General features: G+C 43.6%; 2 protein-coding genes across 3 annotated transcripts in view; one reads left to right on the top strand and one right to left on the bottom strand.

The window, feature by feature from the left end:
- Positions 1 to 13,233, top strand: part of LOC115138732 (spectrin beta chain, erythrocytic-like) — a 101,399-nt gene extending 88,166 nt beyond the window's left edge. For both annotated transcript variants that reach the window (XM_065025808.1, XM_065025807.1), the window contains exons 38-41: positions 8,801 to 9,069; positions 9,353 to 9,526; positions 10,998 to 11,040; positions 11,850 to 13,233. In XM_065025808.1, the coding sequence (XP_064881880.1) occupies positions 8,801 to 9,069; positions 9,353 to 9,526; positions 10,998 to 11,040; positions 11,850 to 12,056 (693 nt within the window). In that variant the 3' untranslated portion in view covers positions 12,057 to 13,233. The remainder of the gene's footprint in view (positions 1 to 8,800; positions 9,070 to 9,352; positions 9,527 to 10,997; positions 11,041 to 11,849) is intronic.
- Positions 13,234 to 18,351: 5,118 nt separating this feature from the next.
- Positions 18,352 to 37,329, bottom strand: LOC115138734 (synaptosomal-associated protein 23-like). Its single transcript, XM_029675887.2, has 8 exons — positions 37,188 to 37,329; positions 32,313 to 32,427; positions 29,489 to 29,530; positions 27,962 to 28,010; positions 27,664 to 27,781; positions 21,594 to 21,761; positions 20,645 to 20,789; positions 18,352 to 20,293 (listed from the first exon to the last, which is right to left on the bottom strand). Exons 2-8 carry the CDS (start codon positions 32,367 to 32,369, stop codon positions 20,231 to 20,233), a joined length of 642 nt encoding a protein of 213 aa, XP_029531747.1. The 5' UTR covers positions 32,370 to 32,427; positions 37,188 to 37,329; the 3' UTR covers positions 18,352 to 20,230.
- Positions 37,330 to 57,500: the final 20,171 nt, after the last annotated feature.

Here is a 57,500-nt window from a genome sequence, read left to right as displayed (position 1 = left end):
CCACTTATTAATGATCAATAGATGAATGTTTATGTATCATCTTGCAACCTTATTTTCAATAGTTGCACAGTTGAACAAGTTATTTTCTCATGTTTGGGTGTGATGAATTGGTACTCTGTCCCGGGAACGGAAGAGGTTGGTTTTCATGATGTGTCTTGATCCACCTTTGGAACCCTAACGCCCTAGCCAAATGTACTGTACATCCAGGGCATTATTCAATCAGCATTCCTAACATGAAACCCTAACGCCCTAGCCAAATGTACTGTACATCCAGGGCATTATTCAATCAGCATTCCTAACATGAAACCCTAACGCCCTAGCCAAATGTACTGTACATCCAGGGCATTATTCAATCAGCATTCCTAAAATGAAACCCTAACGCCCTAGCCAAATGTACTGTACATCCAGGGCATTATTCAATCAGCATTCCTAACATGAAACCCTAACGCCCTAGCCAAATGTACTGTACATCCAGGGCATTATTCAATCAGCATTCCTAACATGAAACCCTAATGCCCTAGCCAAATGTACTGTACATCCAGGGCATTATTCAATCAGCATTCCTAACATGAAACCCTAACGCCCTAGCCAAATGTACTGTACATCCAGGGCATTATTCAATCAGCATTCCTAACATGAAACCCTAACGTCCTAGCCAAATGTACTGTACATCCAGGGCATTATTCAATCAGCATTCCTAACATGTTACCCCTTACCAGATTACATCAACACAATCACTTCTCTGTGATTGTGATAGCCCAAGTATAATCAACGCACTGGTGTGAAATGGTGAGCGTAATACCATTACACAACGTTTAATGTTTTGGTCTTCATACCCACCATTCATTGACTGAACATGTTTAACAAAGTGTTGAATCTTCTCTCGTGTATGTAGTCAAATCAAATCAAATGTTATTTTTCACACGCACTGAATGCATTTCACCTTACTGTGAAATGCTTACTTACAAGCCCCTAACCAACCATGCAGAGTAAGACAATATTTGCTAAATAAACTAAAGTTAAAAAGAAAGGAACACAATAAAATAACAATAATGAGGCTATACACAGGGTTGAAAGGGTCAATGTGCAGGGATACGGGTTAGTTGAGGTAATTGAGGTAATATGTACATGTAGGGAGGGGTAAAGTGACTGTGCATAGATAATTAACAGTGAGTAGCAGCAGCACAAAAAGGGGGTTCATGTAAATTGTCTGGTTAACTGTTCAGCAGTCTTATGGCTTGGGTTTAGAAGCTGTTCAGCAGTCTGATGGCTTGGGGGTAGAAGCTGTTCAGCAGTCTGGCTTGGGGGTAGAAGCTGTTCAGCAGTCTGGCTTGGGGGTAGAAGCTGTTCAGCAGTCTGATGGCTTGGGGGTAGAAGCTGTTCAGCAGTCTTATGGCTTGGGGGTAGAAGCTGTTCAGCAGTCTTATAGTTTGGGGTAGAAGCTGTTCAGCAGTCTGATGGCTTAGGGGTAGAAGCTGTTCAGCAGTCTGGCTTGGGGGTAGAAGCTGTTCAGCAGTCTGGCTTGGGGGTAGAAGCTGTTCAGCAGTCTGATGGCTTGGGGGTAGAAGCTGTTCAGCAGTCTTATAGCTTGGGGGTAGAAGCTGTTCAGCAGTCTGATGGCTTGGGGGTAGAAGCTGTTCAGCAGTCTGATGGCTTGGGGTAGAAGCTGTTCAGCAGTCTTATGGCTTGGGGGTAGAAGCTGTTCAGCAGTCTTATGGCTTGGGGGTAGAAGCTGTTCAGCAGTCTTATGGCTTGGGGGTAGAAGCTGTTCAGCAGTCTGATGGCTTGGGGGTAGAAGCTGTTCAGCAGTATTATGGCTTGGGGGTAGAAGCTGTTCAGCAGTCTAATGGCTTGGGGGTAGAAGCTGTTCAGCAGTCTAATAGCTTGGGGGTAGAAGCTGTTCAGCAGTCTGATGGTTTGGGGGTAGAAGCTGTTCAGCAGTCTTATGGCTTGGGGGTAGAAGCTGTTCAGCAGTCTTATGGCTTGGGGGTAGAAGCTGTTCAGCAGTATTATGGCTTGGGGGTAGAAGTTGTTAAGGAGCCTTTTAGACCTAGACTTGTCGTGCGGTAGCAGGGAGAACAGTCTATGACTTGGGTGGCTGGAGTCTTAATTAAAAAAAAAAAAATGTTTACCCCTTTTTCTCCCCAATTTCGTGGTATCCAATTGGTGGTTACAGTATTGTCTCATCGCTGCAACTCCCGTACGGTTGAGGGAGAGGCGAAGGTCGAGAGACATGCGTCCTCCAAAACACAACCCAAACAAAGCCGCACTGCTTCTTGACATAATGCCCACTTAACCCAGAAGCCAGCCACACCAATGTCTCAGAGTAAACACCGTACACCTGGCGACCGTGTCAGCGTTCACAGCTCCTGGCCCACCACAGGAGTCGCTAGTGCGCGATGGGACAAGGACATCCCTGCCGGCCAAACCCTCCCCTTGTGCGCCGCACCATGGGTCTCCTGGTTGCGGCCGGCTGCGACAGAGCCTGGACTCAAACCCAGAATCTCTAGTGGCACTGCGATGCATTAGACTACTACGCCACTTGAGAGGCCCTGGGTGGCTAGAGTCTTTGACAATTTTTAGGGCCTTCCTCTGACACCGCCTGGTATAGAGGTCCTGGATGGCAGGAAGATTGGCCCCAGTGACGTACTGTGTCGAATGCACTACCCTCTGTAGCACATTGAAGTTGCCATACCAGGTGGTGATGCAACCAGTCAGCATGCTCTCAATGGTGCAGATGTATAACTTTTTGAGGATTTAACTTCTTGGTGACAGGGGGGCAGTATTGAGTAGCTTGGATGAATAAGGTGCCCAGAGTAAACTGCCTGCTACTCTGTCCCAGATGCTAATATATGTATATTATTAGTAATATTGGATAGAAAACACTCCAAAGTTTCTAAAACTGTTTGAATGATGTCTGTGAGTATAACAGAACTCATATGGCAGGCGAAAACCTGAGACAAATCCAACCAGGAAGTGGGAAATCTGAGGTGTGTAGTTTCATTTAAGTGATTGCCTATCCAATATGCTGTTTCTATGGGGCCAGATTGCACTTCCCAAGGCTTCCAGCAGATGTCAACAGTCTTTAGAACGTTGTTTGAGGCTTTTATTGTGGAAGGGTGTCGAATAAGAGCTGTTTCAACAAGTGGACTAGGCTGTGGCCATTCAGTTGTTTACTGCGCGGTCACGCGGGTGCGTCCTCTGTAATGAATACGCTTTTGTCCGGTTGGAATATTATTGAAGATTTATTATAAAAAGACCCTTAAGGTTGATTGTAAACATCGTTTGACATGTTTCTACAAACTGTAATGGAACTCTTTGGACTTTTCGTCTGGATTTTGCGCTCGCGCATTGTGCCTTTGGAACGAAACGCGCAAACAAAACGGAGGTATTTGGACATAAATATGGACGTAATCGAACAAAACAAACAATTCTTGTGGGAGTCCTGGGAGTGCATTCCAATGAAGATCAGAAAAGGTAAGGGAGGATTTATAATGCTATTTATGACTTTTGTTGACTCCACAACTTGGCGGGTAACTGTATGGCTTGCTTTTGTGGCTGAACACTGTTCTCAGATTATTGAATATTGTGCTTTTGCCAAAAAGCTTTTTTGAAATCTGACACAGCGGTTGCATTAAGAACAAGTTTATCTTTAATTCTATGTAAAACATGTGTCTTTCATCAAAGTTTATGATAAGTATTTCTGTTATTTGATGTGGCTCTTTGCAATTTCTCTGGATGTTTTGGAGGCATTTCTGAACATGGCGCCAATGTAAACTGAGATTTTTGGATATAAATATGAACTTCATCGAACAAAACATACATGTATTGTGTAACATTGGGTCCTGGGAGGATGAAGATCGGATGAAGATCGTCAAAGGTTAGTGATTAATTTTATCTATATTTCTGCTTTTTGTGACACCTCTCTTTGGTTGGAAAATGGCTGAATGCTTTCTGTGACTAGTTGCTGACCTAAAATAATGATATGTTCTGCTTTCGCCGAAAAGCTTTTTTGAAATCGGACACTGTGGTTGGATTAACGAGAAGTGTATCTTTAAAATGGTTTAAAATACTTGTATGGTTGAGGAATTTTATTTATGAGATTTATGAATTTGGAGCCCTGCACTTTCACTGGCTGTTGGCGAGGTGGGACGCTAGCATCCCGAACGATCCCAGAGAGGTTAAGGACCCATTAATGCCTATAAGTATATCTAAGCTCTGACTGAACTCTCAAATCATCTATAAATGATTTACCCACATGTATAACTGCTAAAAGTATACTGTACCATATTTTTATAGTGACAGACAAAACATTTATAACTGAGTTATCAACATTTATAACTGCTAAAAGAATACCTTATTTTAAAGTGGCAATCCACTGGCTATTAACAAATGAGTTACCAACATTGCTAACTGCTGAAAAGATACATTTAAAGAAAGTGAAAGCCTACTGACCATTTATTAATGAGTTAGACTTGGTATTCACACCCCTTCCACATTTTGTTGTGTTACAGTCTAAGTTCACACCTGGATTTTACAATATTTGAAAATTATTATTATTTTTTAACCCTACACAGCTACACAAACTAGTTTTCCTCTGATTTTTCCTGTGCTAAGTGCTATTCATTTTCTTTTTGTCCTATGACAAGCATACCCATAACATCATGCAGCCACCACCATGCTTGAAAATATGAAGCGTGGTACTCCGTGATATGTTTGGGGTAAATCCAACAAAACACAACACGTTGTATTCAGGACATTTTTTGCAGTTTTACTTTAGTGCAAATTTATTGCAAATATGTGTATTTCTTTTCACTCTGTCATTTAGGTTAGTATTGTGGAGTAACTATAATGTTGTTGATCCATCCTGAGTTTTCTCCTATCACAGCCATTACACTCTAACTGTTTTAAGGTCACCATTTGCTTCATGGTGAAATCCCTGAGCGGTTTCCTTCCTCTCCGGCAACTGAGTTAGGAAGGATGTCTGTATCTTTGTAGTGACTGGGTGTTGGTGCACAATACAAAGTGTAATTAGTAACTTCACTATGCTCAAAGGGATATTCAATGTCTGCTTTTTAAAATGTCCTCCCATCTACCAATAGGTGCCCGTCTTTGCAAGGACACATCACTGCACTCTATACTCCTCTGTAAACTGGACATCTCTGTTTACCTGTCGCAAGACCCACTGGTTGATGCTTATTTATAAAAACCTCTTAGACCTCACTTCACCCTCACTCCACCCTATCTGAGATACATACTGCAGCACTCATCCTCCACATACAACACCCGTTCTGCCAGTCACATTCTGTTAAAGGTCCCCAAAGCACACACATCCTTGGCTCGCTAGTCTATTCAGTACGCTGCAGCTAGCATGGACACTCTTACTGACAGTTGTGGCTGCTTCACCTCATGTAATGTTGTCTCTAACTTCTTGTTTTTGTTTTGTCTGTGCCCAATAATGTTTTGTGCTGCTACCATGTTGTGCTGCTGCCATGTTGTGTTGCTTCCATGTTGTTGTCATGTGGTCTTGCTACCATGCTGTGTTGTCATGTGGTCTTGCTACCATGCTGTGTTGTCATGTGGTCTTGCTACCATGCTGTGTTGTCATGTGGTCTTGCTATCATGCTGTGTTGTTATGTAGTCTTGCTACCATGCTGTGTTGTCATGTGGTCTTGCTACCATGCTGTGTTGTCATGTGGTCTTGCTACCATGCTGTGTTGTTATGTGGTCTTGCTACCATGCTGTGTTGTTATGTGGTCTTGCTACCATGCTGTGTTGTCATGTGGTCTTGCTACCATGCTGTGTTATGTGGTCTTGCTACCATGCTGTGTTGTTATGTGGTCTTGCTACCATGCTGTGTTGTCATGTGGTCTTGCTACCATGCTGTGTTGTTATGTGGTCTTGCTACCATGCTGTGTTGTCATGTGGTCTTGCTACCATGCTGTGTTGTCATGTGGTCTTGCTAGCATGCTGTGTTGTTATGTGGTCTTGCTAGCATGCTGTGTTGTTATGTGGTCTTGCTACCATGCTGTGTTGTTATGTGGTCTTGCTACCATGCTGTGTTGTCATGTGGTCTTGCTACCATGCTGTGTTGTCATGTGGTCTTGCTACCATGCTGTGTTGTTATGTGGTCTTGCTACCATGCTGTGTTGTCATGTGGTCTTGCTGCCATGCTGTGTTGTCATGTGGTCTTGCTGCCATGCTGTGTTGTCATGTGGTCTTGCTGCCATGCTGTGTTGTCATGTGGTCTTGCTACCATGCTGTGTTGTTATGTGGTCTTGCTACCATGCTGTGTTGTTATGTGGTCTTGCTACCATGCTGTGTTGTCATGTGGTCTTGCTGCCATGCTGTGTTGTCATGTGTTGCTGCCATGCTGTGTTGTCATGTGGTCTTGCTGCCATGCTGTGTTGTCATGTGGTCTTGCTGCCATGCTGTGTTGTCATGTGTTGCTGCCATGCTGTGTTGTCATGTGGTCTTGCTGCCATGCTGTGTTGTCATGTGTTGCTGCCATGCTGTGTTGTCATGTGGTCTTGCTGCCATGCTGTGTTGTCATGTGTTGCTGCCATGCTGTGTTGTCATGTGGTCTTGCTGCCATGCTGTGTTGTCATGTGGTCTTGCTGCCATGCTGTGTTGTCATGTGTTGCTGCCATGCTGTGTTGTCATGTGGTCTTGCTGCCATGCTGTGTTGTCATGTGGTCTTGCTGCCATGCTGTGTTGTCATGTGGTCTTGCTGCCATGCTGTGTTGTCATGTGTTGCTGCCATGCTGTGTTGTCATGTGGTCTTGCTGCCATGCTGTGTTGTCATGTGGTCTTGCTGCCATGCTGTGTTGTCATGTGGTCTTGCTGCCATGCTGTGTTGTCATGTGGTCTTGCTGCCATGCTGTGTTGTCATGTGGTCTTGCTGCCATGCTGTGTTGTCATGTGGTCTTGCTGCCATGCTGTGTTGTCATGTGGTCTTGCTGCCATGCTATGATTTTGTCTTCGGTCTCTCTTTTTGTAGTGTTGTGGTGTCTCTCTTTATGTAGTGTTGTGGTGTCTCTCTTTATATAGTGTTGTGGTGTCTCTCTTTATATAGTGTTGTGGTGTCTCTCTTTATGTAGTGTTGTGGTGTCTCTCTTTATATAGTGTTGTGGTGTCTCTCTTTATGTAGTGTTGTGGTGTCTCTCTTTTTGTAGTGTTGTGGTGTCTCTCTTTATGTAGTGTTGTGTTGTCTCTCTTTTTGTAGTGTTGTGGTGTCTCTCTTTTTGTAGTGTTGTGGTGTCTCTCTTTTTGTAGTGTTGTGGTGTCTCTCTTTTTGTAGTGTTGTGGTGTCTCTCTTTTGTAGTGTTGTGGTGTCTCTCTTTTTGTAGTGTTGTGGTGTCTCTCTTTTTGTAGTGTTGTGGTGTCTCTCTTTTTGTAGTGTTGTGGTGTCTCTCTTTTTGTAGTGTTGTGGTGTCTCTCTTTATATAGTGTTGTGGTGTCTCTCTTTTTGTAGTGTTGTGGTGTCTCTCTTTTTGTAGTGTTGTGGTGTCTCTCTTTTTGTAGTGTTGTGGTGTCTCTCTTTTTGTAGTGTTGTGGTGTCTCTCTTTATGTAGTGTTGTGGTGTCTCTCTTTATGTAGTGTTGTGGTGTCTCTCTTTTTGTAGTGTTGTGGTGTCTCTCTTTATGTAGTGTTGTGGTGTCTCTCTTTATGTAGTGTTGTGGTGTCTCTCTTTATATAGTGTTGTGGTGTCTCTCTTTTTGTAGTGTTGTGGTGTCTCTCTTTTTGTAGTGTTGTGGTGTCTCTCTTTTTGTAGTGTTGTGGTGTCTCTCTTTTTGTAGTGTTGTGGTGTCTCTCTTTATGTAGTGTTGTGGTGTCTCTCTTTTTGTAGTGTTGTGGTGTCTCTCTTTATGTAGTGTTGTGGTGTCTCTCTTTTTGTAGTGTTGTGGTGTCTCTCTTTATGTAGTGTTGTGGTGTCTCTCTTTTTGTAGTGTTGTGGTGTCTCTCTTTTTGTAGTGTTGTGGTGTCTCTCTTGTCATGATGTGTGTTTTTGTCCTATATTTTTTATTTTTGAACGCAGACTTTTGGAAGGCCGTCATTGTAACTAAGAATTAGTTTTTTACTGACTTGCCTTAAATAATATTTTGTTTCAAACGACATCAAAACAAGACAAAGCAAAACACATAATTTGAGTTGACCATTAGTCTGAAAACCAATAATGTCTCTTCCTGGGTCAGGGCAACAATGCATCACAACCAAAAGTGTGAAAATATATTTTTTTGAAATGTATAATCATTTCAAATAAGTTTGCATCATGATAAATAAGGGTTCACTATAATACACATTTGTAAGGGCATTTATAAAGGGTTAATAGCTGGAGGTAAATAGTGGCTCACTATTTTGGCAAGCACTGACTGGCTATTGCACTATTTTGACCAATTCGTTATAACCCATTTATTAATGGTTTATAATTCATTTACAAATGATTAAACAACCATTTAATAATGTAATTATAAACCCTTTACAAAGAGATCTTTATTGTAAAGGTTTACGGAAAGGTGTCATTTCAAACATAGAGCCAACACTTTCTAGTGGCATTTCTGAATTTCTAACGCAGTAGGGATAGTAAGGAAGGGAGTGGTTTGTGACACACGAGCAGCCGCTCACCGATTGGTCAGCTCATACAGCAGTTACACCTCCAAAACATCTGGTATGCGGAATGTCGGCCAATGCTGATTAATGCTGATTCCCGCTCAATCTGATTGAATCCAGGCCCATTTCTCTTTCCTATATGTACGTTAAATTTTATTGTAAATATATCATACTCAATTCTCTTCCCCAGTCTGCCTCTGGAGCAGTGGAGGTGGAGCCCAGTTTGGGTCAGTTGGAGGGAACAGCGGGTGACTCTACGGTGCCCATGGTCTCTGAGATGCAGGATGCTAGCTCTCTGGAGCTGCTGGATGCCTCTGTGTCAGGACAGACCCCCAGGGATGGGGAGCCCCGGGCCGCCACCCTACCTGCTGACCACCTCAGCCCTAAGGCTGTGCTGCAGGAGGGCATGCTGGGACGGAAACACGATCTAGAGGCTGCTGGGAAGAAGGCTTCCAACAGGTAGAGACACTCACAGCCTTAAAGAGCATGGTTATTGTTGCTATGGTTAGGCTTAAAATGGTTGATTTGCGTAGAATTAAGGCTGCACATTTTGCCAGGTATTTTGTATAGTTTGGGGTAATGAAAGAAGGTACTCACTCCAATTACAGTAGGTAGGATGTAAAGGATAGCTCATGATACTACCTCCAAATAATTCAAATAGTTTTGGGTAAGCTTGGGTTGCGTATGTATCTGCTTAAGGTGTTTTCCATCAAAATATGTCTGTGCTCCTGTCCTCTCACAGGTCCTGGAACAACCTGTACTGTGTGCTGAAGCCTGGTCAGCTGTCTGTCTATAAGGACGCCAAGAGCTTCGGCCATGGCTCCACCTACCACGGAGAGGACCCTCTGTCGCTCGGCAACGCCAAATGGGAAGTCCTGAACAACTACAAGAAGAAGAAGCATGTATTCATACTGAGGTGAGGAACGTTAGTGTTTTAGTGTACGTAAACTCAACAAAAAAAGAAATGTCCCTTTTTCAGGACCCTGGCTTTCAAAGATCATTTGTAAAAATCACAGATCTTCACTGTAGAGGGTTTAAACACTGTTTCCCATGAACATGCACCTGTGGAACGGTCGTTAAGACACTAACAGCTTACAGACGGTAGACAATTAAGGTCACAGTTATGAAAACGTAGGACACTAAAGAGGCCTTTCTACTGACTCTGAAAAACACCAAAATAAAGATGCCCAGGGTCCCTGTTCATCTGCGTGAATGTGCCTTAGGCATGCTGCAAGGAGGCATGACTGCAGATGTGGCCAGGGCAATACATTGCAATGTCTGTACTGTGAGACGCCTAAGACAGTGCTACAGGGAGACATGATGGACAGCTGATCGTCCTCGCAGTGTATCCGAACATCACACCTGTGGGACAGGTACAGGATGGCAACAACAACTGCCCGAGTTATACAAGGAACGCACAATCCCTCCATCAGTGCTCAGACTGTCCACAATAGGCTGAGAGAGGCTGGACTGAGGGCTTGTAAGGCTGTTGCAAGGCAGGTCCTCACCAGACATCACCGGCAACAATGTCGCCTATGGGCACAAACCCACCGTCGCTGGACCAGACAGGACTGGCAAAAAGTGCTCTTCACTGAAGTGTTGCGGTTTTGTCTCACCAGGGGATATGGTCAGACTCGCGTTTATCGTCGAAGTAATGAGCGTTACACCGAGGCCTGTACTCTGGAGCGGGATGGATTTGGAGGTGGAGGGTCCGTCATGGTCTGGGGCGGTGTGTCACAGCATCATCGGACTGAGCTTGTCATTGCAGGCAATCTCAATGCTGTGCGTTACAGGGAAGACATCCTCCTCCCTCATGTGGTACCCTTCCTGCAGGCTCATCCTGACCTGACCCTCCGGCATGACAATGCCACCAGCCATACTGCTTGTTCTGTGCGTTATTTCCTGCAATACAGGACTGTCAGTGTTCTGCCATGGCCAGCGAAGAGCCCGGATCTCAATCCCATTGAGAACATCTGGGACCTAAGTCTGGGACCTACGAAATGTCTGGGAATGTGCAGGTGCCTTGGTGGAAGAGTGGGGTAACATCTAACAGCAAGAACTGGCAAATCTGGTGAAGTCCATGAGGAGGAGATGCACTGCAACACTTAATGCAGCTGGTGGCCACACCAGATACTGACTGATACTTTTGATTTTGACCTCCCCCTCTTTGTTCAGGGACACATTATTCCATTTCTGTTAATCACATGTCTGTGGAACTTGTTCCGTTTGTCTCTGTTGTTGAATCTTGTTATGTTCATACAAATATTTTACATGAAAATAAACGCAGTTGACAGTGAGAGGATGTTTCTTTTTTTTGCTGATTTTAGTTCACACTCTCTTACCACGCGTTTGGTTGAAACTGAATTGTTTTCCCTCTTGCTGTCTAGGCTGGGTGATGGTAGTGAGTACCTGTTCCAGTGTAAAGACCAGGTGGGTTCTTCACGCACTTCTTTTTTCATCATATGTATTTTATTTATCTGCTTTTGTCACACAAGAATGTCATGGGTTCTTATTACAGGGTTACAGCAGTAATGACCTTTGGAATATAATCATTAACACACATGAAATATCCAAACATGCGTTCAACAATCACACCACAGTACAACACTGTAATGCATTTAAAATATCCATACTGTATACAATATTACATTATCCTACAATATAATATCAAACACATTCTGTATCCTATCTGGTAATAATAGGCTGTGTTAAGACACGGCAGCTTGACCCAGATCCCCAATCACTGACCCAGATCCCCAATCACTGACCCAGATCCCCAATCACTGACCCAGATCCCCAACCACTGACCCAGATCCCCAACCACTGACCCAGATCCCAGATCCCCAACCACTGACCCAGATCCCAGATCCCCAACCACTGACCCAGATCCCAGATCCCCAACCACTGACCCAGATCCCCAACCACTGACCCAGATCCCCAAACCAATCACTGACACAGGATCTGGTCTGACCAATCGATAGACCACTGTGGCAAAATATCAGACTTCACACAGTTCTCCATAATATATCCGTTAATCAACAAGTCATCAAAATACAGATCTCATTGCTGTTGGACCATTTGAAATATAAGTGTCCGGCACTTTCTGCAATGGAATCATGGAAGTATGTGTAAATGCATTACATCTGTACATTTATTACCAATGTTAATATTGGGGGGACCTTAACCCCAACACCCAAATTCATTGAAATATATTCAACGTAAATGTATGGTTGTTTCAGGAGGAACTGGGGCGTTGGACCCAGGCCATAGAGAAAGCAGTGAAGCCCCTGGCACAGGAAGAGGCGGAACCCTCAGGGTCTGCAGGGGTCCGGGCCCGCAGCCTGCCCCCTCCTTCCTCTTCTACCACCCTCACCACACCAGAGCCAGCGAAAGACAAGAAAGACAAGGAGAAGAAGGGCTTCAGTCGGTTTGCCAATAAAAAGTGAGGATGGACAGACTGACCATATTGCAGGTCTTGGGGCAGAATAAGTTTTACTGTACAATCAGAATGAATTTGATCTTATAAAGATTTTCTGTTTTACTTTGAAATAGATGAGATATTGTAGTTTAGATTTAAACCTCTGCTGCCTGTATTAAAGCCAGGGTAACAACATTTTTCTTTCTCTTTTTGACAAAATATGCTAAATTCAAATAGCTAAATAAAAGCACAGGAATGCTCTTTTCACACTCAACCAAAGAATGTTTGTAAAATTCATTTTTTTCCTTTTACAATTGTTTCCCAACTTTGCTTTAGATAAAAGCATGCTTGTATGATTTGTGTTACAAAACAGTATGACTCATAAGAGTACTTTTGTTGATTCATCTGCCTTATATTCCTATAAAATGGTTGTGAATTGTTATACTGTGGTTTGAATTTGGTGCTCTTATATCATAGAATCATCAGGATTGGGTGGCTAGGCTTTTTAAAAGAGCTTTGTAAATTCTGTTTTAACTAATGAATTGATAGGCCTAGTGTTGCCTGAAAGAGATTGAGACATTGTACAGTGCTGTACAGTACAGTACCTGCATGCACAGCAAGTACAACTGCAAGTATACAAACTAATTGTCCTATGCACTGTGAAGGCAAAATAATGCTGCTGAAATGGACAGTTATAGACTGTTTTAACTGAGATAATGAAAGTAACACAATTGAAAGATGATTATGCTATCTTGTTATTGACCTGCTATTACCTTAAACATAACGCAATCACTTTCAAACATGACTTTTACCAGAACAATGGCCATCTCTGAGAACTTGAAATAGCTCATACCTAACACTTGTTTATCGAATCTCAACTTTCATATCTGTTCATATACAGTATATAAAAAAAAATGCATGAATCATGTTTTTTGTTTATTTTTTGTGTGGTGTTCGGGTCTGTGGGACCCCTTTTCAATGTTTACTCAAAGACATAATTTTTTTCAACCTGAGACTCATTGGCCTTGGCTCATTTTCAGTGAAGAACATATAAAATTAACACATTTTCATTGAGTGCACACCCCCCTACACATGTATATTATATATGTGGTGTTTGGGTCCACAGGACCCGAGGGTAATAAAAGTATGGAAAAGTGTGTGTGTGTGTGTGTGTGTAGGTGAAAAGAAGTAAAAATGTAACAAAGGTTTGTGTGTGCCTTCACTTGGTCTTCATCCTCCCTGGGCCTGCTGTTTCAACAGCCTGTCTGTCTCCCTGCCTGTCTGCTGCTTTTCTCACACTCTTTACCCTTTAGTGTGTGAAACTACTCAATGTCTTACGGGAACCTGCACAATGTTAACACATTATTTCGATATTGAAAAAAATGCAGTATTCTCCGACACTACCCCAGCCAGGTGCAAATTGGGGGGGAACACAACAAATAAATAGCTTTGCATGTGTGGCTCCTTACCACAATCAATCAGTATGGCAAAAATATTCTCTGCTCAGAGGGCCTAAGATGAGAGAGAAGCTAGTGTGGAAGGACCGTCTTCCACCTTGGAAGATGAAGAATTTTCCAAATATTTTTTATTTTACCTTTATTTAACTAAGTCAGTTACGAACAAATTCTTATTTTCAATGACGGCCTGGGAACAGTGAGTTAACTGCCCTTGTTCAGGGGCAGAATGACAGATTTTTACCTTGTCAGCTCGGGGATTTGAACTTGCAACCTTTCAGTTACTAGCCCAAAGCTCTGACCACTAGGCTACCTGTCACATATGAGGATCATGTCTATGTCAATTTGGAGTCTGACAGTGAGTTGCAAGAAGAGGTTGAGATTGACCCTCAGCCAGCCCCAGCTCATCAGCAGCCTGCATTGTGAAATTGAATGGTCTTCTTGCCCAAGGAATGAGCCACCCTGGCATTGGCTGCCAATGTAATAAGGATGGTGGTTACTCATGTGCAGGACATAAAGTCTTCTTTTGAACTGTTCATCCCAGACACCATCCATTCTGGACTGCACTAACTTGGAGGGGAGGTATGTTTTGGCAGAGAGATGGAAGGAGATGGACCAAACTCATTTACATGCATACTTTGGGGTTCTTATCCTTGCTGGTGTTTTCAGATCCAATGGAGAATCCACAAAATCCCTGTGGGATGCAGAAACTGGCAGAGAACTTTTCCGTGCAACAATGTCTCTGGAAAATGTCCACATTATTTCCAGGAGTATCCACTTCAATAACCGAGACACCAGACCAGCTCGGCTGCAGAGACAAGCTAGCTGCAATCAGGTCAGTGCAGAGAGACGAGCTAGCTGCAATCAGGTCAGTGCAGAGAGACAAGCTAGCTGCAATCAGGTCAGTGCAGAGAGACAAGCTAGCTGCAATCAGGTCAGTGCAGAGAGACAAGCTAGCTGCAATCAGGTCAGTGCAGAGAGACAAGCTAGCTGCAATCAGGTCAGTGTGGGACAAGTGGGTGGACCGCCTTCCCCCGTTTCACAACCCTGGGCCCAGCGTTACTGTTGATGAGCAGCTTATGCCATTTAGGGGCAGTACATACCGTCTAAACCCGCAAAATATGGAAACTAGATCTGGGCTGCTGTGATGCTGCGTCATCATATGTGTGAAAGTTGCAAGTGTATACAGAGAAGCCAGATGGAGGAGCCCTGAGAAGAACCAAGGGATGGAGGAGCCCTGAGAAGAACCAAGGGATGGAGGAGCCCTGAGAAGAACCAATGGATGGAGGAGCCCTGAGAAGAACCAAGGAATGGAGGAGCCCTGAGAAGAACCAAGGGATGGAGGAGCCCTGAGAAGAACCAAGGGATGGAGGCGCCCTGAGAAGAACCAAGGGATGGAGGAGACCTGAGAAGAACCAAGGGATGGAGGAGCCCTGAGAAGAACCAAGGAATGGAGGAGCCCTGAGAAGAACCAAGGGATGGAGGAGCCCTGAGAAGAACCAAGGGATGGAGGAGCCCTGAGAAGAACCAAGGAATGGAGGAGCCCTGAGAAGAACCAAGGGATGGAGGAGCCCTGAGAAGAACCAAGGGATGGAGGAGCCCTGAGAAGAACCAAGGGATGGAGGAGCCCTGAGAAGAACCAAGGGATGGAGGAGCCCTGAGAAGAACCAAGGGAAGAAGGAGCCCTGAGAAGAACCAAGGAATGGAGGAGCCCTGAGAAGAACCAAGGGATGGAGGAGCCCTAAGAAGAACCAAGGGAAGAAGGAGCCCTGAGAAGAACCAAGGGATGGAGGAGCCCTGAGAAGAACCAAGGGATGGAGGAGCCCTGAGAAGAACCAATGGGTGGAGGAGACCTGAGAAGAACCAAGGGAAGGAGGAGCTCTGAGAAGAACCAAGGGATGGAGGAGCCCTGAGAAGAACCAATGGAAGGAGGAGCCCTGAGAAGAACCAAGGGATGGAGGAGCCCTGAGAAGAACCAAGGGATGGAGGAGCCCTGAGAAGAACCAAGGGATGGAGGAGCCCTGAGAAGAACCAAGGGAAGAAGGAGCCCTGAGAAGAACCAAGGAATGGAGGAGCCCTGAGAAGAACCAAGGGATGGAGGAGCCCTGAGAAGAACCAAGGGAAGAAGGAGCCCTGAGAAGAACCAAGGGATGGAGGAGCCCTGAGAAGAACCAAGGGATGGAGGAGCCCTGAGAAGAACCAATGGGTGGAGGAGACCTGAGAAGAACCAAGGGAAGGAGGAGCTCTGAGAAGAACCAAGGGATGGAGGAGCCCTGAGAAGAACCAATGGAAGGAGGAGCCCTGAGAAGAACCAAGGGATGCGGGATGTCCTGGACATGACACAGGGACTCCGTGGCCACATCACATGCAAAAAATTGAGTACGCTGCATAGGGATGGGTGAATCTGTGGCCAGGAACATCAAAAAACAAATCATAATGGATTACAATGCCACAAAAGGAGGGGTGGACAATTTAGACAAGCTGGTGACTGGCTACAGCTGCTAAGTAAGAACCCTGGCCACTTTTGATATTTTCCAACATCTTGGACATCTCAATATACACCTTGTTTGTCATGACGTTGTACCCAGATTGGAACAGAGGGAAACTCCAGAGGAGATGACTCTTTCGTGGGAAGCTTGGCAAGGCATTGGTAAGACCTCAAATCCAGAGGAGGAAACATATCCCAAGAAATGACTTAAATGTAATGTAAATGTAACCCCAGCTTCTGCAGCCATCGTGAGGATTCAGGAGGAGGATGCTGGTGCCCCATCCGCCTGACCCACAGAACCAACAACTCCAATACCAGAAGTGTGAGTGATGTTGTTGCATGTGTGTGTGTCTGACTCTCCAACCTTGGTCTGCTGTAACTATATATGTGAGTGAGTGAGGTGTTAGTAAAAATCCTGAACTAAATGTTTCCATTATTATAGATTGCAGCCGGGAGCAACAAGAAGAAGTGATGCGATGTGTGTGGACCCAAGAAGGACAGGAAGACACAGAACACATACATAGTGTGCAAGAAATACATTTGCACCACACACAGTAGAACTCTGTCCCTCTTGGTGTGTAGATTGGTCTTAATTTGTGTTCAGTGGGGCTCATTTATCATCTCCATAAAATACTGGATGTAAAATTTGTCCTTCCAATTTGTTCCGTTCAAAGCAATAAACATCAATAGAGATGAAAACCTTGTTTCATTTATATTTGTTCAAGATAAACATGATTTATTCCATCCATGTCTTGATTATAATTGATGTTTTCAAAATCACATTTTATTTAAAAAAACAAATGCTGCTTGTATGGTCTATATTGATTGTAATTGATATCAACATCTAAGTATGAAGTATTTTTTACGTAAATTGTTATGGCTGTATTATTTTAAAAACCCAATAATGTTCTGGGTCCATCAGACCTGCATTGGGTGAATAACAAAAACATGACCACACACACAAGGGTTAATGTGGTGTAAAAGTGATGTTCTCACGAGTTCAGCCTAGACCAACTTGGCCTACCCTATTCATCCTTTACTTTGGACTGCAGTTATATGATTGCTTCTATCACACTTTGGTTTCATTCAAAACACCTTGAATTACAGGTTGATAATGAGACAAAAACTTTTGTCAGTCCAGGATATAATTGTGGGTCAATCAAATCTAGACTGCTTTTCCAAAACCCACAGTATGAAAATGCAAAATTGTGTCAAAATGATGGTAAAGAAATACAAGAAATGTTGAAGACCGACAGAGACGTGCCATGAAACCATAAAGTATTTCATTTGAAATAGACCCTCAGAGTATTTGTTTCTCATCTCAATGACCATAGTCATAATATATAGTATAAAGAGAATACATATACAGTATATCACAGAACTGCATTGATACTAGTAAATCTATTACATTTGACTACTGACAGTGTAACACTGTCTGCGTAGTTGGTTTTCCCCTTTGCTTTAGTGCAGGTATACCCCCTTAACCCCAACCACTGTGTGCAGTGAAACTCAGTAAAACATTTTGCTTTAGTGCAGGTATACCCCCTTAACCCCAACCACTGTGTGCAGTGAAACTCAGTAAAACATTTTGCTTTAGTGCAGGTATACCCCCTTAACCCCAACCACTGTGTGCAGTGAAACTCAGTAAAACATTTTGCTTTAGTGCAGGTATACCCCCTTAACCCCAACCACTGTGTGCAGTGAAACTCAGTAAAACATTTTGCTTTAGTGCAGGTATACCCCCTTAACCCCAACCACTGTGTGCAGTGAAACTCAGTAAAACATTTTGCTTTAGTGCAGGTATACCCCCTTAACCCCAACCACTGTGTGCAGTGAAACTCAGTAAAACATTTTGCTTTAGTGCAGGTATACCCCCTTAACCCCAACCACTGTGTGCAGTGAAACTCAGTAAAACATTTTGCTTTAGTGCAGGTATACCCCCTTAACCCCAACCACTGTGTGCAGTGAAACTCAGTAAAACATTTTGCTTTAGTGCAGGTATACCCCCTTAACCCCAACCACTGTGTGCAGTGAAACTCAGTAAAACATTTTCAGTTCTTCGTGAAATGCAATTGAACCAAAACCTGCTGCACATCCTCCCTATATACCTCCAGCCGTTACATTCCCCCTCTCACATGTAGCCACATACACAGCTAACCACTGTCCCTACGTTCCAGTCCTGTGTGTGCAGTGGGCATTAGCATTTTCTACTCTCTATTAGCTATGTCAAATTTCACAGAAAATATGTAATACATTTTAGGAGGTGAACTTGAAAATAAACTCAACTATAGGTTTATACCCCCCCCAGCAGGAGTGCAGCGCCCCTGGCGCGATAAGTGCCTTGCTCAAAGGCACAACTTTAATTAAAATGTTCAACAAGGTTTTACTGAACAGTTTAATGAATTTGACAAATATAAAGTTTAAAATGAAAAGATTGAAATAAAAGTAACTTCTATGAAACAATCATCCAGACAGAGCATACGGTTTTCCTCAACATATTCTTAACTGAAAAAGATGCAGTTGCTGAATTAACCCTGAAATGTTATTTCACTCTGGTGTTGAAGCAACATACTCTAGACAGAAGTATAACATAGCTAGCATAAACTACTAATATTATGAATCTAAATTAGTCCAAATGTCACTTTGGTTAATGTCCAGCCTTAGATATCACAGTTTATTTCAGTCTAAACCAGAACATAACTGAATGCAGAAGAACAAACACTTTTACTTAGTTTTTTTCTTACAAATATTTAATGAAGAAACATATGGGACATTTCTGGATGAATATGAGTATAAATTGAATCATAGCGTGGAAGATCCACCACAGAGATCTAATTCAAAAGTAATTGCCGATTGAGCCGACATATGCAGTGTTTACCGTAAATGCAGTCTCGGCAAATGCGGGAAAATGGCCTTTAAAATGTCAATTACGCTAAAGCGCAGGTCTTCGACGTAACGGATTGAATCCATGCCTAAATTACTGACACAGAAGAGATGATTTGGGGACCAGGCTGTTACAACACAGCCACTGGAATCTTTCCAAGACAAAGGCACTTAAGGTCTCAGGTGAAAACGTGGCAGTTCAAATAGAAAGGAGTGAAATAACAATGAGGGGGAGGTACAGCATTTGATCCACTGGTGGCAGAGAGGTAGCCTGGTCCCAGATCGGTTTGTATTCTTGACAACTCCATTGCTCATTCATTGTCAAGCCAATGAGGGTCAAGAGCAGAGATTCCATCCAAACCGCAGTAGGTCAGCCTTATTGTGCGCTTGACATTAAAAAAAAAGGAGGTAATGTTCGATTCAACCGACGTGAAAACATTGCCTTTAAATGTGCATAGCTGACAAAGCATGATCGAGTTGAATCCCAGCCAAAGAGTTGACATGATAGCACAAACTGACTGGCACTCAGGCTAGCAGAGGTAAATCTAACAGTGACAAGATCTTTGGTTAATGATTAGTTGTTACTCTAAGGAAAACATGTTTTCATCATTCGGTGTGTTATAGCTGGGAAAAAAACAGATATTAGATTGTTCAAACATTATTTCAATTCAAAGGGTATAGGTCCTAACTTTATTCACAAGTCATTTCTACTTCATAAGAATAATTAAATATGCACATTTCAAACAATAACAGTAGTTACAAGAGCCAAATGACACGATATGAAGAGCTGTTGTCTTATAACTTCCCTGCATATACAGCTGCTGTGACACCCCATGACCACCAGGGGGCAACAGACGGTGAGAATCTGATGTTCCAGGTCATATTTTCGGCAGCCACACTGCACATATTAGGGGAGGACAGCTCAAAAATAATGGCTGGAATGAGTGGATGGAATGGCATCAAGCACATTGAAACCATGTGTTTGATACTATCCCATTACTACGAGCCGTCCTCCTCTCAGCAGCCTCCACTGCCTATCAGGGCCTGAATGAATATATATATATAAACCATCTTACATCAGCATTCCTATTCAGAGGCTTTCTGAATATGGGCACAGATCTCACAACGCCTGAAAAAGTGATTCACTGTGTCACATATTTGGGATGGGACCCAGGCAAGGAACTTTGAACTAGTCCTAAAAAGGTAGAAGAGAGTGTTGTGTGAGCATATTTACAGAAAAGGCACGTGTGGTAGGTGTTGGTTCATCCTGGTTGATTTACTTTGTTCTCAGAGAGAGAGCGAGGAGTGTTGATGTACATGGAAGCTGAGGCAGAGATTCAAGGTGGATGATTTGAAATCGGGAGCAGGTAGGTAGGTCTACTTGATGAGCTTGTTGGCTCGCTGGTTGGCTTCATCGATACGTGCTTTGTTTATGTCCGCCTGAGGGAGGGAGACAACACACACACCAGGTGAGTGGTGGATCAATATCAACATGACTCTTTCTTAGTGAAACAGAAGGCCGTCTGACAGTAGAGCCCTATGTTAGGCATCCTCGTGGTACACAAGACAAATATACTGTACCACACCCAAGAAAAAGCTAGCGGAGGTGTATGAAGATTACAAACTAAACTGTAGAAAACAATCTCTGCACCTTTAATAGGCAGAACTTCTGGTCACAAAGACCTTCGTCAGAGCATACTGGTGGTATAAGCCCCACAACATGGTATCATAAGCTCTAGGAGTGTGAGGCAGTGTATGGAGAACACAAGCCCAGCCATGATGACAACCCACCTTTTCTATGGTGCGGTCGATGTGTTTGTTCTGCTTGTCTAGCTCAGAGCCCATGTCACTGGCCATGTTCTTCAGGTTCCCTATGATGCTGCCCACCTGATCCAGGTTCTCCTCCATCTCATCCTCCCGAGCATCGTTGGTAATCCTGGGGGAGTTAAGGGGCCACATGACCGCACATATCTACTATTCTCAGTGTCAAAACATAATCATGAGACTATTTGCCCTTGCTTGATAACCCTAACCGTGTGGTGTTTTCAGATCTGAAAGAACTGGGTAAGTAGAAGCAATGTTGTGGAGTTTCCACCACATTCCCTCCACCTTACAGATCTGAAGGGACTGGGTAAGTAGAAGCTGTTGTATAGTTTCCACCACATTCCCTCCACCTTACAGATCTGAAAGGACTGGGTAAGTAGAAGCTGTTGTGTGGTTTCCACCACATTCCCTCCACCTTACAGATCTGAAAGGACTGGGTAAGTAGAAGCTGTTGTGTGGTTTCCACCACATTCCCTCCACCTTACAGATCTGAAAGGACTGGGTAAATAGAAGCTGTTGTGTGGTTTCCACCACATTCCCTCCACCTTACAGATCTGAAAGGACTGGGTAAGTAGAAGCTGTTGTGTGGTTTCCACCACATTCCCTCCACCTTACAGATCTGAAAGGACTGGGTAAGTAGAAGCTGTTGTGTGGTTTCCACCACATTCCCTCCACCTTACAGATCTGAAAGGACTGGGTAAGTAGAAGCTGTTGTGTGGTTTCCACCACATTCCCTCCACCTTACAGATCTGAAAGGACTGGGTAAGTAGAAGCTGTTGTGTGGTTTCCACCACATTCCCTCCACCTTACAGATCTGCGAACATTTTTAAAAAGGGCAAAGGGAGCAAAGGCAAGTTGGATCAAGCTGATCGTTTGTAACTAGGTGTGTATTATACGGTTGACTGGCTTCACCCACCTCTTGATGTAGGGTCCAGAGCCCCCCATGGGCTGCTGCTGGTTGGCTAGTCCGTTATGGATGCCCGAGGGTTGCCTGGACACCACCGAGCCATCCCCTCCCTCTCCTGTACCATCACCTGTTCCCCAGGTACGCTTGTACTTAGAATCATGCTCTATGGATGTCACCCTGAGGGAGAATCAAGTCGGTCCGTCAATCAACGGATCATTAAATCATTAGTCAGTCCATCATTCAAGTCAATCAATTCAGTCCGTCAATCAGGGGACACCTTCAGGGGAAGAGAGCTTCCAACGGTCCTAGACAAGGTGACGGGTGGTAACTTTACAAATGCTCAATCATGGCATCACGGGCCATTAAGATTAAGGGTATCATTCTAAATTGAAAAAAAGGGTGTATTTTATTTTTTATTTCACCTTTATTTAACCAGGTAGGCTAGTTGAGAACAAGTTCTCATTTGCTACTGCGACCTGGCCAAGATAAAGCATAGCAGTGTGAACAGACAACAACACAGAGTTACACATGGAGTAAACAATAAACAAGTCAATAACATAGTAGAAAAAAAGAATCTATATACATTGTGTGCAAAATGCATGAGGAGGTAGGCAATAAATAGGCCATAGGAGTGAATAATTACAATTTAGCAGATTAACACTGGAGTGATAAATGATCAGATGAACATGTGCAGGTAGAGATACTGGTGTGCAAAACAAAAAAGCAGAAAAGTAAATAAAATAAAAACAGTATGGGGATGAGGTAGGTAAATTGGGTGGCTATATACCGATGGACTATGTACAGCTGCAGCGATCGGTTAGCTGCTCAGATAGCAGATGTTTAAAGTTGGTGAGGGAGAGAAGTCTCCAACTTCAGATTTTTGCAATTCGTTCCAGTCACAGGCAGCAGAGAACTGGAAGGAAAGGCGGCCAAATGAGGTTTTGGCTTTAGGGATGATCAGTGAGATACACCTGCTGGAGCACGTGCTACGGGTGGGTGTTGCCATCGTGACCAGTGAACTGAGATAAGGCGGAGCTTTACCTAGCATAGACTTGTAGATGACCTGGAGCCAGTGGGTCTGGCGACGAACATGTAGCGAGGGCCAGTCGACTAGAGCATTCAGGTCGCAGTGGTGGGTGGTATAAGGTGCTTTAGTAACAAAACGGATGGCACTGTGATAAACTGCATCCAGTTTGCTGAGTAGAGTATTGGAAGCTATTTTGTAGATGACATCGCCGAAGTCGAGGATCGATAGGATAGTCAGTTTTACTAGGGTAAGTTTTGCAGCGTGAGTGAAGGAGGCTTTGTTGCGAAATAGAAAGCCGACTCTAGATCTGATTTTGGATTGGAGATGTTTGATATGAGTCTGGAAGGAGAGTTTGCAGGCACTAGGTACTTATAGATGTCCACATATTCTAGGTCGGAACCATCCAGGGTGGTGGTGCTAGTCGGGCGTGCGGGTGCAGGCAGCGAACGGTTGAAAAGCATGCATTTGGTTTTACTAGCGTTTAAGAGCAGTTGGAGGCCACGGAAGGAGTGTTGTATGGCATTGAAGCTCGTTTGGAGGTTAGATAGCACAGTGTGTGCAAGGAAGGGCCAGAAGTATACAGAATGGTGTCGTCTGCGTAGAGGTAGATCAGGGAATCGCCTGCAGCAAGAGCAACATCATTGATATATACAGAGAAAAGAGTCAGCCCGAGAATTGAACCCTGTGGTACCCCCATAGAGACTGCCAGAGGACCGGACAACATGCCCTCCGATTTGACACGCTGAGGTGCACCCGTGACCGGCTCAGAAACCAGATTGCACAGCGGAGAAGGTACGGTGGGATTCGAGATGGTCAGTGATGTTTGTTGACTTGGCTTTCGAAGACCTTAGATCGGCAGGGCAGGATGGATATAGGTCTGTAACAGTTTGGGTCCAGGGTGTCTCCCCCTTTGAAGAGGGGGATGACCGCGGCAGCTTTCCAATCCTTGGGGATCTCAGATGATACGAAGGAGAGGTTGAACAGGCTGGTAATAGGGGTTGAACAGGCTGGTAATAGGGGTTGAACAGGCTGGTAATAGGGGTTGAACAGGCTGGTAATAGGGGTTGAACAGGCTGGTAATAAGGGTTGAACAGACTGGTAATAGGGGTTGCGACAATGGCGGCAGACAGTTTCAGAAATAGAGGGTCCAGATTGTCAAGCCCAGCTGATTTGTATGGGTCCAGGTTTTGCAGCTCTTTCAGAACATCTGCTATCTGGATTTGGGTAAAGGAGAAGCGGGGAGGCTTGGGCGAGTAGCTGCGTGGGGGGGGGGGGGGGGGTCGGAGCTGTTGGCCGAGGTTGGAGTAGCCAGGCATGGACAGCAGTTGAGAAATGCTTGTTGAAGTTTTCAATTATCACGGATTTATCAGTGGTGACCATGTTACCTAGCCTCAGTGCAGTGGGCAGCTGGGAGGAGGTGCTCTTGTTCTCCATGGACTTTACAGTGTCCCAGAACTTTTTGGAGTTAGAGCTACAGGATGCAAATTTCTGCTTGAAAAAGCTGGCCTTTGCTTTCCTGACTGACTGCGTGTATTGGTTCCTGACTTCCCTGAACAGTTGCATATCGGCAGGGTAGCCTAGTGGTTAGAGCGTTGGACTAGTAACCGGAAGGTTGCAAGTTCAAACCCCCGTGCTGACAAGGTACAAATCTGTCATTCTGCCCCCGAACAGGCAGTTAACCCACTGTTCCTAGGCCGTCATTGAAAATAAGAATTTGTTCTTAACTGACTTGCCTAGTTAAATAAAGGTAAAATAAAAATATCGTGTGGACTATTCGATGCTATTGCAGTCCGCCACATGATGTTTTTGTGCTGGTCGAGGGCAGTCAGGTCTGGAGTGAACCAAGGGCTATATCTGTTCTTAGTTCTGCATTTTTTGAACGGAGCATGCTTGCCTAAGATGGTGAGGAAGTTACTTTTAAAGAATGACCAGGCATCCTCAACTGACGGGATGAGGTCAATATCCTTCCAGGATACCCGGGCCAGGTCGATTAGAAAGGTCTGCTCGCAGAAGTGTTTTAGGGAGCATTTGACAGTGATGAGGGGCGGTCGTTTGACCCGCATGTGTGTCTATGCTATGTAGAAAAACAAGGACAGCAGAACACAGGAGTAATATTAGGACTAATCAGAAACCCTGTGGCTGAGCACTTCCTGGAGGCTCATCACATCAGCTCTTAGATTGGTATCGAACATGTTTAGACTCCTGGGGGGGGGGGGGGGGGGCTAATAAACTATTACTGAGAAGAGAATTGTATTGGTTTCACCGTTTATCCACCACGTCTCTTAAAGGTCTGAACCAAGTTTCTTACATGAACAAGTTACATTGATTTGACTTGCCACACATGGAATCATATAGTAACCAAAAGTGTTAAATATAAATATTTTATATGGGAGATTCTTCAAAGTAGCCACCCTTAGCTTTGATGACAGCTTTGCACACTCTTGACCTTCTCTCAACCAACATCATGAGGTAGTCTTTTTTTAATGCGTTTGAGCCAATCAGTTGTGTTGTGACAAGGTAAGGGTGGGTATACAGAAGATAAAAAGACCAAGTCCATATTATGACAAGAACAGCTCAAATAAGCAAAGAGAATGACAGTCCATCATTACTTTAAGACATGAAGGTCAGTCAATCTGGAACATTTCAAGAGCTTTGAAAGTTTCTTTAAGTTCAGTCGCAAAAACCATAAAGCGCTATGATGAAACTGGGTCTCATGAGGACCACCACAGGAAAGGACGACCCAGAGTTACCTCTGCTGCAGATAAGTTCATTAGAGTTACCAGCCTCAGAAATTGCAGCCCAAATAAATGCTTCAGAGTTCAAGTAACAGATACATCTCAATAACTGTTCAGAGTAGACTGTGTGAATCAGGTTCTGTGAACTACTGCAAAGAAAACACTACTAAAGGACACCAATAAGAAGAGACTTGCATGGGCCAAGAAACACAAGCAATGGACACTAGACCGGTGGAAATCTATCCTTTGGTCTGATGAGTCCAAATTTGAGATTTTTGGTTCCAACCGCCATGTCTTTGTTAGACTCACAGTAGGTGAATAGATGATCTCTGCATGTGTGGTTCCCACCGTGAAGCATGGAGGTGGTGGTGTGATGGTGCTTTGCTGGTGACACTAAGTGATTTATTTAGAATTCAAGGCACACTTAACCAGCATGGCAACCACAGCATTCTGCAACGATACGCTATTCCATCTGGTTTGCGCTTAGTGGGACTATCATTTGTTTTTCAACAGGACAATGACCCAACATACCTCCAGGTTGTGTAAGGGCTATTTGACCAAGAAGGAGAGTGATTGAGTGCTGCATCAGATGACCTTGTCTCCACAATCCCCCGACCTCAACCCAATTGAGAAGGTTTGGGATGAGTTGGAGCGCAGAGTTATTTATTTATTTCACCTTTATTTAACCAGGTAGGCAAGTTGAGAACTAGTTCTCATTTACAATTGCGACCTGTCCAAGATAAAGCAAAGCAGTTTGACACATACAGAGTTACACATGGAGTAAAACAAACATACAGTCAATGTTACAGTAGAAAAATAAGTCTATATACAATGTGAGCAAATGAGGTGAGATAAGGGAGGTAAAGGCAAAAAAAAGGCCATGGGGGCGAAGTAAATACAATATAGCAAGTAAAACACTGGAATGGTAGATTTGCAGTGGAAGAATGTGCAAAGGAGCAAAATAAATAAATACAGTAGGGGAAGAGGTAGTTGTTTGGGCTAAATTATAGATGGGCTATGTACAGGTGCAGTAATCTGTGAGCTGCTCTGACAGCTGGTGCTTAAAGCTAGTGAGGGAGAAGTGTTTTCCAGTGTCAGAGTTTTTGTAGTTCATTCCAGTCATTGCCAGCAGAGAACTGGAAGGAGAGGCGGCCAAAGGAAGAATTGGTTTTGGGGGTGACCAGAGAGATATACCTGCTGGAGCGCGTGCTACAGGTGGGTGCTGCTATGGTGACCAGCAGCCAAGAAGTGCTCAGTATATGTGGGAACTCCTTCAAGACTGTTGTAAAAGCATTCCAGGTGATGCTGGTTGAGAGAATACCAAGAGTGTGCAAAGCTGTCATCAAGGCAAAGGGTGGCTACCTTGGAAAATCTCAAATATATATTTTGATTTGCTTAACACTTCTTTGGTTGCTACATGGTTCCATGTGTTATTTCATAGTTTTGATATCTTCGCTATTATTATACAATGTAGATGATAGTAAACCCTAGAATGAGTAGGTGTGTCCATCATTTTCACTGGTCCGGATGTACTACTAAATCTCATTGATAAATTCAAGTTTTTGAAATAGATAGGTCACTATAATTCTAGGGCCACCCGCGAGTAATGGTCACATGGGAACTGTTGGAATACCCGCCCAACATAATCTTCTATGATTATGATTGCGCCAAAGTGAATTGAATTGTTTCCACACCCACCATGGTCATGTGAGGTGAATTTTTTAAAAATTATTATTTAATTTTACCCCCTTTTCGTGGTATCCAATAGTTTCTATCTTGTCTCATCGCTACAAATCCCATACGGGCTCGGGAGAGGCGAAGGAGGAAACACCGTGCACCTGGCGACCAGGTTAGCGCGCACTGCGCCGGGCCGCCACAGGAGTCGCTAGTGCGCAATAAGACAAGGATATCCCTAGCGGCCAAACCCTCCCTAACCCGGACGAAGCTAGGCTAATTGTGCGTCGCCCCATGGACCTCCCGGTCGCGACCGGCTGTGACAGGGCCTGGGCTCGAACCGGTCTGGTGGAACAGCTAGCACTGCCTTAGACCACAGCGCCAACCGGGAGGCCCATGAGCACGTTGTTTTGACCTCATGTCACTAAAGCGGTAAATTGGAAGCATAAACAGAGAGCGGGCCTTCTTGTTCTTTACAAGATAGAAATGTAAACATTCTAAGAAACAGAATCAACATTACAAGAACAAAGTACAACACAGAAAGTCACCTGACTCTTTTCGAGAGAGAGAGAGAGAGAGAGAGAGAGAGAACTGACGTGCTACGCTTGTGTTATAGTTTGGTGGTAAGAGGGGTGTCCAGTACCTGTCACAGGGGCAGACACAGAGGCCACAGCACTTGGACAGGTCAGTCAGGTTCTTCTCAGCCTTCCTCATGTCCTCGTTGATCTGGTCCATACCCTCCTCTGTACGTCTCAGTTGCTCTGTCATGCAACCAGGACAAAACAGCAAAGACCCATCTCAGGGAAATGAAACACTAAAACCATATTAATTGATTCATTTAACCCAAGTTAAAAACTGGTTTTAACAATAAGATGTTCTGTAAATAAAAAGAAAAGATGGCATTCTTAAGAGCTGGTACTCTGTAGTGAACTCCGACTCACCTCCCTGTTGGTCCAGCATGTCGATGGTGTTGACACCAGTCTCCCTGGTCTGAACACAGGACAAGCACCACATTAGGAATTCAAAGACCACAGTTCAGCTAACTTCAGCAACACAGAAATATGCCAAAGTAAAATATACAACGCAACATGTAAAGTGTCGGTCCCATGAGCTGAAATAAAACATCCCAGACCTTTTCTAAACACACAAAAGAAATCTCAAAAATGTTGTGCACAAATTTGTTTACATCCCTGTTAGTGAGGATTTCTCCTTTGCCAAGATAATCCATCCACCTGACAGGCATATCAAGAAGCTGATTGAACAGCATGATCACTACACAGGTGCACCTTGTGCTGGGGACAATAAAAGGCCACTAAAATGTGCAGTTGTCTCCCACCACAATGCCACAAATCTCAAGTTGAAGAAGTGTGCAATTGGCATGCTGACTGCAGGAATGTCCAACAGAGCTGTTGCCAGTGAATTTTTCTACCATAAGCCACCACCACCCTCATTTTAGAGAATTTGGCTTGTACGTACAACCAGCCTCACAACCACGTGTAACCATGCCAGCTCAGGACCTCCACATCCGGCTTCTTCACCTGCGGGATCGTCTGAGACGAGCCACCCGGACATCTGATGAAACTGTGGATTTGCACATCCCAAGGTTTCTGACAGTTTGTGCAGAAATTCATCTCAGAGAAGCTCATCTGCGTGCTCTTTGACCTCAAGAGTCTTGACCTGACTGTAGTTTGATGTCGTAACCAAATTCACAGGGGACAAAGACACAACTTCAATGGCCACTGGCACACTGGAGAAGTGTGCTCTTCATGGATGAATCACAGTTTCAACTGTACCGGACAGATAGCAGACAGCGTGTATGGTGAAGTTTGGGCGAGTGGTTTGCTGATGTCAACGTTGTGAACAGAGAACCCCACCGCCACCATGGGGCAATGTATGGGCAGGCATTAGCTACGGACAATGAACACAATTGCATTTTATCGACAGCAATTTGAATGCACAGCGATACCGTGACGAGGCCCAGTGTTGTGCCATTCCTCCGCCACCATCACCTCACATTCCAGAATGAAAATGCACGTCTCCATATAGCAAGGATCTGTACACAATTCCTGGAAGCTGAAAAAGTCCCAGTTCTTCCATGGTATACATACTCACCAGACATGTCACCCATTGAGCATGTTTTGGATGTGCTGGATTGTTGCACAGCCATTGAAGAGTGGGACAACATTCCACAGGCCCCAGTCAACAGCTTGATCCTGCTGCAGACCAGATACTGACTGGTTCTGATCCACAACCCTTACCTTTCATGCATTTGTATTCCCAGTCATGTGAAATCCATAGCTTAGGGCTTAATTCATTTACTTAAATTGACTGATTTCCTTACATGAACTAACTCCGTGAAATCTTTGAAATTGCTAAAATATTTTTGTTCAGTGTACTTCTTTCTGTATGTAATGACAGAGGGCTTGTGTTGGGCTAGACTGTTAGAGCAATAACAACGTTTGTCTCACCTCCTCGGCCATCTGTAGCATCCGCCTGGTGCACTCCAAGGACTGTAGAGGACAAAATAGACACAATAAGGTCTTATTGTAAGGTACCGCTAGGTAATAGGCTCAGCCAGAAGAGGACTGCCTGGTTCCTCTCTAGGCTTCTTCCTGGGTTCCTGTTTTTCTAGAGTTTTTCCCTGTGCTTCTACATCTGCATTGTTTGCTCTTTTGGGAGTTTTAGGCTGTGTTAAAAACGTATTGACAACTGTTGATGTAAAAAAGGGCTTTATAAAATACATTTGATTGATAGCGCAATAGAGTTACCTAGCCTGTAGAACATGACCGCTGAACAGACACAAATGATAGACACCTTACAGTCCTTTATCCTTGTTTTGATTGAGTCTTTCAGGGGGTACAGACATACACCGCCAGCATTCAAACGTGACCAAAACATCAGCCAGGAAGCATAGGAACTGAGAAGTGGTCTGTGGTTATCACCTGCAGAACCTCTCCTTTATTGGGGGTGTCTTGCTAATTGCCTATAATTTCCACTTGTTGTCTACTCCATTTGCACAACAGCATGTGAACTTTATTGTCAATCAGTGTTGCTTCCTAAGTGGACAGTTTGATTTCACAGAAGTGTGATTGACTTGGAGTTACATTGTGTTGTTTAAGTGTTCCCTTTATTTTTTTGAGCAGAGATATATATATATGTTTTACATAATTATTCAGACCCTTTACTCTGTACTTTGTTAGAGCACCTTTGGCAGCGATTCTTCTTGGGCATGACGCTACAAGCTTGGCACATCTGTATTTGGGGAGTTTCTCCCGTTCTTCTCTGCAGATTCTCTCAAGCTCTGTCAGGTTGGATGGGGAGCGTCGCTGCACAGCTATTTTCATGTCTCTCAAGAGATGTTCGGTCGGGTTCAAGTCCGGGCTCTGGCTGGGCCACTCAAGGACATTGAGACTTGTCCTGAAGCCACTCTTACGTTGTCATGGCTGTGTGCTTAGGGTCGTTGTCCTGTTGGAAGGTGAACCTTCGCCCCAGTCTGGAGGTCCTGAGTGCTCTGGAGCAGGCTTTCATCAAGGATCTCTGTGCTTTGCTCCGTTCATCTTCTCGATCCTGACTAGTCTCCCCACAGCATGATGCTGCCACCACCATGCTTCACTGTAGGGATGGTGCCCGTTTACCTCCAGTTGTGACGCTTGGCATTCAGGCCAAAGAGTTAAATATTGGTTTCAACAGACCAGATAATCTTGTTTCTCATGGTCTGAGAGTCCTTTAGGTGCCTTTTGGCAAAACTTCAGCGGGCTGTCATGTGCCTTTTACTGAAGAGCGGCTTCCGTCTGGCCACTCTACCATAAAGGCCTGATTTGCTGAGTGCTGCAGACATGGTTGTCCTTCCTAAAGGTTATCCCATCTCCACAGAGGAACTCTAGAGCTCTGTCAGAGTGACCATTGGGTTTTTGGTCACCTTCCTGACCAAGGTCCTTCTCCCCCTATTGCTCAGTTTGGCCGGGCGAACAGTTCTAGGAAGTCTATCAATATTTAAAGTTAAACGTTCTCTTCGGTTGCATTAGATACAACTGTACATAAAAAATGTGTATGAATTTGGGTTCTATCATCCTACAACTGTCCCAGAGTCTGTTTGGAATATTTCTCACACAGAACGACAAGCCACAAGGTGGCACAGCGCCCCTCAGATTATTTGGGGAGAACCCTGATGTGTGGTACATTAAGCAGGTTACTATGAGTTTACCCCATGCCATGTTGGACTAAACCCAGTACATAGGTATCAGTCGGTCAAGTCAGGCAGCAAGGAGAGAAAGAGAGAGACAGACAAACAGGTAGGTAAGAGATACAGATAAATCAAAATGGCGGCGGGGGGGGTCACTGTCTTTTCAATCTGTTTTCATTGGGAAACCAGATTTCTAAGGGACTTGCTTGCAGTTCCTACCGCTTCCACCAGTCTTTAGAAATTGGTTTGAGGTTTTTCCTTTGTGTAATGAAGAAGTACGGCCATCTTGAATGAGAGTCACTTGAAGTGGACTGTTTGAGAAAGGCGCATGACTAGAAAAGTAGTGTCAGTTTGTTTTCTTTTTGTATTGAACACAGATCATCCCGTCTTCAATTTGATTGATTATTTACGTTTAAAAATACCTAAAGTTGTATTACAAAAGTAGTTTGAAATGTTTTAGCAACGTTTACAGGTAACTTTTGAGATATTTTGAAGTGACGTTGGAACGCGCCAAATAAATTGACATTTTGGTTATATATGGATGGAATTAATCGAACAAAGGACCATTTGTGATGTTTATGGCACATATTGGAGTGCCAACAAAAGAAGCTCATCAAAGGTAAGGCATGATTTATATTTTATTTCTGCGTTTTGTGTCGTGCCTGCAGGGTTGAAATATGCTACTCTCTCATTGTTTGCTGTTGTGCTATCATCAGATAATAGCATCTTATGCTTTCGCCGAAAAGTCTTTTTGAAATCTGACATTTTGGCTGGATTCACAACGAGTATAGCTTTAATTTGCTATCTTGCATGTGTGATTTAATGAACGTTTGATTTTTATAGTAATTTATTGGAATTTGGCGCTCTGCATTTTCCCTGGCTTTTGGCCAGGTGGGACGCAAGCGTCCCAGAGAGATTAACAGAACAGTACACTAACTTAGATCTGAATAAATTATTAGCTGTGCTCAGTAAGCAAAGAGTGAGAGTTTTTCCCCCATCAATGTGTTACTGCTTCTCTATAGGAGTTGACACAGTAGCGAAGCTAATACTGCCGCATAACACTTCCCGCATTCCTATAGTGTCTCCATGGATACGGGTGGCAGCTGTACCTCATCGGTCACTTGGTTGGCCCTCATGGTGATCTCTTCCGCTGACATATCCGCCATTTTACCACTGTCGAAGTTGGAGGCTCCTCCTGTCACACCAAGCTCTACACTCTGAGGCCTGGGGGAGAGAGGGGTGGCCGGATAGAGGGACGAAGAGAGAAGGGTTCATAAGTTAATGTTTCAAGAACACAGATATCCATTTGAACATGACTGAAAGGTACCATTGAACTTTGCGGACAGAATCAACATACTATGTAACTTTACAAAAAAACAATGGTTCAACTTTGGTCTCAACAAAGTGGGAAAATGAGATTCCTTTCCTGGCAGCCCAGAGGGGTCTATGGGGTTTGAATGTTGTGTGGAAAAGGAAACAAAAAAAATTGACCGACTGACAAATGAGCAGCATTTTTCTGTGCCTAGACAGCAGTAGGCTAGTTCCTTGTCAGTACCATTATGGCTTGGTGTCATTGTGCAGACAGCACGGTTACAATGAGGAGGCTGGTGATAAGGAGAGGCTGATAGAGAAATGAAGATGTGTTTGAAACATCATTAACATGCCAGTCAGGAACACACAGCACTGAATGATGAAACACTTGGTGTGGACAAGCTGCACCAGATTCTCCACCATGACAGAGTGTTTTAGACACGTTTCAGTGTGTCCAATATCTAAACTAGCATACGGCTTAGAATGTAGTGATGGGGGCAAACAATTATACAGTTTGTCAACTATATACCATCAAAAATGTAGCCTAAGTCCCAATATTATTCAGATTTCTCCAGTTGGCTGTACCTGCACCAAAACTCCAGTATTTTTCCTTCACAGCTTGTTCGCCATCTCCTTTTTAAACGAGAAGCCAATTTGTTTTCAACACTTATTTCCATAACTGATCAAAACTCGTTTTCTCATGGCTCTCTCTAGTCTCTCATATCTAGTAGAGATATGGTGAGCAATACGTTCGAAACATCATATCGCAATAAACTCACAGTATTGAATATTTCAGTTGTGTATATTGTTTAATTTGATGAAATTATTTTATTTCAAGTAATCATCTCTATAGCGCTGCTGCCTATGCGGTCTGACAAAAGTCACTATTTTAGTAGTTCAAAGTATACTAAACAAAATATAAAATGTAACAATTTCAAAGATTGATGTCCTTATATGAAGTGTACAGTCAATTGAAAGAACTGTATTAGGTCCTAATCTATGGATTTCACATGACTGGGCAGGACTGCAGCCATGGGTGGTCCTGGGAAGATATAGGACCACCCACTGGGGAGCCAGGCCTACCCACTGGGGAGCCAGGCCTACCCACTGGGGAGCCAGGCCTACGCACTGGGGAGCCAGGCCTACGCACTGGGGAGCCAGGCCTACGCACTGGGGAGCCAGGCCTACCCACTGGGGAGCCAGGCCTACCCACTGGGGAGCCAGGCCTACCCACTGGGGAGCCAGGCCTACCCACTGGGGAGCCAGGCCCACGCACTGGGGAGCAAGGCCCACCCACTGAGGAGCCAGGCCCACCCACTGGGGAGCCAGGCCCACCCACTGGGGAGCCAGGCCCACAAAAGAGCTTTAAAAACAGGCAGAATGCTGTTTAACCTCGAGACTAGGGGGAAGTATTTTGATGTTTGGATGAAAAACATACCCAAATGAAACTGCCTATTTCTCAGGCCCAGAAGCTAGAATATGCATAAAATTGGCAGATTATGATAGAAAACACTAAAGTTTCCAAAACTGTCAAAATATTGTCTGTGAGTATAATAGAATTGATATTGCAGGCGAAAACCTGAGGAAAATCCAACCAGGAAGTGCTGTTTTTCTGAAACCTCTGTTCCATTGCATGCCTTCCCTCCATTTAAAGGGATATCGGACAGATTTGTTTTCCTATGGCTTCCACATAGTGTGAACAGTCTTTAGACATAGTTTCAGGCTTTTATTCTGAAAAATGAGCAAGAATGATCACATTGCGACAGTGGATAGCTGTGTGTCTGTAGCTGTGTGGGGGGGGGGTAAATAAATGAACTCTAGACCAACTTTACTCCACACACAGAGATACAAAGCTCTCCCCCGCCCTCCATTTGGCAAATTACCATAATTCTATCCTCAGATTCCAGTTTACAAGCAAAAACTAAAGCAGGATGTACCAGTGACTCACTCAATACGGAAGTGGTCAGATGATACACTACAGGACTGTTTTGCTAGTATGTTCCGGGATTCATCCAATGACATTGAGTATACCACCTCAGTCACCACCTTCATCAATAAGTGCAATGACAACGTCGTCCCCACAGTGACCGTCCCAACCAGAAGCCATGGATTACAGGCAACATCCGCACCAAGCTAAAGCCTAAAGCTGCCGCTTTCACGGAGCGGGACACCAATCTGGACGCTTATAAGAATTCCTGCTATGCCCACAGACGAACCATCAAAACAGGCAATGCAGCAATATAGGAGTAAGATTGAATCAGACTACACCAGATGTGGCTGGGTTTGCAAGCTAGTTTGGACTACAAAAGAGAAACCCAGCCGTGAGTTACCCAGTGACGTGAGCCTACCATACGGCCTAATGACTTTTGTGCTTGCGTCATGGCAAGCAACACTGAAGCATGCATGAGAGCCCCAGCTGTTCCGGTCAACTGTGTGATCACGCTCTCTGTAGCTGATGTGAGCAAGACCTTTAAACAGGTCAACATTCACAATGCCGTGGGGCCAGATGGATTTCCAGGACGTGTGCTCAGAGGAAGCACGGACCAACAAGCAAGTGTCTCCTCTGATGTTTTTAGCAGATGACCATAGTCCGTGCCCAAGAAAGCAAAGGTAACCTGCCTAAATGACTACCTCCCTATAGCACTCATGTCAGCAACCATGAAGTACTTTGAAAGGCTGGTCATGGCTCACATCAACACTATTATCCCACAAACATTCCAATTCGCATACCGCCCCAACAGATCCACTGATAATGTCATCTCAATCGCACTCAACACTGCCCTTTCCCACCTAGACAATAGGAACACCTATGTGAGAATGCTATTCATTGACTACAGCTCAGCTGTACCAACACAGTCGTGAAGAGGGTACACAAAACCTATTCACCCTCAGGAGACTGAAAAGATTTAGCATGGGTCCTCAGAACTGAATGTGTTCAACTGAAATGTGTCTTCCGCATTTAACCCAACCCCTCAATCAGAGAGGTGAGGGGGGCTGCCTTAAATCGACATTCACGTTGTCGGGGCCCGGGGAACCGCCTTGCTCAGGGGCAGAACGACAGATTTTTACCTTGTCAGCCTGTATATAGCCTCGCTATTGTTATTTTACTGCTGCTCTTTAATTATTCTGTTACTTTTTTGGTGTGGGGGGGTGTATTTTTCTTACAACTGCATTGTTGGGTAAGGGCTTGTAAAGTAAGCATTTCACTGTAAGGTCTACATCTGTTGTATTCCTCGCATGTGACAAATACAATTTGATAATGAAATTGTGTATGGATTTTTGTGTTTTCCAGATACATGGATCAAGAGGGACAACACCTTTACAACCAGTTCCTGATGTCAGTCCCTGATGGCAAGGAAGACACCATCATTGCCACCGTCAAGGAGATGCTGCACATCAAAAAGATACCAACAGAGAAATTGTACGGCCTGGGCACTGATGCTGTTGCAGTGATGACTGGTATGGACTACAAAGCTTTAGAATTAATTTATTTAAAAAATATATATATATACAGCATGTCTGGAGATAAATTGGATGCGCGCTGTGTTAAAATAAGCAGTGCGGCTTGGTTGAGTTGTGTTTCGGAGGACGCGTGGCTTTCGACCTTCGTCTACCCGAGCCGGTACTGGAGTTGTAGCGATGAGACAAGATAGTAACTACTAACAATTGGATACCATTATTATATATATATATATTTTTTTAAAGCTGTGTCGTTGGCTAGCTCCTTAACAGTGTCCTGATGAGAGCGCACATGTTCTATGCCATGGATGTATCCAAATAAATTACACTAGAAAACATCTTAAACACCGGCTGGGTCGCGTCTCTGGCAGCCCAACCAATAGAACGAATGACCAGCCAGCTTGGGTAGCAACCAAATACTTATGTCGGGACTATATTTTGTGGTAGGATGAAATAGTATGAATAAATCATCCAAAATAACGTTAATGAAAATATGTCAATTATTATTTTTTATACGTTGGTAACCCGTTGTATAAACGTGATAATGCCCTCGAAGCCGGTGTTTGGAGGATATGTTGGCAAAGTTTGCCAGGCCTCGACTTGGTCTCGGGCCTAACACCCGTGCCAATATCCTACAAACCCGGCTTCGAGGGCATTATCACTTCAATACCACAGCCCTTCGTGCCTTACTGCTTAAATAAATAACCCTTAATGTGGCTGTGCCGACATTGTATGAGTTAGCTTACTAACTGGATATGCTGGACGTCAGTTGGCAAGAAGTTTACAAGTTCAGTAGCTAACTAGTTTTTTGTAACAAGAGCGAGCAAGGTGATCGCAGACAGACTAACAACACCCAACCAATGAGTTGTTAGCTAGCCTAGATAGCTGGCGAAGTTAAACTAAAATTGGTGAAAAAGTTGTCTTGAGAGTAACCTGTAATACATAACTGAGTTGCAATACCTTGAAAACATTGTTAACAAAGTTTACTTGCACTGGACTAACTTAGTTATTTCGCCTGACGTAAATAAAAAGTTATTCCTGTAAAGTTTTTTTGTACTGTTGGCTAGCTCAAGGTGCCACTATGCGAGCAGTGGAAGCTAGCAGTCTAGTTCCTCTTCAACACAACTCAGTCGCATAAAACTCCCCGTCAGATGATACTTTGACTGATGAACACATACTGAAAGACGGTTGTCTTCTGAATGACAGCTACTTACTGCTAAGCTTCTCAAATAGAAAGTCCTCCTTTTGGTTATCTGTACGTGATATTTGAAATTTCTGAAATTCCTTTAGATGGTATCGACGAAGCGCATATCCTGTTTCCACAAGTGGAGGAAAGCGATCTTGCGCATGCGTTGGAGCGCACCTAAAACACCAGCGTTTCTGTAGCCTTCTCACACGGCAGAAGTTGTGGTTATTGTTTTGACCTTTGATCACAAGTTGATTATATACCAAATAAATCTTATATTCCTGTCAGTTGAACTTAATATGAAACATCAATTTTCTAAAAAAAATAGTCTGTCAACTAATTTCTACCACTTCTCTCAAAAAATATATATACTTTTGAGACCTTATGAACGAAGCCTTAATGCGTTGGCATTTGTATTTAGGAATGCCAAGTAAATGAATGCATTTTTAATCAAGTTCCTCCCTCTGTTCTTCAAGAGTGCATTGATGGGAAAAGTAAGTAAGTGGTGAGCTATCTCATGAATTAATATGATGTATTTAGGCGAGTGGACACCTGCAGGTTGGGCAACTCCAGTCCTCGAGGGCCTGATTGGTTAAAATATGTAATAATTAAGTAAGCTTTATGCAACATATTTTTGTGTGAACCCATTACATCTCTTTGTTTGTCTGAAATCTAAGGAAACCCCACCATACATTTAAAAAAAACATTTTTCATTTTTCTAAGTGGTGGCTGTTATCCTCATTGTTTTTCTTCCAGTCCCACACACTACCCATATTCAAAGAGCACCGTATACCAAAAGTCCCCATGGCTTTACAGATTTTATCCATTTGAGTGCACACAGTTTTTAAAACTCTAATATTCTTCTCTATATATTTCCCATATTGCAATTCTTTCTGGAAAATCTATCCCTGGCCTTTTGCTTTATTTAAAAACCTGCACATTTGATTTTCTTTACTGTAGTGGCGCAGTGGTCTAAAACACTGCATCTCAGTGCAAGAGGTGTCACAGTACCTGGTTCGAATCCAGGCTACATCACATTCGGTTGTGATTGGGAGTCCCGTAGGCCGGTGCACAGTTGGCCCAGTGTTGGCCGGGGTAGGCCATCATTGTAAATAAGAGTTTGTTCTTAACTGACTTGCTGCCTAGTTAACCTACATAGCCCATTAGAGGGTGCTAAATGACCTTCTAACGAACCTGGTAAGCACACTGCTCTTTCTGGTGGTGGGTAACAAATGGAATGCCTTTAAGTTGCCCTTAAAAGGATTGATTAAACATTCCATTTTGAATGACCTGTATTGGAGAAAAACTGAATATCATTCATGGTTGTGAATTAGGTAGAGTAAACTGATAGTTCAGGTGTAGGCTATATGTTATTAATTGCAAAAGTTTGCCACTGTCAGTCTTCATTAAAAGTTGAATCAAAACATGAAAGGAATGACAGTTGAACTGCATTCCATGACTAACAACAAAAACAACTTTTCATGTTCAACTTCGAGAAGCCATTCTACCCGGTTTGGCTGTTCCATAGAAAGCAGTAGTTATAGATGATATGTTACTTGTACTTCTCTTCTTGATAATTACTGAGTCATTATATTCACTCTCTTATGTAATGCTTAATAATGCCAGCCAGCCAGTCACAGAACTCGTGATTCTACAATCACCAAACCTTTAGACAGCAGTATTCTCTTCCTGTTCTGAGTCCTGCTGCTGAGTGCATTCATTTGGCACCAAATGGAAGAAAAGGGACTAAAACAGTGAGGGACTATCTGGACATGTCCAATAAGAAAAGTGTATTTTCATTTTCCTGTTGCACAACATTTTAAAACATTTGCCATTGCACTGTAAAAAAATATATATATTGTACAATTGTAAGGTTACCAGCTGCAATGGGATTGTGAGTTTGGTCAACATTTTTACACAACATTTTTGTTGAGCAAAGGCACAATCCTATTGCAGCTGGTTGCCACACATTTAACTTTTATTTTATTTTACAGTTTGCATGCACTAATGAATACAATCCTGACCACAGGGTGACTCTGGGTGGGGCTTCAGGCTTGACTTTCCGCTGAACACGCAGAAGAGAAGTATAGTCAGGAGTGGAAAGTTTAAGCTCAACACTAATAGTTTGGAATGGGAGTTGGCTGTGAGAGTTTGAGGGATGTGAGCTGTTGATGTGATTTTTTTCTCTCTCTCTCTTTACAGTTCTGTATTCCTTTTCTCATGACCTTCGTGACCAGATCAGCTGATGGTGTGTGTGTCTATGCGTCACAGGAGTTTGGCGGAACCTTTTTTGGGGAGAACGGGCTCTTTCTAATGACTGGAGCAGAATAGGTGGAATGGTAACAAATACATCAAACACATGGTTTCCAGGTGTTTGATGCTATTCCATTTGCTTCGTTCCGGACATTATTATGAGCCCACCCCCCCTCACCAGCCTCCTGTGGTGTGCGTGTTCTTGATAACTTCCCCATACACTGTAACAATGGGAGTTAATACACTAAGTGGCTTCCATCGTCTGGCAGGGTCTCTGTTATTCCCCTATCATTGGATTAGGGCAATATCTCAGGCTTAATTTACGGTAAGGTGCTCTATTTCTGTACAACTTGAGTGTTAGGGCCGGGGGAAATAGTGCACCTATGTGTTTGCTGTCTACAGAGTCGTTGCACAATCATAGTAGCGGGAAGTAGTTTGGGGGTGGGGGTGCTGTGATTTTTTTTGCAGAAGGGGTTGGGATGCGCTGAAGAAGTTTATATCAGTCTGCTAATACAGGACTAGTAAAGGCCCAGTGCATCACTTTTCTGCATTTTCTGCATTATTTAATGTATTTGAGAGTTTACCAGCATTTGTCATTTGAGTCTGATAATTATCTGTACAAAAAAGTTAATCTGATAATACCTGTGGAATATAAAAATATTTGCTTGATATATGTTTTTCTTGATATACTTTTCAAATACAATTTATTTCTATATGAAAACTGAAATGATATATTCATTACTTTTTAGTAGACACTCTTATCCAGAACAGCTTACAGTAGTGAGTGCACAATGATTCATACTTTTTTGTACTGGTCACCTGTGGGAATCAAACCCACAACACTAGTGTTGCAAGCACCATGCTCTACCAACTGAGCCACATCATCACATCACCACATCACATCACCACATCATCATCACATCACCACATCATCACATCCACATCACATCATCACATCACATCATCACATCCTCACAAACTTCCTGACGTCTCAATGTGCTCTATTACTGTTTTGTGCCTTGTTTTGTAAAGTCTACAGGTACAAACCTAGATGACCAGCCTATGTACAATCATTTATATTAAGTGGTTTGTGAGGATGGTAAATTAATACTGCACAAAAAGTGGTTGTTTTCCATGTTATTGATGAAGACAAATATTCCATTTGATGTGGATGTTTTGAGTCTTTGCCCATAACTTCGTACCTTTTTATGTAAATGTTTGAGTACAGCATTTGGATCTTTCCGGATTCCATTAGAATGAAAATCGGAAAGAAAGGCACAGGGCAAAAACTCTTATAATTCCAACAATTAAATCCTGCAAGATATTGTTCTTAATTATACAAGTACATTTGGTTGTTGTTGTTGCCTGCACTACAGACTTCTATATAGGTCCACTATTACTAGTAAAGGACCAGTGCACTACTTTTGTGTTCCCCAATGTTTTTTTTAAATAATGTTTTTCTTTCTTCAATTCAGGGGGTGCTGTAGCTACTACCCGCGGCTGTGTACACAATAAGTATAGTATGTCTCACACACTCTTACCTATCTTTCACACTATCTTTCCTTCTCCCATTTTCTCTCTGTCTTTGTATCTCTGTTTCTGTGTGGATGTCTCAATAAAGAGTGTCAAAAGTCAAGGTCCCCCTTTCTCTCTCTCTCTCACTCGCTCTCTCAAATCCACTGCCCAGCAGGACTCCGGGCAGCCGAGCGGAAATGGAGGAAAACTCGCCTCCCTGCGGACCTGGCATCCTTTCACTCCCTCCTCTCTACATTTTCCTCTTCTGTCTCTGCTGCTAAAGCCACTTTCTACCACTCTAAATTCCAAGCATCTGCCTCTAACCCTAGGAAGCTCTTTGCCACCTTCTCCTCCCTCCTGAATCCTCCTCCCCCTCCCCCCCTCCTCCCTCTCTGCAGATGACTTCGTCAACCATTTTGAAAAGAAGGTCGACGACATCCGATCCTCGTTTGCTAAGTCAAACGACACCGCTGGTTCTGCTCACACTGCCCTACCCTGTGCTCTGACCTCTTTCTCCCCTCTCTCTCCAGATGAAATCTCGCGTCTTGTGACGGCCGGCCGCCCAACAACCTGCCCGCTTGACCCTATCCCCTCCTCTCTTCTCCAGACCATTTCCGGAGACCTTCTCCCTTACCTCACCTCGCTCATCAACTCATCCCTGACCGCTGGCTACGTCCCTTCCGTCCTCAAGAGAGCGAGAGTTGCACCCCTTCTGAAAAAACCTACACTCGATCCCTCCGATGTCAACAACTACAGACCAGTATCCCTTCTTTCTTTTCTCTCCAAAACTCTTGAACGTGCCGTCCTTGGCCAGCTCTCCCGCTATCTCTCTCAGAATGACCTTCTTGATCCAAATCAGTCAGGTTTCAAGACTAGTCATTCAACTGAGACTGCTCTTCTCTGTATCACGGAGGCGCTCCGCACTGCTAAAGCTAACTCTCTCTCCTCTGCTCTCATCCTTCTATACCTATCGGCTGCCTTCGATACTGTGAACCATCAGATCCTCCTCTCCACCCTCTCCGAGTTGGGCATCTCCGGCGCGGCCCACGCTTGGATTGCGTCCTACCTGACAGGTCGCTCCTACCAGGTGGCGTGGCGAGAATCTGTCTCCTCACCACGTGCTCTCACCACTGGTGTCCCCCAGGGCTCTGTTCTAGGCCCTCTCCTATTCTCGCTATACACCAAGTCACTTGGCTCTGTCATAACCTCACATGGTCTCTCCTATCATTGCTATGCAGACGACACACAATTAATCTTCTCCTTTCCCCCTTCTGACGACCAGGTGGCGAATCGCATCTCTGCATGTCTGGCAGACATATCAGTGTGGATGACGGATCACCACCTCAAGCTGAACCTCGGCAAGACGGAGCTGCTCTTCCTCCCGGGGAAGGACTGCCCGTTCCATGATCTCGCCATCACGGTTGACAACTCCATTGTGTCCTCCTCCCAGAGCGCTAAGAACCTTGGCGTGATCCTGGACAACACCCTGTCGTTCTCAAATAACATCAAGGCGGTGGCCCGTTCCTGTAGGTTCATGCTCTACAACATTACATTTACATTTAAGTCATTTAGCAGACGCTCTTATACAGAGCGACTCCGCAGAGTACGACCCTGCCTCACACAGGAAGCGGCGCATGTCCTAATCCAGGCACTTGTCATCTCCCGTCTGGATTACTGCAACTCGCTGTTGGCTGGGCTCCCTGCCTGTGCCATTAAACCCCTACAACTCATCCAGAACGCCGCAGCCCGTCTGGTGTTCAACCTTCCCAAGTTCTCTCACGTCACCCCGCTCCTCCGCTCTCTCCACTGGCTTCCAGTTGAAGCTCGCATCCGCTACAAGACCATGGTGCTTGCCTACGGAGCTGTGAGGGGAACGGCACCTCAGTACCTCCAGGCTCTGATCAGGCCCTACACCCAAACAAGGGCACTGCGTTCATCCACCTCTGGCCTGCTCGCCTCCCTACCACTGAGGAAGTACAGTTCCCGCTCAGCCCAGTCAAAACTGTTCGCTGCTCTGGACCCCCAATGGTGGAACAAACTCCCTCACGACGCCAGGACAGCGGAGTCAATCACCACCTTCCGGAGACACCTGAAACCCCACCTCTTTAAGGAATACCTAGGATAGGATAAAGTAATCCTTCTCACCCCCTTAAAAGATTTAGATGCACTATTGTAAAGTGGCTGTTCCACTGGATGTCATAAGGTGAATGCACCAATTTGTAAGTCGCTCTGGATAAGAGCGTCTGCTAAATGACTTAAATGTAAATGTAATGTAAATGGGTCACACACTCCACTAACAGGAAGCACCTGCTTTGTTACGCTTGGTTGCTTTAGATAAACAAAGAGAGGAAAAGCATTTGTGCAGATTTCGTTTAGATTTTCAATGACTGCTCACTCAAACAGCCAAAGTAATTGCACTGGCTGAAACTCCAAAAAGGTCCATACAATTATTCTATGAAGATTCAAATACAATACTTCTATGGGCAGGTTTGTTGAGAAGTAGGGATTGAGATGAGGAGTGTAGACTGGGTAGCTCGCATCCAAAATGAACTATGGTGTGAAACGGAGCGAATAGAGTCAAATGGAACAATTCAGTTTGAAGGGGGGTAAGAATGCTATTGTGCAGTGTTCACTAGCAGAAGTGAAACCGACCACATGCTATAGTACCCTACATTCCCCGGGTCTGGGTTTGAGGGGAGAGTAAAGCTGGTTCTGGATCTGTTTAAGCACCAAAGGGACTATATGGGGAGGAGGTTAACAGCTAAAACATACATTATTCTTCATATGAACCCAGATCAAGACGTAACACTGTAAAACACACATTATTCTTCATATGACCCCAGATCAAGACGTAACACTGTAAAACACACGTTATTCTACATATGAACCCAGATCAAGACGTAACACTGTAAAACACACGTTATTCTACATACAAACCCAGATCAAGACGTAACACTGTAAAACACACGTTATTCTACATACAAACCCAGATCAAGACGTAACACTGTAAAACACACGTTATTCTACATATGAACCCAGATCAAGACGTAACACTGTAAAACACACATTATTCTTCATATGAACCCAGATCAAGACGTAACACTGTAAAACACACATTATTCTACATACAAACCCAGATCAAGACGTAACACTGTAAAACACACATTATTCTTCATATGAACCCAGATCAAGACGTAACACTGTAAAACACACATTATTCTTCATATGAACCCAGATCAAGATGTAACACTGTAAAACACACATTATTCTTCATATGAACCCAGATCAAGACGTAACACTGTAAAACACACATTATTCTTCATATGAACCCAGATCAAGACGTAACACTGTAAAACACACATTATTCTACATACAAACCCAGATCAAGACGTAACACTGTAAAACACACGTTATTCTACATATGAACCCAGATCAAGACATCATTTATTTTTAGTCTCCAGACTCCTTCCAGAGAAAAGAAGACGGGACCGTTGCGGAACTACGTGTGCATGAAAGAGAGACAGAGAGAACTACTGAGTGTGTGAGAGAGAGAGCACTACCAAGTGTGTGTGTGTGTGTGTGTGTGTGAGAGAGAGAGAAGAACACTAGACAATATGGAACACAAAGCTTTTACTATCTCATACTGGATAACAACAGGGTTGGAGGTCTTCTGCCATTGGCCTAAAGAGCAGGATCCCAGACTTCATCAAAGAACTTGGAAATATAGACATCGTCATCCTACAAGAAACATGGTATAAAGGAGACGGACCCACTGGTTGCCCTCTAGGTTACAGAGAGCTGGTAGTCCCATCCACCAAACTACCAGGTGAAACAGGGAAGCGTCTCAGGGGGTATGCTAATTCGGTATATAGCTAACCCACTTTATTAATTTGTCCAAACAGGAACATTTTACATCTGGCTAGAAATGAATAAGGAAATGATCTCAACAGAGAAAAATGTCTTCATGTGTGCTACCTAAATCAAATCATATTTATTTACAAAGCCTTTCTTACATCAGCTGATATCTCAAAGTGCTGTACAGAAACCCAGCCTAAATCCCCAAACAGCAAGCAATGCAGGTGTAGAAGCACGTTGGCTAGGAAAAACTCCTTAGAAAGGCCAAAACCTAGGAAGAAACCTAGAGAGGAACCAGGCTATGTGGGGTGGCCAGTCCTCTTCTGGCTGTGCCGGGTGGAGATCATAACAGAACATGGCCAAGATGTTCAAATGTTCATAAATGACCAGCATGGTCAAATAATAATAATCACAGTAGTTGTCGAGGGTGCAGCAAGTCAGCACCTCAGGTGTAAATGTCAGAAGGCTTTTCATAGCCGGTCATTAAGAGTATCTCTACCGCTCCTGCTGTCTCTAGAGAGTTGAAAACAGCAGGTCTGGGATCCATAGCCGCAGGCAGAACAGTTGAAAATGGAGCAGCAGCACGGCCAGGTGGACTGGGGACAACAAGGAGTTATCATGCCAGGTAGTCCTGAGGCATGGTCCTAGGGCTCAGGTCCTCCGAGAGAGAGAAAGAAAGAGAGAATTAGAGAGAGCATACTTAATTTCACACAGGACACCGGATAAGACAGGAGAAGTACTCCAGATATAACAGACTCGCCCTAGCCCCTCGACACATAAACTACTGCAGCATAAATACTGGAGGCTGAGACAGGAGGGGTCAGGAGACACTGTGGCCCCATCCAATGATACCCCCGGACAGGGCCAAACAGGCAGCATATAACCCCACCCACTTTGCCAAAGCACAGCCCCCACACCACTAGAGGGATATCTTCAACGACCAACTTACCATCCTGAGACAAGGCCGAGTATAGCCCACAAAGATCTCCGCCACAGCACAACCCAAGGGGGAAGATCACGTCAGTGACTCAACCCACTCAAGTGACGCACCCCTTCTAGGGATGGCATGGAAGAGCACCAGTAAGCCAGTGACTCTGCCCCTGTAATAGGGATAAAGGCAAATAATCCCAGTGGAGAGAGGGGAACCAGCCAGGCAGAGACAGCAAGGGCAGTTTGTTGCTCCAGAGCCGTTGCTCCATATACTGTACCTATATCCCCCCAATAAAATCCCAATACTTTAACAATGATATCTTCTCCATCCTAGAGGGGGAGATCAACCATCTACAGGCCCAGGGACATGTACTAGTCTGTGGCAACCTAAATACCAGAACTGGACAAGAACCTGACACCCTCAGCACACAGAGGGACAAACACCTGCCTGCAGGTGACAACATTCCCTCCCCCATATTCCCCCCTAGACAAACTACAACCACATAACCAACAAAAACAGAACTCCTGCAGCTCTGTCGGACGCTAGGTATGTACATAGTCAATGGTAGGCTTCGAGGGGACTCCTATGGTAGGTACACCTATAGCTCATCTCTTGGCAGTAGTACTGTAGACTACTTTATCACTGACCTCAACCCAGAGTCTCTTGGAGCGCTCACAGTCAGTCCACTGACACCCCTATCAGATCACACCAAAATCATATTCTACTTGAACAGAGCTTTGCTCAATCATGAGCCATCATGAGCCATCAAAGGAACTGAATACTATTAAGAAATGCTATGGATGGAAGGAAAGTCATGTGGAAATCTACAAATATATATATTAGGCAACAACAAATTTAATCCCTTCTAGGCAATTTCCTGGACAAAATGTTTCACTGTAATAGTGAAGATGTAAACTTGGCAGTAGAAAACCTAAACAGTATATCAAATATTTGTTTTTCATGTAGACAATCTAAGAAAGATTAACAACAATGACAAATTGTTTGATGAAGAATGCAAAAGCCTAAGAAAGAAATGGAGAAACCTATCCAACCAATAAAATAGAGACCCAGAAAACCAAACACCTTGACAATGGTGAATCACTAAAACAATACAGAAATACACTACGGAAAAAGAAGGAACAGCACGTCAGAAATCAGCTCAATGTAATTGAAGAATCCATAGACTCTAACCACTTCTGGGAAAATTGAAAAACTCTAAACAAACAACAACACAAAGAGTTATCTATCCAAAATGGAGATGTATGGATAAACCACTTCTCCAATCTTTTTTGCTCCATAACAAAGAACAAACAGCAAAACATATACCTGATCAATTACAAATCTTAGAATCAACTATTAAAGACTACCAGGACCCACTGGATTCTCCAATTACATTCAATGAACTTCAGGACAAAATACAAACCCTCTAACCCAAAAAGGCCTGTGGGGTTGATGGCATCCTAAATTAAATGATAAAATATACAGACCACAAATTCCAATTGGCTATACTTAAACTCTTTAACATCATCCTCAACTCTAGCATATTTCCCAATATTTGGAACCAAAGACTGATCACCCCATTCCATAAAAGTGGAGACAAATTTAACCCCAATATCTACCGTGGGATTTGCGTCAACAGCAACCTTGGGAAAATCCTCTGCGTTATCATTAACAGCAGACCCATACATTTCCTCAGTGAAAACAATGCACTCAGCAAATGTCAAATTGGATTTTTACCAAATGACCGTACGGCAGACCACTTATTGACGTTGCACACCCTAATTGGCAAACAAACAGGCCTAAACAAAGGCAAAGTCTTTTCATGGTTTGTTGATTTCCAAAAAGTTTGACACAATTTGGCACGAGGGCCTGCTATATTGATGGAAAGTGGTGTTGGGGGAAAAATATACAACATTATAAAATCCATGTTCACAAGCAACAAGTGTGAGGTTAAAATTGGCCAAAAAAACACCTACCTTTCTTTCCACAGGGCTGTGGGGTGAGACAGGGACGTAGCTTAAGCCCCATCCTCTTCAACATATATATCAATGAATTGGCGAGGGTACTAGAATGGTCTGCAGCACCCGGCTTCAACCTACTAGAATCTGAAGTCAAACATCTACTGTTTGCTGATGATCGTTGATTTCAGGAAACAGCAGAGGGAGCACCCCCCTATCCACATCGACGGGACAGTAGTGGAGAGGGTAGTAAGTTTTAAGTTCCTCGGCGTACACATCACGGACAAACTGAATTGGACCACCCACACAGACAGCGTTGTGAAGAAGGCGCAGCAGCGCCTCTTCAACCTCAGGAGTCTGAAGAAATTTGGCTTGTCACCAAAAGCACTCCCAAACTTCTACAGATGCACAATCGAGAGCACCCTGTCGGGCTGTATCACCGCCTGGTACGGCAACTGCTCCGCCCACAACCGTAAGGCTCTCCAGAGGGTAGTGAGGTCTGCACAACGCATCACCGGGGGCAAACTACCTGCCCTCCAGGACACCTACACCACCCGATGTCACAGGAAGGCCATAAAGATCATCAAGGACAACAACCATCCGAGCCACTGCCTGCTCACCCCGTTATCATCTAGAAGGCGAGGTCAGTACAGGTGCATCAAAGCAGGGACCAAGAGACTGAAAAACAGCTTCTATCTCAAGGCCATCAGACAGTTAAACAGCCACCACCAACATTGAGTAGCTGCTGACAACATACTAACTCAACTCCAGCTCACTTTAATAATGGAAATTGATGTAAAAAAATTATCACTAGCCACTTTAAACAATGCCACTTAATATAATGTTTACATACCCAACATTACTCATCTCATATGTATATTTATATACTGTACTCTATATTATCTACGGCATCTTGCCATCTTTATATAATACATGTATCACTAGCCACTATAAACTATGCCACTTTTATGTTTACATACCCTACATTACTCATCTCATATGTATATACTGTACTCGATACCATCTACTGCGTCTTGCCTATGCCGTTCTGTACAATCACTCATTCATATATATTTTTGTACATATTCTTTATCCCTTTACACTTGTGTGTATAAGGTAGTAGTTGTGGAATTGTTAGGTTAGATTACTCGTTGGTTATTCCTGCATTGTCGGAACTAGAAGCACAAGCATTTCGCTACACTCTCATTAACATCTGCTAACCATGTGTGTGACAAATTAAATTTGATTTGATCTGGTGCTTCTCTCCCCAACCAAGGAGGGCCTACAGCAGCATCTAGACCTTCTGCACAGATTCTGTCAGACCTGGGCCCTGACAGTAAATCCCAGTAAGACAAAATTAATGATGTTCCAAAAAAGGTCTAGTTGCCAGGACCACGAATACAAATTCCATCTAGACACAATTGCCCTAGAGCACGCAAAAAAATATACATACCCCGGCCTAAACATCAGCGCCACAGGTAACTTTCACAAAGCTGTGAATGATCTGAGAGACAAGGCAAGGGCCTTCTACAACATCGAAAGGAACATAAAATTCTGGCAAAATATACTTGAATCAGTTATAGAACACATTGCCCTATATGTTTGTGAGGTCTGGGGTCCACTCCCCAACCAATTATTCACAAAATGGGACAAACACCAAACTGAGACTCTGCATGCAGAATTTTGCAAAAATATCCTCTGTGTACAACATAAAACAACAAATAATGCAGGCAGAGCACCCGCTAATGATCCAAATCCAGAAAAGAGACGTTAAATTCTTCAACCACCTAAAAGAAAGCGATTCCCAAACCTTCCATAACAAAGCCATCACCTACAGAGAGATGAACCTGGAGAAGAGTCCCCTAAGCAAGCTGGTCTTGGGGCTCTGTTCACAAACACAAACAGACCCCACAGAGCCCCAGGACAGCAACACAATTAGACCAAACCAAATCATGAGAAAAAAAAAAGATAATTACTTGACACATTGGAAAGAATTAACAAAAAACCTGAGCAAACTAGAATCATATTTGGATCTAAACAGAGAGTACACAGTGGCATAATACCTGACCACTGTGACTGACCCAAACTTAAGGAAAGCTTTGACTATGTACAGACTCAGTGAGCATAGCCTTGCTATTGAGAAAGGCTGCAGTAGGCAGACGTGGAGAGAAGACAAGATATGTTCACACTGCACACAAAATTAGGTGGAAACTGAGCTGCACTTTCTAACATCCTGCCAAATGTATGACCATATTAGAGATACATATTTCCCTCAGACTACACAGATCCACAAAGAATTAGAAAAACAAACCCAATTTTGATCAACTCCCATATCTACTGGGTGAAATACGACAGTGCCGCCACAGCAGCAATATTTGTGACCTGTTGCACAAGAAAAGGGCAACCAGTGAAGAACAAACACCATTGTAAATACAACCCATATTTATATTTATTTATTTTCCCTTTTGTACTTTAACCATTTGCACATCTTTACAACACTGTGTATATACATAATATGACATTTGACATGTCTTTATTCTTTACACTCTTCTGTGAGTGTAATGTTTACTGTTCATTTTTATTGTTTATTTCACTTTTGTATATTATCTACTTCACTTGCTTGGGTAATGTTAACATATGTTTCCCATGCCAATGAAGCCCCTTGAATTGAATTGAGAGAGAGAGAGAGAGAGAGAGAGAGAGAGAGAGAGAGAGAGAAGTACTACCAAGTGTGTGAAAGAGGGAGAAGAACTGCCAAGTGTGTTAGTGAGGAGAGAGAGAGAGAGAGAGAGAGAGAGAGAGAGAGAGAGAGAGAGAGAGAGAGAAAGAGAGAGAGAGAGAGAGAGAGAGTAGGGAGAGAGAGAGAGAGAGAGAATAACTGCCAAGTGTGTTAGTGAGAGAGAGAGAGAGAGAGAGAGAGAGAGAGAGAGAGAGAGAGAGAGAGAGAGAGAGAGAGAATTACTACCAAGTGTGTGTGTGAGAAAGAGAAGTGGGACAAGAAGAGGAGAAAGAGAGGGAGGGTTTGAACCGTTTTTTTAGGAGATCTGTGATCTTCTTGGCAGACCTGAAGGCTAGCTGTGTGAAGGGGGAAGGAGTGGAGGAGAGGAGGGCGGCAGGCTGACCACACTGGTCTACCTCTTCCTGAAAGCAACTCCGCTCAGAGAGACAGGAAGTAGAGACACAGAAAGAGGGGAGGGGGAAAGAAAGAGTCAGAGAGAGAGAGAATACTTTTCCTGTCACCAAACTTTTTGAAAACTGCGGGACTAGAGTGTGAAAAATAAAGATAGAGAGGAACACAGTGTAAGATAGAAAAGGGAGATTGAGAACGGATCCAAGGACATGGAGGAGTTCTCAGGCTACCATCATGGATTGTTCCAGTGGAGTTGAGTGTGACTGACAGAGGGGGTTGCTTTGAAGACGGACATTAGGAAAGAGTTTGAGTACGAACGACAGAATGATGAAAACAGCTGTTCTCTCTCAGGAGACCGCATCTACTGGGTATGAAGAAACAAACTCTGTACCAACCATAGAAATATAATATCTAGAATGTGCTTAGAGCCTCTAACTGTTCCACGCCAGCGGTAGCAGAAAATATTTTTGTATCTCAATTGTTATGAAAATTCTCACATAAGAAACTTAATTGGGAGGAAGGATGTTTTAAATGTTTTTTTACATTTGTATCACAAACCATTTTTGAGAAAAATCATTATGAAAGTGGCCATTTTAGGTCCTTTTTAGACACATGTCTCCTGTAAGACCCTATGATCTGTCAACCGTACATGATACAGACATAGGGTCTGACAGTATAATGACTCCAATATGTTGTCTATATCATGTATGGTTGACAGATCATAGGGTCTGACAGTATAATGACTCCAAGACGTTGTCTATATCATGTATGGTTGACAGATCATAGGGTCTGACAGTATAATGACTCCAAGATGTTGTCTGTATCATGTATGGTTGACAGATCATAGGATCTGACAGTATAATGACTCCAAGATGTTGTCTATATCATGTACAGTTGACAGATCATAGGATCTTACAGGAGACGTGTCTAAAAAGGACCTAAAATGGCCACTTTCATAATGATTTTTCTCAAATTGGTTTGTGACACAAATATAAAAAGCATGTCCAACATCCTTCCTCCTAATGAAGTTTATATGTGAGAATGTCCAGATCAATCTGAGATACCGAAAAGATTTCCTTCTCCCACTGTCATGGAATTGTCCGTTAGTTCTGTGGCTCTAACTCTGTACTAAAAGGTCAGTTGGGTCTGGTATGTAAAAACAAACAAATGGACAGGAGTTTAGTCTGTGTAACTCTGGGCTCAAGGTCTCTAAACCAAAGATAAGGCCTTCTACTTCAACAACCTTTTTTGATTATATTCTTTTTTTTTAACAATCCTAACTTTTGCAAGCTTATGCCAAAGATAACTCACCCTTGGCAAGATGATAGTTCCAAAGCAAGCAGTATTAATCTTGCAAGAGCCATGGTTTGTGTGAGCCGGAATGGATCATAAGAGCCAATCTTCTGTTTCTGTAGAGAGACGTGAGTCAGCTTGATGTACACTGAGTATACAAACATTAAAAACAGCTGCTTTTTCCATGACATAGACTGACCAGTTGAATCCAGGTGAAAGCTATGATCCCTTATTCATGTCACTTGTTAAATCCACTTCAATCAATGTAGATGCAGGGGAGGAGGCAGGAAAAAGATTTAAAAATCTTGAGACAATTGAGACATGGATTGTGTATGTGTGCCATTCAGAGGATGAATTGGCAAGACAATAAATGTAAGTGCCTTTGAACGGGGTATGGTAGTAGGTGCCAGGCGCACCGGTTTGTGTCAAGAACTTCAACGCTGCTGGGTTTTTTATGCTCAACAGTTTCCTGTGTGTATCAAGAATGGTCCACCACCCAAAGGACATCCAGCCAACTTGACACAACTGTGGGAAGCTTTGGAGTCAACATAGTCTCCCTGTGGAAAGCTTTCAACACCTTGTCATTGCCCCAAGGAAGGGGGGGGGGGATGCAACTCAGTATTAGGAAAGTATTCTTACTGTTTAGTATACTCAGTGTATATGTACACTCCCTGGATGATAATCTATCACAGGGCCTTACACCCAATCTATCTCCCTACTGCTGAGTGCCAAACAGGGATACACCAGGTCCCATTTTTACAGTCTTTGGTATGACTCGGCCGCTGAGAATGGGGGAAAATGTTCCAAACTGGAAAGGAATGAGACCGGTATATATGATGGAGGGCCCTGTGTTTTGGGATGTCACATCACATGACCTTGATATTTACCTTCATTTGAAGCCTTTTCCAGAAATGAGGATGGTGGCGGATCATCTGACATAAAAAGAAAAGGTGACAGTTTGTTGAAAAGGCTTTAAATAGAGGTCCAGGTCAGGTGACATAACTATCCAAAACACATGGCCCTAAATAGTCATGGTTTACAAGCTTTTTCATGATCTCTCTCTCTCTCTCTCTCTCTCTCTCTCTCTCCGTCCTCTCTCTCTCTCTCTCTCTCTCTCTCTCCTCTCTCTCTCTCTCTCTCTCTCTCTCTCTCTCTCTCTCCGTCTCTCTCTCTCTGTCTCTCTCTCCGTCTCTGTCTCTCTCTGTCTCTCTCTCTCTCTCTCTCTCTCTCTCTCTCTCTCTCTCAATTCAATTCAATTCAATTCAAGGGCTTTATTGGCATGGGAAACATGTGTTAACATTGCCAAAGCAAGTGAGGTAGACAACATACAAAGTGAATATATAAAGTGAAAAACAACCAAAATTAACAGTAAACATTACACATACAGAAGTTTCAAAACAGTAAAGACATTACAAATGTCATATTATATATATATATACAATGTACAAATAGTTAAAGGACACAAGATAAAATGAATAAGCATAAATATGGGTTGTATTTACAATGGTGTTTGTTCTTCACTAGTTGCCCTTTTCTCGTGGCAACAGGTCACAAATATTGCTGCTGTGATAGCACACTGTGGAATTTCACCCAAAAGATATGGGAGTTTTTCAAAATTGGATTTGTTTTCGAATTCTTTGTGGATCTGTGTAATCTGGGGGAAATATGTCTCTCTAATATGGTCATACATTGGGCAGGAGGTTAGGAAGTGCAGCTCAGTTTCCACCTCATTTTGTGGGCAGTGAGCACATAGCCTGTCTTCTCTTGAGAGCCATGTCTGCCTACGGCGGCCTTTCTCAATAGCAAGGCTATGCTCACGGAGTCTGTACATAGTCAAAGCTTTCCTTAATTTTGGGTCAGTCACAGTGGTCAGGTATTCTGCCGGTGTGTACTCTCTGTGTAGGGCCAAATAGCATTCTAGTTTGCTCTGTTTTTTTGTTAATTCTTTCCAATGTGTTAAGTAATTATCTTTTTGTTTTCTCATGATTTGGTTGGGTCTAATTGTGCTGTTGTCCTGGGGCTCTGTAGGGTGTGTTTGTGTTTGTGAACAGAGCCCCAGGACCAGCTTGCTTAGGGGACTCTTCTCCAGGTTCATCTCTCTGTAGGTGATGGCTTTGTTATGGAAGGTTTGTGAATCGCTTCCTTTTAGGTGGTTGTAGAATTTAACGGCTCTTTTCTGGATTTTGATAATTAGTGGGTATCGGCCTAATTCTGCTCTGCATGCATTATTTGGTGTTTTACGTTGTACACGAAGGATATTTTTGCAGAATTCTGCGTGCAGAGTCTCAATTTGGTGTTTGTCCCATTTTGTGAAGTCTTGGTTGGTGAGCGGACCCCAGACCTCACAACCATAAAGGGCAATGGGCTCTATGACTGATTCAAGTATTTTTAGCCAAATCCTAATTGGTATGTTGAAATTTATGTTTCTTTTGATGGCATAGAATGCCCTTCTTGCCTTGTCTCTCAGATCGTTCACAGCTTTGTGGAAGTTACCTGTGGCGCTGATGTTTAGGCCAAGGTATGTATAGTTTTTTGTGTGCTCTAGGGCAACAGTGTCTAGATGGAATTTGTATTTGTGGTCCTGGTGACTGGACCTTTTTTGGAACACCATTATTTTGGTCTTACTGAGATTTACTGTCAGGGCCCAGGTCTGACAGAATCTGTGCATAAGATCTAGGTGCTGCTGTAGGCCCTCCTTGGTTGGTGACAGAAGCACCAGATCATCAGCAAACAGCAGACATTTGACTTCGGATTCTAGCAGGGGGAGGCCGGGTGCTGCAGACTTTTCTATTGTCCGTGCCAATTCGTTGATATATATGTTGAAGAGGGTGGGGCTTAAGCTGCATCCCTGTCTAACCCGACGACCTTGTGTGAAGAAATGTGTGTGTTTTTTGCCAATTTTAACCGCACACTTGTTGTTTGTGTACATGGATTTTATAATGTCGTATGTTTTACCCCCCAACACCACTTTCCATCAGTTTGTATAGCAGACCCTCATGCCAGATTGAGTCGAAGGCTTTTTTGAAATCAACAAAGCATGAGAAGACTTTGCCTTTGTTTTGGTTTGTTTGGTTGTCAATTAGGGTGTGCAGTGTGAATACATGGTCTGTTGTACGGTAATTTGGTAAAAAGCCAATTTGACATTTGCTCAGTACATTGTTTTCATTGAGGAAATGTACGAGTCTGCTGTTAATAATAATGCAGAGGATTTTCCCAAGGTTACTGTTGACACATATTCCACGGTAGTTATTGGGGTCAAATTTGTCTCCACTTTTGTGGATTGGGGTGATCAGTCCTTGGTTCCAAATATTGGGGAAGATGCCAGAGCTAAGTATGATGTTAAAGAGTTTTAGTATAGCCAATTGGAATTTGTTGTCTGTATATTTGATCATTTCATTGAGGATACCATCGACACCACAGGCCTTTTTGGGTTGAAGGGTTTTTACTTTGTCCTGTAACTCATTCAATGTAATTGGAGAATCCAGTGGGTTCTGGTAGTCTTTAATAGTTGATTCTAAGATCTGTATTTGATCATGTATATGTTTTTGCTCTTTGTTCTTTGTTATAGAACCAAAAAGATTGGGGAAGTGGTTTACCCATACATCTCCATTTTGGATAGATAATTCTTCGTGTTGTTGTTTGTTTAGTGTTTTCCAATTTTCCCAGAAGTGGTTAGAGTCTATGGATTCTTCAATTGCATTGAGCTGATTTCTGACATGCTGTTCCTTCTTTTTCCGTAGTGTATTTCTGTATTGTTTTAGTGATTCACCATAGTGAATGGCGTAGACTCAGGTTTTCCGGGTCTCTATGTTTTTGGTTGGACAGGTTTCTCAATTTCTTTCTTAGATTTTTGCATTCTTCATCAAACCATTTGTCATTATTGTTAATTTTCTTCGGTTTTCTATTTGAGATTTTTAGATTTGATAGGGAAGCTGAGAGGTCAAATATACTGTTAAGATTTTCTACTCTCAGGTTTACACCTTCACTATTACAGTGGAACGTTTTACCCAGGAAATTGTCTAAAAGGGATTGAATTTGTTGTTGCCTAATTGTTTTTTGGTAGGTTTCCAAACTGCATTCCTTCCATCTATAGCATTTCTTAATGTTACTCAGTTCCTTTGGCTTTGATGCCTCATGATTGAGTATTGCTCTGTTTAAGTAGACTGTGATTTTGCTGTGGTCTGATAGGGGTGTCAGTGGGCTGACTGTGAACGCTCTGAGAGATTCTGGGTTGAGGTCAGTGATAAAGTAGTCTACAGTACTACTGCCAAGAGATGAGCTATAGGTGTACCTACCATAGGAGTCCCCTCGAAGCCTACCGTTGACTATGTACATACTCAGCGTGCGACAGAGCTGCAGGAGTTGTGACCCGTTTTTGTTGGTTATGTTGTCATAGTTGTGCCTAGGGGGGCATATGTGGGAGGGGATGCTGTCACCTCCAGGCAGATGTTTGTCCCCCTGTGTGCTGAGGGTGTCAGGTTCTTGTCCGGTTCTGGCATTTAGGTCGCCACAGACTAGTACATGTCCCTGGGCCTGGAAATGATTGATTTCGCCCTCCAGGATGGAGAAGCTGTCTTCATTAAAATATGGGGATTCTAGTGGGGGGATATAGGTAGCACACAGGAGGACATTTTTCTCTGTTAGGATAATTTCCTTTTGAATTTCTAGCCAAATGTAGAATGTTCCTGTTTTGATTAATTTAATGGAGTGAGTTAGGTCTGCTCTATACCAAATTAGCATACCCCCTGAGTACCTTCAACGTTTCACACCTGGTAGTTTGGTGGATGGGACTACCAGCTCTCTTTAACCTAGAGGGCAACCAGTGGGTCTGTCTCCTCTATACCAGGTTTCTTGCAGGATGACAATGTCTGTGTTACCGATTTCTTTGGTGAACTCCGGGTTTCTGCTCTTCAGGCCAAAGGCAGATGACCTCAGGCCTTGGATATTCCAGGATGATATAGTGAATGCTTTTTGTTCCATAGAGTGTCCATTGTTGTTGGTCGTGGTTTGGCCTCAGGCCAGTAAGTGTGAGCAGAGCCTGCTGAGCATCTGGTACATGCCATTGGCTTGGGCGAGTGTGAGAGTGGGGGTTGGGACTGTTTGCCCGCTCACTACCTGGGCGTATGTGTGGCTTCCATGTTGAGGCCCTCTTTGCGGGGGTGGGGTGCATGGGGTGGGCAGGAGTGGCATAGGTCTGATCTGAGGGGGCCTAAATGGGGTGTGGGCATGGTTGACGGGGGGTGTTGATTGGTTGGGGTGGGGGTGTGGATGTGTCTGGGTGTGCGGTGGTCTGGATGTAATTCCTCTTGGCGTGGGTCCTCTATGTGTAGGTCCAGGAGGGGGTCCTGCAGGTCTGGGAGGGTGTCTCACCGGTCTGGGTGGGGTGTCTATTGATCTGTTGCTCCT

The sequence above is a fragment of the Oncorhynchus nerka genome, linkage group LG12 (genome assembly GCF_034236695.1).
Source record: "Oncorhynchus nerka isolate Pitt River linkage group LG12, Oner_Uvic_2.0, whole genome shotgun sequence".
In the NCBI taxonomy this organism is placed as follows: Eukaryota; Metazoa; Chordata; class Actinopteri; order Salmoniformes; family Salmonidae; genus Oncorhynchus; species Oncorhynchus nerka.
Note: the sequence above shows the minus strand (reverse complement) of the source record. Positions and strands in the feature narration are given on the sequence as shown.

Bases quoted from the DNA above. Each gene is read 5' to 3' on its own strand.
- LOC115138734 (XM_029675887.2), bottom strand. From the start codon at position 32,369: ATGGCGGATATGTCAGCGGAAGAGATCACCATGAGGGCCAACCAAGTG. The intron at 28,011-29,488 runs GTGAGACAAACG...TCCTGTGTTCAG, and splicing joins TGCTACAGATGGCCGAGGAG to ACCAGGGAGACTGGTGTCAA. The intron at 20,790-21,593 runs GTGGGTGAAGCC...TAACTCCCCCAG, and splicing joins TCTGGACCCTACATCAAGAG to GATTACCAACGATGCTCGGG.